We start from the raw sequence: 56,834 nt of genomic DNA, 5'->3' as shown, positions 1-56,834 counted from the left end.
GGGGTGATGGTTTCCATATTTCAAAAGGGGGGCCGGAGGGTGTTCTCCAGTTATTGGGGTATTGCGCTGCTCAGCCTCCCTGAGAAAGCTTGTTCCAGGGAGCTGGAAAGGAGACTCTGACTGACTGTCGAAACCCAGATCCAGGAAGAGCAATGCGGACTCAGACCTGACCTCTTTACCCTTGCAAGGTTAAAAATGCCTGCAAATGTTTAGAAAAACAGTTGAACTGGGGTGATACTCTGACCTTTTAGCAATAGGAAAGAGATGCGTTTGTCACTCGATTGTCACTCTCTCTCACACACACATTAGGCTAGGTATTTGGCTCAATTATCCTCTGTTTATATTAAAGAAGGCAGTGGGGAGAATCCCCGGGGGAGAATCCAAGTTTAGTCTTTGTTGCAGCTGTCACAGCTTCACCTAAACGGCTCCATAAGTCAGCAAACACACAGGACACACACAGCGTCCACAGCAGACAACATTATGTACAAACTCCAGGTTTTTCAGGTTTATAACCAAACAAATTGGAGTCAAAGCTCTGCAGTCTCTAACTGCTCAATTTAGCTGATTGTTGATGTAAACAACATATAGAGCATTACCTACGACCAATATTAAACTTGCAACCAACAATCTCTGACATCTGTAGAGGATGTGATCACTACTACTAATACTGACAGCTCTAAAACCAATGATGTTTATTTATATTGAGATTTTTTTCATGTCTTATATTAAAAAAAAGCATGAACAGGCTCTCAACCACACACTTTGGACCTGGTTTAATTGCTACTGACACACTGATGCACTCCCTGCTGCACCTCTCCTTCCATTTTCACCAAATATCAAATGGGCGTAGGTGAGAAAGAAAACTGTGTGAGGAAAATGCCACTGAAAGCTCCAGCGTGCATCATGCTATGATGTTCACTGATACTCTGTGAACAAATGAATAATAGATAATGACAGTTTATAGTCTTAAAGCCATCATCACTGGACCACTCTAAAATCTGTAACTGTAACCACTGTAACCTGCTATTATATGAGGTTTGTAGTGCTGCACGCACTTTTCACTGCACCTTTCCAAATTTCTTCCTCCAAAAACAGATATTGACACTGTGAGGGTGGTCTAGTGATACTGAATGACATTAAGGCATGAGCAAAGAGACAGAAGATAGCTGTACATGTTCTTTGGATTGCAAATACATCTTACTTTCAGTATGTTGTGACACACTAAGTGGCAGCATGCGTATATCTCAGGTTTTTTCTACCGGAGCAACTGTCTCGTATACATTATTGAAATGGACAGAGGCATCCTGCCTCACCCCCTTGCAGAGGGAGAAAACACACTGTATGGTGGAGAAGGGCACAGCTCTCAGCTTTAATTAACCACACAGGGCAACCCACTCCTCCTTCTCTTCCTTCTTATCCTCTCACTGCTCTTCGCTCCTCTTTGCTCAGTCATCTGCAGCTAAAACACTCTGTGAATTGCAAGGAAAAGAATCCATGTTTTCTGACTTTCATTTGAATTAAAAAAACAATACACAGGATTGTGTGTTGTTATTAAATGGCAAGTGTCAATTGATTGAGCTGCTCAAGGCTGTGGACCGTGCATGATAATAACAGTAATTAATACTGACTTAAATGTCTGCACACAAAGATTAGTCTTCATTCATGTGAAGTTAATTCTAAAATCATACACATTTCTGTGTCTACACTTAACTACAACTTACTATTCCCTTTAATTTTATAGTAATAACCTCATCAATAATGAGTCTTAGTGGATATTCAATCTTTATTTACTTTCTTGTGTTACTTATTTTCTCATGTTTCAGCACATTAGTAGATGTTCAATGAAAGTAATTGATGTGCAATTAGGAGTTGCAAAACATCTACAAATATTTACGAGGTTTTTATTTTGAAAATTTCAAGTGACAGTGACATACTGTGTCAGTCACAACAATCCCACAGTGCCATCAAACTCCTGACACTCAGAAGATTTGCTGTACAGTAGTAAAACATTAAACATTGCAGCTTTGTGTGGGTTTCAGGCTATTTGTGTGGATTTCATTAAAAGCATGACTCTGTCCACTAGTTTCAACAGCTGTCCCCTGTAGAATCAGAACTGTCTCGTTGTGGCCACTGTGGCATCTGTGAGAGCTTTTGGATAACACTTTATAAGACAGCCCACAATTTACAGTGTAATTTTATTGTATAAACCATGCACCAATAAAATGCTTAACAGTTACTACTGGTACTGAAATGTGGTCACAGTGAAATAAAATAAGACCATGGGGAACAAGAGAGTAACAATATTTTTGTAAGCACTATAGTTACCTATGGAGTACACAGTTGGGTAACAAAAGTAAAAAAAAAATTCCCAAAAGGCTTTTGCAAAAAGTCTAGACACATACAGAATTTATATAACACATAGTACATATCATATAGTATATGTTAATTTATACTCCAGTGAGAATTTGGATTAACCATCGATGTGAGGATCAGTCCAAAAGTCATTATAATCACTATACAAAAATGGATAAATCAGAACATATATAAAGTTAACAAGAAGCATTTTAACATTTTTCCCTAAGTCTGGTGTCAGATCAGAAAACAGTTCTTTTTTGAAACTGTGATCTGTACTGGTTCATATTAGTGTTGGTAACATAACCTAACATAACTTTTAAAATGTGCCCTCTTTGAATACAGAAATACAACTTTTACAATTCACTTGATGCTCTTCAGGCGTCAGCGACTCACAACACCTCTTTCACCTCCGCCAAAATAAATGCTTAAATTCCTTTCCTCACTTTCACCACACAAACTGACCTGTAGTTTATTTACTGAGACGAAATGCTCGCCCTCCTCCTTGTGTGTCTCAGTTACTTCACATGGATCTCACTGACTTCACAGTGTCAACAAACACATCGTATGTGTCATATAAAAAAGTCAGTGTTGTCAGTTTCCTGTCTGATAAATGTTTTCCCGGAGAGCACTAGAATATGAATGAGAGGTTGTGTCCCTCGCTCAGTATTATGTTACTTTTAAAATGAGCGAGGCTGATTTCCTAGAAGTGATACTGAACACGGACAATGCATTGCATGAAAATGAACAGCTGATAACAACTTCCCAAAATAATCAAATCAGTATTTACGATTATCTCATAATGTGTTATCTAAAGTGAGGAAACATCACGAGGTACCGAGAATACTTTTCAAACTGATATCCTTGTGCTGCTTTTATTTTAAAGCCACCATTCACTGCTAGGTTTGTTTATTTACTGCTTGCACTCTTTACAGATAATTTATGTGCTAGCTTCATAGTAGAGAGAGAGAGTAAGTCCCTCACCTCATAAAAATAAACACAACACCACATTTGCAAAACATTGCATCAGCATTGTCTTTTTCATGAGAATGAATCTCATTAAAACTGCACATACATCATAAATCACACATTTCATGGTTTTTAAAGAATATCTTGCATGATAATTATGACAGGGAATGATACAGTTTGTATGTGTGTGTGCGCTGAGTGGTCATAGTGTCCACTTGAGACAGATAAAACTGCCGATATGGAAGAGTATGTGGTTTATGCAGTAATCGACTCGCAAGATTATGTTTCGCAAAAGTGACAATGGATACATTATGGGTTACAATTAATCGACTTAACTGAAAATAGGGAAGACATTTTAGCAGTGGGGATTTTTGGCTTTTACCATGCCACAGAGGCAAATAAGTCTTTCACTCATTTTGTGTCACTAGTCATTTCATTGACTTTCCATCAATAAATGTTATCAGTCTCATCAAACTGGGCTCTTGGACCTCTGGGCTTGTGCTCAATGGGGAAATCACTGAACTGCAGTATGTGTTCTTTAGTACTAAAATAGAGAAATGAATTTAGCCATTTCTGCCATCAACTAACAAGCTGTACATTGTATTTCCTTGAGCAAAACATTTGTTTGTACTTAACCGGACTCACTGTGGACGAAAGAGCTGCTTTTGAGCTGCTTGCAGGCCATACAGTTATGTACTAATTTTTTAATGTTGTTTTGATGTTAAATCTGTAGGAAGAGCACTGCGGATGTTGACTTGCCTTCAGCAGCAAATGAGGACCTTAGTTTGATTTTTGAACTGATACATAAAGTAGGGAGGAATGTGGGTTTAAAATAATTATTTTCCAGAAATAAATCACTCAAACCCTGGGAGACTCTCGATGACCTGCAAAGAGAAGGTCACATAAAGAACGGGAGTAGTCGAGCTACTGCTATTGCTAGCAGGCTAATCTTAAAGCATGTTTACTGTTAGCCGATGATTATTGGATGTTCCAATAATATCTGAATGATCACACTGACTGTTGGTTTGTCAATGATGTTTGTATGAGACTTTATTTGACTTAATAGAGTCAGTTATTTGGATTGTATCAATTTTCCAGGAACAGTTATTATTGTGTACCTTATCATCTCTTACCTTCTCCTACAGTACAAATAAACCAGCAAGCAAGGCTAATAAAAACTAGCCCCACTGTGTTGTCTCTAAACTGCAGAACGTTTTTGCCTTCATTGTGATGGAGACAATTAGAGAGAGACAGGGATGTTGGGGAGAGAGAGAAGGGATGACATGCAGTAAAAGGCTGCGGGTCGAATTCAAAACCATGGCTGCTGCGGTTATGACTAAGCCTATGTGGTACGCGCTCTACCAGGTGAGCCACTGGGGCGCCCCCTAAACTGCAGAACTTCAGACCTTCTAAAACCAAAGTCAAAAACTGGCCTGGTCATTAGCAGAGCAGAATTGTGCCGTAGTGTAACTGTTTTCTCTTTTAGTATTATAAATGAATGAGATGAGTAAATCAGTGCCATTTCCGCCCATATATAGAAACACCTAGGTTTGTCTTACATACAATGGGAGTCAACAAGGAAAATGTAGAACAAGTGGATGTATGTGTGTTTATGTGTATGTAGGTACTGCATTCATTATTTCATTCAGTAACAAAACGTTAATGTGTATGTTACCCTTTCATGGCTGATTTTTCTCAGAATTGCCTCAGAGTCACAGAACAGTTCTACTGCAATGTGCTCTTTCCTCTGTTTGATAATAATACTGGTTCTTTCACTTGACATTGAGGTCGATGGAACAAAAGACGCATGACCGCAAACGCCAAGGTAACCAGAAGCTGCAGAAGGCACATGGTGTGTTTCTACCCCCACACCCTGCCACAAAAACAGGTTGTCAGTAAACATACTTGGAATAAGGGCTAAGAAAGAAAATACAGAAGCTGCTATAGAGAGAAATGAAGGAAGACATTAAGGCGAGTTTAAGGACCACTGGAAAAGAGAGACCATAGCAGTAGAAGAAGAAAACCTGCAGGGGAGAAGAAAATATTAATGTTTATAGAAACTTGGTTTAAATTAATTTGTATTGGTGGTATATTTGTATTGGTTTAAATTAATGTATTATAACCTTCAATGCAACAATGGACTCTGTTAATTACCAAATTACGCTAATGGCACCACACGTGTAGTCAAAAATGTGTAGTTGGCCCAAGGCATACATTAGATTTACTACAGCTGCTTAAGGCCCTTTGGCCACAAACAACCCTCAAAAAAGCTATTCAGTGCTCATGATTTGTCATCTCAACCTTCCTAAGCTCTCCATGTGGTCAGAAAAAAAGTGATGACAACTCTGTGGGGGATTGCAATATGTGTGACCTACCAGCAATACACACAATTTTCTTCAACACACAATGATCTGATAGTATAATGGTTATGTTAGTTGAGAGCCGGCAAGCTGATGTGGATGTGGATCCCGTAATGGCTGTTACAGGCTACTACTCTCTGTGTTTGAACAGGAAAGTTGCAGGTGGTTAGCGCAGATTGCTCCGATATACATTGTTTTGCACAGCGGTGGAGGTGGTGAGTGAAAAGTCAGCATGACCCATTGAGTCAAAATGGCCACATTTATGGGAAATACACCTGGTTGAAATGTACCACATTTTCCCATTTTGATTCTTTATTTTGGGTTTGTGGCTCGCACATTTGCTGCTTGGTTGAATCTTACTGTGCTCATCAACCTAAGTTGATTATAGCTTTAAAAGTGAAAGCTTTTAAAGGCGTTTTTGACCTCTTGTGGGGCTGTGGAACAACGTGTCGATGAGTGAGAGGTTACTTGTTTGTCGTGCTTGTGCAGCGATTATGAAATACACCTTTACACATGTTCCTGCATGTTACATCCTTCTAGTGAAGCTTGTCACTTGTAGTTGAAAAGAAGCAGCAGGTGTCATGGAGACTGCATGCACTCATCTACATCTTCCCCAGGCCAGCAGTTAGCGGTGACAAGAGCAGCAGTTCCTGAGCATACAGGCTGTCCAGATGTGCCAAATCCAGGAAATATGGGAGCTACCTTTATTGCTCTAATGATAAAGCAGTAAGAGGAATACTTGTGTAGTGTGAGTATAACAGGAATATAGTTTAAATATACTTAGTCATTTCACAGTTTAATCAAGATGTGATTTAATGAGATTGATGAAAATGGTAACAAGAAATCAGCAATCAGCAATGAGGTTTTTTTTCTTCCAGATGTCAAGTGATAATCAGTCTATGGACAAAGATTTACACCATGTACTGGCCTTGACATCGTTACCAGTTCACAGAGTGTCCAAAGCTGATGCAGAAAATGTAGATTGAATTGCTCCTCCTTTAAAAAACATCCAGTACCAACAAATTATTTACCCCCTGATTATTATGCCTGTGAAAGCACACTTCACTTATTATAGTAGCTGTTCATTTTTGGTTACACTGGGCAATAATGACAGTGGAGGTTTTGTATTTAAGTCAACTTTTGTTTGGAAAAAAATGTATTTTCTTTTGCTTAATTTGAACTGTATTTGTCATTTTGCACATTTGCACATTAAAAATTTAACTCATCTTGCAATAATATACATTTAGGATGGGCAATGAGGGGTAACTTTGCTTAGGGTCCGTGACAGGCTTTGGGCAGCCCTGCTGCAGATTGATTTATTAATCATTTTTTTCTCCTTTGTCTTATTTCTTGTAGTTTTCAGTTGGATGTTTTTTCTTTTACTGTGTGTCTTCCACATGTGAATGCTCAGCAAGTTCAAAGTTGGGAACTTTCTTAAAATAAGGTATATATGCTGTATGCTCATTTGTGCTATATATTTAGTGATAAATGACACTTTCCCAGTCTGACTTCATTGTTAACACAGACTAAATCGACAGACTGCATTCTTTGCAAAAATACATTCTTGAAGTTCAGCCTTGCCTCATATGAGGCTTCAGTATGTCTCATTTAGCCAAATCAAGTGGTGTCTGTGTGTAGGTTAGATGTTGTTGCTGTGTCTTTCCAGCAAAACTATAAGTTACTGCCAGGATGTATCTCTCTGCTGTGTCTTAGCAAAGAAACATTGTCAGATACTAGCTCTGGCGAAACTTTAGAATGCATTTTTGTGGATTTTGTGGATTTTGTTCCCCATCTTTGAAAGTGTAGTTTCATTGGCAAAAGATCACTTAATAACCACTAAGGAGATGAGATTACAGTGACCGAAACCTCTTTGACCAATATGGCAATGCATAAATATAGACTTCAAAGAATCCAAATCTATCCTTTAAGGCTGCAATAACAATAATTTTCTTTAGTGATTAATTTGCAGATTATTTTGTCAATTCATTTTGTTTATACGTTTCCCAGTTTCCATGAGCTCAAGTTGACGTCTTCAAATGTCTCGTTTTAAGTTATTTAATTTACAGTCATATAAAACTGAAAAAAACAGCAAATCCTTACATTTAAGGCAATGGATGGAACAATTGTTCAATAATAAAAATAGTTTCCAAATAATTTTCTGTTGATTGGCTAATCGATTAATTGACTTATTGTTTCAACACTACTATCGTTTAAACAATGTGCACTCCAAACTGGTTGTATATGGTTACATTTATTAAAGTAACAGTGAAAGCGTTGCTAGATCTTTAATCTGCGGAAAAACAAACAAACAAAAACCCACCACTAACAACAAATAAAAAGTCAGCTCACAGGGAAACTTTGAACTGTCTCACTAAACTTTGCTGCCATCAGCTTCTCTGATTTTTTTTTTTGTGTAAATGTTTTGTTTCTGTGGCAAACCTATGTTCCAGAGCCATAACACAGAATACATCCAAATGCTTATTTAACTTCATTTACAAAAATCAGAAATATGAAACTAAATTTGTTTATGTTGAGAGACATTAACATTCAAGTGTAAAGCTGCCACTTTCCTATTTCGACTGGAAATAAAGTGCTTCAGTCTGAATCATAAACCTGTCATAACATTTATAGATCACAGCGACAATAAACATCAACTGTCTGTTCATGAGATAAATGTAGGATACACATAAAAGAGCTTTGTTTCATGCAGGCACATGTCAGCAGCCTTACATTGTACTGTGTTGGATTAATGCAAGGCGAGCATGCATAACAGACTCGATCGTTTATTATATTCATAATAACATAACCATGTTAGCATTTTTATTGTGTGTAAGGATGTCATGGAACTCAAAACCCCATATTCAACATTACCCATCATATTAAAAGTCACAGTGTTTACAATTAAGAATAAATCCTGCGTCTGCTGTAAGGTGTTTCCACAGCTCCATCTTACAGGGTAGCTTTTCAAATGAACTCAAATTCACCAAACATCGTTAACATGGTCATTGCGTGACTCAAGTTACAACTATGGAGATGCTACAGTGTTGTCCAGCAGCTTCCCAATGATCTTGGTATCACATGTCAAAGCTCACAGTGCAGCAGCTAAACAGCGAGTACGGATATGATAAAGTATGCTGCTGAGGTTGGACAATGATATGCTCTGTCACTCCACCAAGTTATCCACTCCAGCAGATGTTCTTTTAGCAGGGTGAGAGAAAACCCACTAGAGGACAATACTTGGCTGTGCTATTTCAAGGCATTTTTCACAGCTTTGTAACATTAAGGTAAAAATGTCACAAAAAGCCCACTAAAAACAAACAACTCATAACTGACATATAATCATGACCATCAAAAATATTTCAACCATCTTTACAGTTATCACTCTGGTTATACGAGTTCAAATCAAATACTGTAAATTCTCAAATTAAAAAAGAACAACAGATGAGTTTAAAATGAAATAATAGCTGGGGTCGTACCTGGCGTGAATAAAAACACAATGTTTAATTAAGGTCTGCTAGAAGAAAAAAAATCACTAATCAAGTTGAAATCACCACTACTATGATGGCTCACATGGTAAATGCACATTCCACAGGACTAACTCTATCACTTTATTGCTCTGAGTCTTAAAAACTAGTTAGACTTTTTGAGAAATATGCTTGATTTCTTTCTAGCAGAGACTTAGATGAGAAGATTGTTACCACTCGTGTGTCTGTCTGTTAAAGTCAAAATGAAACAGAAGTTCTTAACTTCAGTAATGTGACGTATCGGCAAGCTACTCAGGAGTTAACTTCTAAAGAATACTAAAAAGTTATTTTTTGTTCACATTTGTAACATATAACAAGCAATAAATGAATAATCAACACAGGGACACTTGATTAAAGCTTGGAAATATATTTTTCATCTCATTGTTTATTTAGCTATAAGGCTACTGCCAGAAGACAATTAGCTTAGCTTAGCATAATTAGTGGAAACAGGGGTATAGCACTAACCTCTGTCCATCGCAAATTAAATCCTCCTACCTAGAGCTAACTAATGGACACATTATAGCTCTACAACAATTTGCCATTTTAAAGGGGTTATGTGTCAGACTATTTTTTGGCTGCGAGTAGTTGTCAGGAAACCAGCAAGGATTACAGAAATTTACTGGGCAAAACCAAGAAAGACTTTTAGCCTTTCCTTTGTCTTTCTTATCACTTCAACATATGAGATGTAGATCTTAATTATCCAGCTTTGAAGGTTATTGCTGCACAAAGCTGGGCTAGTTTTTCCCACGTTTCCAGTTTTAACTAAGCTAACCTCCTGCTGGTTGTAGCCTTATATATAGCAGACGGATATGAATGTGCTATCAGTCTTCTTATCTAATTCACCAACAGAATGATTATAATACTATTTATCAAAACATTAAACTGTTGCTTTAACAGAAATATTGTTCTCACTCCCCAGTTAATTCCGGCCATTTGTTGTTTAGTTAGCTTGCACTCAACTCAATACCTCCTGCACAGACGTCTCTTAGTGCTATGAAATGTGCATTATAGTGAATTTCTCAAGGCAAACAGGTAAACATATAGGAAGTTTTGAATATATAGTAACAGCAGCATACCAAAAGCAGATCAGAACACAATGATTCTTACTAAAACGCGATCAAATAAAGAAAAAAGAAAAAAGGATTCAGAAACCAAAAATACTTATCTCTAGTGTACTACACTGCAATAAAAGCCTGGTTTTCTCTAGAGCTACAGTATATGAGAATTTACAGTATTTAAAACTCTCATGACTATATTCTTATTGTGCTGAGATCATACATCATTACAGAAACTAATGCTAATGTACATTGCAGTCAACTGTGTAACAGTACAAAGACATAAAGTAGCCTACAACCAAAAATGCAGAGCTCTGATAATGAGTACTGTAAGTAGTTTTCTCTCCAGCATTACTCCTCTGATCCTCTCCAGAAATGTCCCGATCAGAGAGGGAGGATCAGTAATAAAGACAGGACATACCAATCAATAAAAGTTCCCGGGGTAAATTGTTCAAGTTCCATATGGTAGCTTGTGCACTGGTACATGGTGGGTTATAGCGATCACTGGCCATTCACTGTTTTTTTTGAAGCCAAAGGCTCACTGTCAAGGTTCCCAACAACCTCCATCTGCAGAGACTGGTGAGACAATGCCACATAGGTTACACAGAGATTAAGGAGACAGACATAATGAGAAACAGTAGGCTATCATTGATGTTCTTAACAACAGAAAACGTTGACTTGAGCTGCTGATTTCTTCCATTTTCAGTCAAGAAAACCCTGAAAATGTTACTGTTGAGGGATATAACCTGGGGTTCAGTTCTTTCCCGTCTGTTATCTAATGTGGGCTTCATCACTGGAGGTCACATTTTCACACTGAAGAAAAGAAGTGCTCTGACAATGGGGGCTGCTGATGGCACTTGAGCACATATGCAGTGAAGATTTTTTTAGGGTATGGTGCTGAAGTATAAATTTAACTATGAAACACGTTACCTGGAATGACTTTTAGAATTTCAGTGAAAATGCAGAATTATTATGTCTCCCTCTGTTTCCACATTTCTTTTTTAAGTTGCATCATTAAAATATCACTCTCTGGGTTCAGGACTGGGTTGGGACAAAAATTGTGTCAATTATCTGGCCCGGGCTTAATGCACTTATTTTGGGTCAGGCTCAATTCAAAATTTTATTGTATATAGTATACCTGCTGGAAAATGTCTGTCTTACATTCTTTGTGATTTCTGGATGAGAAAATAGGATTGGGGTTTACCTTGGGTGCAGTCTGTCTACCTCCCATCTGGTCTATAGTACCAACACCATTTGGTTTGTGGAAGCAGAGCACCTTCTGGAAGCTCTGCTTGAAGTTGTCAGAGAGGAAGCCATATAAGATTGGATTGGCGCAGGAGTTGACATAGGTAAGGATGACCAGAAAGAAGTAGACTGCAGCGGTGGTTTTGCTTTCAGGGATGATATAAATCAGATTGACAATGTTGGCAATGAAGAAGGGCAGCCAACAAAGTACAAACACCAACACGATGATCACCACCATGCGTGTCACCTTACGCTCCGACTTCCGCCGCTTAGTCAGGCCTGCACGAGCACCTGCCGACCTCACCTGAAAATGACATAGTTGATTGAAAAGGCTTTATGAGATTAAGCCGAACTTCACAAGAAATTTCAAAAATGGAGTTAGACACCAATAAAAGCCATAGGACAAGTTTATCTGCCCATTTACCTTGATGACAATGAGCAGGTAGCAGAGGCTGATGACAACGAGGGGACCAAAGAAACCCAGAATGGATGTGTAGAGGATGAAGACAATGGACCACAAATTATGTGGATCAGGCCAGGTTATGTTGCAGGTGTTGAACTCCTCCTGTACATGTGAGTAGATGGTGACCGGCAGCACAATCAGGAAGGACACAACCCACACCATGCCATTGAAAACCTTGGCCACCTTGGGCTTCCGCCATTTGGCACTGCGAATAGGATAAACCACAGCCAGGTAGCGATCAATGCTCATCACTGTCAGGCAAAAGGTGGAGGAGAACTGGCTCATGGCGTCAGCAGTCATGCACACCTTGCAGAAGAAATCCCCATATGGCCAGTAGGAAAGCGCACTATTTGTGCCAAGGAAGGGAATTCCCAGGATGTAGATTTCATCCGCCAAGACTAAGTTTAGGATGTACATGTTTGTTACCGTCTTCATCTTGGCGTAGCGGACCACCACATAGATGACCAGCGTGTTACCCAGAAAACCCACGATGAAGACGATGGTGTAGATGACTGCGGTGACCACACTGAAGGGCATTGGCGCGGGCGGGTCTGAGTACATAGTGGTAGTGGAGCTGGGGTAGGGCTCTGAGGAAGACATGGTGAAATTCTCTGATACTGACGTCCAGTTGTAGCCGTCCATGTTGCTGATGTCCATTTGGATTACAGTAGGAAATAGCTCATGAGAGAAAAGACAGACATGTACAATTATTATATATTGTATTATATAAAAAAAAGAAAAAAGTTTTGTATTGTGGGTGTTCCAAGGTTCTCTGGATTTCTGCTTAAGAGAATTAAAGTCTACCCTTTGCACCATACACACTCTCAACAACACATCCGTAGGTGCTCTCTGGGCAAGATGCCCATATTTACCAGGAGAGATGAGAAACTTTCCACTGAATTGCCTGGAGTCAAGTGCCAAGCAGCCCACACCCTTTAAGAGCCAGAGTGCAACAGTGACAAATATACATGATGTTAACATTAACGCTGTTGAAGTGGGTTTTTGGGCCAAACAAATTTTGCAACAGGTAACAATTTTTGGATATCAATTTTCTGCTGGGGTTCAGATTGATTCACAATAGGAAGTTATTCTTGTCACTTGTCTCCCAAACTGGACACATGTGTGGTAAAACAAGAGAACAGAATCCTGTGGAAAGAAAGGCTGCACGACATAAAGCTCCATCCCACTGTGCATCATGATTCAACAGGAGTTAAGAGGGTGACTTTACCGATTGACAGTACAGATGTCTGCTCTGACTTTGCTCATGTTCATTCATGCAAATCCTTTCAAGAACTTGGAAAAACGGCTAATTTTAGCTCAAGCTGAAAAAATGTCAACCTCAGTAGAATGCCTCTGGATCTGTCTCCTTTTGCAAATCATTTCTCTCCATACCTTTTACTGTAATGCGACTGCAAATAGCATCAACCACATTTGCTTTGTTTTTGATGGCCAGTGTTTGGAGAATGTTTTACTCTTGATCTTAATGAGGGCAGTCGACTAAACATTTTTGTTTTTCACTTTATTTTATGTCACTTGTAAAAGGTTTAATTGTCTGTTTGCTGTAAGTGGATGGAACTGTGAACCTTGTTTCATGTTTTGTATGGAACCTCAAGATTATGTAGGTATCCCAAATAAACATAAATGTATTATACTAGACATTAACAGATGAGAGCATTGACAAACTGCCTTTCCACAATCTAATAATTAATTCATCCATTGAGAGAATGGCCTTTACATGTCCTCACCTGGTGCCTTGCAGGTGACCTAAAATAATAATAATCTTACAACTGCCATCGGTCAGACGTTGCAACCCGAGGCTGTGAAAATGTGTTGCAAAAATAAATGGTGTGACGTGCAGACTCACTGAACCGCGCTCCAAAACACGGGAGTGACTCGCAGCCCGCAGCGTGTTGTTGAGAAAACAAACACCCAAAGCCCCCTGTCCCCTTCAGACTGAGTCGCGCTTGACATTTTTGTCCAACCAAACTATTATAGCTGTAGCCCACAGTCATAAGAGCCATTTGAATGGTTCACATGCCTGGCTCATTACATCTGAGGTTAATAAATCTGACATTTTTTCCAAATAATATAAAATAAACCATGGTAAAAATATATTTCACGGCTATATCTTTCTCTAAAAAAACAAGAATTTAAATGTAATTTCACACACACATTTTTCTTGTAAATGCTGTGACCTTTGTTGATGGGATACAACCTACCTGTGCGCTCCTGTGCGCCTTGTCCTCTCCACTATCCTGTGGCGTGATGCGCGTCTCCTGCACTATTCATGCGGTTGTGGAAACGTGCGATTTCTCTGAAGTTAAAATCAACTGTCTCACGCCTTCCCCACGTCGCTAGTAAGAGAAACCACCTCACACTTGACTTCTCATCTTGAGGCATTGTCTTGATGTCAGCACGCTCAAATCTCCACAGTAACAGGCGCAAAAACTAACATCTTTAGTTTTCCTCACAGTTCACCTCTGAAGTAAATCCTGTTGCACGGTGGAATGCGTTCCTCAGCTGCAGACAAGTCACCCTCAGTGTCATGTAATGTCTGCGTGCACCTTTTATGTGGAGAACATCACCCCGCCTTTATGCGTGAACGTCCCACCCACTGGTGGCTGTAACCGCCTTATAGCCAAAATCAGGTTTTGGTGTAAAAGCTTACACCTTTTCTTTTCTTTTCCTGCACAGTGGAGACACGAATAGCTAGCTTTCCAGTCAATCATAAAGGGATCCTAACTTTTTTCCCTGCTGTGGGTGTGCGAGACACAGAAAGACAGAAAGAGGAAATGGAGCAATGCCCAGATCCAGCCTGGGGAATAAATCACCTTGATGGTGGCCAGAGGCACCTGAGAAGGAGGGAGAGAAATTAGGGTGAAATGGAAAAACAGTGGCGAGAGGATGAGATTGCACGCTGAGGGAGAGATTTGATGGTAATTGCCTGGGAAAGCTGCCTACTTTTAAGCCATTAGCTTCATGTTGTTGTCATCCAGGTCAGTGCAGCATTAACAACAGCCTGCCACACATACAGACACACTCACACATACGAAACAAATGCCCCACTTGTGCCTGTTTATGGACAGGGAACAGGTACAGGAGATGTGTGTGTGTGTGTGTGTGTGTGTGTGTGTGTGTGTGTGTGTGTGTGTGTGTGTGTGCGCGTGTGTGTGTGTTTGTGTATTTGCCTGTCTGTCTGTGTACATGTATACAGTATGTACTCCGCTTCTGCATTTTCCATCAGTCTAAAGCATCAAAGGAGGTTAATAAGGGACAGCGTGAAGTTGATGACGTTTTATGCCTTATGGGCCCCGTTTGACCGGTCCTAGCCAGACCAAATGGGCAGACTTATGAGTATGTAAGTAAATACTTTCACACACACACACACACACACACACACATACACAGCTGTGTATAGAGGCTAGCCCTGCGGGGACAGTAGTGTGTAGAGGTACTCAGGATGCCAAGATAATGACATGGCTCATTTACACTGTGTTTTCTCCAGTGCGGGTACAATGACTGTGTCAACAAACACACTTTCTAACCACACCAAATTTTCAACCCATTTGTCCATAATTGTAAAAATATTAAATCTCTTTAGGAAACATGAAGAGGTCAACAAAGGCTGTTGGCATTAAAGAAAATGTTCCACACATTCAGCCTGTGCATATTCTCATTTGTCCAGGTCATAGTATCCTAAAGGAGTTTAAATTGAAAAAACAACTGGACTTGATTATTTGTCTGGGAAGATGTTTCACCTCTCATCCAAGAGGCTTCATCAGTTCATGTACGCATCTGACCAGGCTGGGACTGGTCAGATGCGTAATGTTCCACACATTAAGGTGTTAAACTGGACTAAAAGGCACAGTAAGCAGAGGAGAGCTATTGAATTACACTCAGCTGCAAGTTTATTGAAGGGGACACCGCCACTGATTTGGCATCAGTCTGTTTACAGGACTTGATGAGTAGTGATGCATGTGGGAGAAAAGTTGCATGAAGTCTTGTGCCTGCCACGGGGACCTGTGTGAAGTCTGATGACAGACGCGGTCTAATACACCTGCCACCCACTAAATCCTGTTTTTAGTCCACTCTCACTGATATAAAATGGATGAAGATGATTCAAAACATAACTCTGGTATTATATTACTTAGTACCTCAGTATTGAAGTGTATTAAGTGTATCAGATAAACTGCAGAACAACAGGCTTATTGCACAAGAATATTAATAATGGCAGTCAAGATGCCACAAGATGCAGGATGCTCTAGTTCCAATTTTTTTTGTGTCTGCCAGGTTGTCCTTAAATGCCCTTTGTCTTGTATTGCTCATTTCATATTCTGTTAGTGTGTTTATTACATTTGCTACTGTGATCTAATTTCCTCGCATAGATTAGTCTCATCTAAACTAATCTAAAGAATAAAGCACTCCACCATGTTCAACCTGATATATTGCTATGGACGGGACTATAATAACTCCATCAGCTAAATAAACACATACTGCAGGAACACACATGCAGCTTCTACAATGCAGAGCAAAAAAAGACTGGGAGATTGTGTTGTGGTTTTTTTTGTAAGTCAGGATAAAGTGTGTGTATGCCAGTAATGACAATGAAAAATAATCATCTACACACATATTGTGGTTGTACACAGAGAATATATGATACAGTGCATGCTTAATACCCTGTATCTTCAGGCTCTATTACTTTGTTTGTAATTCTGTATTGCAAAATCTTGGAAAATAATTATTCTCCTTTGCATTTCATGATTTTGTTATTGTTTTAATTTCTGTTTCAGTCCCCTATTTGCCAGCTTTTCAAATATTTCTGAGAGAATCAGACAGCAATGACTTCTTTTTTCTCTCGACAGCCCTGTTCTTTCTCCCCGCTCTCTATCTCTCTCTTGCTCAGATGAGTCATTCTGGCTTCAAGCGGTTTGCATGCATCTCCTGCCTTTCTATATCAAGTCTCCTCTCTGTGGGCAAGTGCGCTGAGATCATATCAGAGTGGTGTCAGTCACCGATTTCGTCCGGTAATAGGTAATAGAAATGCAACTTATATATGTGTGGTTGTTGTGGCCCAGAGGAGCGCTCAACCAAGCTGAATCAATACACCTCTGATCATCAAGAAGATACAGAAAAGTGTATTATATATATGTGTGTGTGTGTGTGTGTGTGTGTGTGTGTGTGTGTGGAGGGGAGGGTTGATTGAAAGAGAAAGAAAAAAGAAAGAAATTAATGAGTTGATGTCCAAAGTGGCGACTCAGTGGCCGACGCTGTGTGTTGAAGTCAGAAGATAAAATAATCTAAAAAGTGGTCACGGACAGAATACTAACAATCAATCAGTCTGTATGTGTGTGTGTGTGTGTGTGTGTGTGTGTGAGAGAGAGTCTTTTATGCTTATTAGCAACAATTTACAGTATTTGAGACTAACTGGTTGGGTTAGGGTTATAAGATAAGTTTTAAGACTGGTGATGTCTTTTTTAATAATTACTCAGTGCAGTTGTATGGTTCTTTTCAGTATAAACAGATGAAGATATTTTTTGGTGTACGGTGCAGCATTAACTAACTAACTCTGTTTCTTTTTCTGTAAGGTTTTATGGTTTTAAGTTAAATTAACTAAAGTTTTCCATGTAATATGCTTATTGTTTACGGCAACCAGTTTCCTAATTCAATTTAGCCGGGTTTAAAGTAAATTGTGCTTGGGTTAGTCTCCACACAGACATCAGATGGAGCTATTGACTGTGCTGGACTTTACATGCAGGGAGGCACTGTGGGCTCCAGACCATCTGTTGCAGCACTCCTTGTTCTTCATGTAGCTGAAGATAGTTCTTTATGACTCTAGCTGTATGTTTGGGCTTGTCATGCTGCAGAGTGAATTTGATCAGATGCCATCCTGAGTGTGTTGTATGATGGATAAGAATCTTAAGTGTCTAAAACTTTAGAAGTACCGTATTTTTTTCTCCAGTGTAAGTCCCCCACTATTCCCATCACCCTGCACACTGTTGGTTCCTTTTTCCCTATGGGCAAATCAGAGGAGTTAATTAAGGAAGACTGAGGCTTTATTTTATTGTCAAAGTAAACCAATTTGACAATCATAATTAACACAATCTTTTAGAGTGGTTACTGGATGAATGAACCACAGATTTTCCAAAAAAAAAAACATTATTTAGCATTTATCCAACATTTAGCTGTTATGGACGAAACAGTGTCAGTCCGTATTCAAACAAAGTGGAAGGAGCTCAAAATAGGCTGACCACTCCTGAAGTCAAGTGTATTTGAGAGAAAACTGTTAAAAGAAATCAGTGGCGTAGTGGAAATCTTGTCCTGTTTGTTGGAAAATTTGTTGTTGTACTAACTCGCTCTGAGTGCCACCCTGTTTAGATCAAATTTATAAAAAATAAACATAAATAAATAAGAATGATGATTATTATAAAACTGAGTATAATGGAACTTGTAAAATGGTATATACAAGCCTTTGCCCCTAAGGTGAGTAAACATCTCAGAGAGCTGGGGTAAATACTGCTGTCCTTAAATCTACTGTCAGAAGAAGTCATGTCCCTAAAGGTTTGTCTGATTTAGACCTAAGATACAGAGGTTAGTGTCGTATACCAGCTGGTAGGATGGGAGAGCAGCAGAAGTAGCACTTGAGAGCTGGAATTGATCGTTGCTTAACTCAAAACAGAAATTGTGCAATCATAGCTTAGTAACCATAACTCTTGGCAGACCTGTCAAGCTTTGGGTTTCTCTACAAATGACATGGGACTCTAATGAAAGAGATGCTTCATATCTCAGGCGTTTGTAGAATGGTGCCTTTTTTTTTTTTAGCCTTTCCAAAACCAAAAATCAGAGCAAACGTGTAAGGAATAGATTAAACAGTTTGTTTCTCTGCTTTAATATTATATATAAACATTAGCATGACCTGCTAACTAGTTTAGTATGTGGTCTACAGTAGAAACCTATTTCCAAGCATAACGGTAGTAGTTTCCTGCTCTTTACTTGGTTTACTTTCCAGAAAGTCAGATATTTAGCTAAATCCTTTTCTCTCCTTTTCTCTTGTAGCCAACAATTAAAGCATATCTGACAATACCAACACGGAATCATAACTCTAAGGTCTTGGTTGCCTGTCCAAGTACTGTGAGCACATATTCTGAGCATTGTAATATTGTACTATGATACTAGGCCTCTTCTGCATTTTGTCCCTGAACATGTAGCATTAGCCTCAGTCAGCCATAATCACTTTAAATTGAACCAGTAGGAAACATTAAAATATCAGCTGGATACTTTTTATCTAACTGATTAAAAGTGTCAGCTTACATTAGCTAGCAAAAAGAAAAAAATATTTCATCTGACAATATCTGTGGTTTTTGACTAAAAATGAAAAGGCTGCTATTGTTTATGTGTGTATGAATCAGGGCCCCGCTGTTTAGAAAATTACCAAGAATTTCACATCTGTGACTTTTATCATTGTAAAGTGCATATGTACCATGTTAGGATAGACAGGTCTTGCAACAGTAGCTATAAGTGAACTATCAATGATTTCTGCAACAATCTGTACATGTCACCTGTACATTTGTTGTTGCCATCATATTCTTTGTAAAGCTTTTTGTAATAATGTTGGTTTTAAAAAGCGCTGTATTGTACTATGCTGGCACCAAACCTGCGGGATACAAGAATGTATTCATTTCCTTCCTTGATTTATTTCTTGTACAGCACAAACACTGTGAAATCGGTGGAAAATGTTTCTGTGGAGAAGCACAAACGTAAAATGACTAAAAATAACTTTGTGAATAAGCCTTGCTTTATAAATCATCTTTCATTTAGAGGGAGACTGAGAAAATTAAACAGCTCAGTTGAAGTGACAGTGAATAATTGAGGCTGTGACACTGGTCAGGTTCTATTTTTCAAAGTGCGGAAATTAAAATACAGTGTGAATATCATACATAGACTATGTACATATAATCAAACCTGAGTCATAATTTGTAGATTTACATAAAAATTGTTCTGACTGACTAATTATGAGTCAGTAAAGTCACTAAAGTCTCATTCCAGGCAAGTTGCATCACTGTAAATGTGTTTTTAATTAAGACGTTTAAACATTTCAGTTGGATGTCTGTGCTGATGAAAGGAAAAGTGGGTCCCCTAGTATTAGTATTTTATAAGCATAGTTAAAGTGAATGGGGATTTAAGATTTAATGATTTGTTCTTAATCAAGATGACCATTTGGTCCAATGTGTTATGTCACATGTTACATCTGGTGACATGATCTATGATATGACTGTTTTACATAATGTCAGGGTGTCTTTTCACCTGTTGAAGCTCAATAGTGTGTTTAGTAGTGTGTTTAATAAAGACACAAAAGATTGTAATTGTTGCTTAGGGACACAGTGTTTGTCTATATTTGTGACTAAGATGAAGATCAGATCACATGCTTTGACCAATCATCAATTAAACAAAACCTGGTCCTTCCAGAGGGTTCACCTACTTTTTCTTGTCATTGTAAACTAATTATTGCGAGAGATGACGGCCAAGTAGCTGTATCCAAATAAAGCCCACTGATAATGTGACGCTGGGCCATATATAAGGATAACAGAGTTAGCTTGATTTAATTGTTGATGGTTTGACACAGGCCTGGGTTTTTCTGTTCTTCAAAGCCAGCTCAAAAAGTCTGTGGCGGGCTGCTCTCAGAGCAGAAAATCCTGAACTTAAACCTAAAGTACAACCTTGTTTACACTTGGGTGTTACATGACAAAGACTATTCATGGTCAACCCCATCAATTAACTAGTTTTCATATATACACTATAGTAGTGCTCTCCCTTAGAGAGTTGTAATAATTGTTTTAAAAGAGAACCTGTAGCTTATTCAGAAGTAGTTTCTTCTTGAATAATTATTGCAAATAAAGGTTCTTTATAAAGATTAAAAATAACAATACTTAGTGAAAATAAAAAATATAATAAAATGGCACTGTTGGGGTTTTACACAATGAGACAGTAAATAAAGTCCAACAGAATAGTCAGATAAAACAAAAAACAGGTGTATTCACGTTATCTGAGTTCTGCAGTGGTACATGGTGCGCTGACCAACGTGGAACAAGACCCTTGTTTTTTTTTTTTGTTTTTTTTTTTTTGCTGTAGTGAATGAGCCTTAAGGCAGCTAATTAAAAAAAATTAGGCTATTTGGACAATAAACTATATTGTAAATGAACTTAACATGCACAGTGCAAACATGCAGGCATGCAAATATTTTTCAAATATATAAGACATATTGATTCTTTTCCTCTGACACATGTGAAGTAATTTTGTCTAATTCATGGTGATTCATTCTCACGATGTCCTCCTCCAGCCCCAGAAGGGGTTGAGACTCTCTGATTGCTGCACAGTTGAATCAAAGGCCACTAATCAGAGTAGAAGTTTAATTGGAGATAATGACAACAAAAAAGGAAACAGAGTAGGTGTGAATCCGAGTGACTCATACACTGTTACCCCTTACAACTCTGGTTATCTGTTGGGCTCAGCTCAGTGGATCACAGCATGCGGCTGGACAAGGATATTGAAAGATGGCTCAGACTTCAGGGACATGTATGTCATTAAACCCTGGTCCTTATGTGTCAGTGTCAGTGATTTTCATACAGGGGTTGCTCACACACACATATTCACAAAGACCTGAGGAGACTTTTAAAATGAGTCAGACGATTTTTGGTAATAAAAACCAGGAAGTTATCTATATCTATATATAAAGCAAGGTGTTATGTTTGTTGCTGATAACATAACACAAAGTAATTCACTCAGGTTTCTACTTTGTAAAAATCAACTATGTAAATTCAGTATGATAAATTGGTATAAACCGAAGGAATTGAGGAATGTTTGTTACTTTTTAATTAATCAGTAATGTCCTTGATTCAGCTGGAAATCTAAATCTTAGATCTTATCTGTCCTTGGTTTTAACTTGGTTTTAACTGCATTATTGAATTTGAGATGCTAAAGTTTCAAAACTTTTGACATGTAAAACAATGTTAATTTCGACAATCAAGTTAGAGGTAAAACAAATTTAGAGATTGATGAAATACCTTTAACTTGATTTGTCTTAAAACATTCAAAAGAAAAGTTGTAAAAGTGAAGTGTTGCCAAGAAAGTGCTGCTTTACATAATTTATTGAATTTAAACTACACTTAATGATAGACCCAGATCTGCTTTTCTCCACTGATAGTACTTCATGATTGTCCTTGTCAGCCAGCGCCCCCACTAGTTTTCGGTTAGTCACTGTTCAGATAACGCAGTCAGCAGAGGCTGGAGAAATGACATTGATGTGATTAACATGCTGCACCTTTTTCCATAGACAGCACTTCCCACTGTTGGTCTTGGATAGCCTTGGTTACAGTGGTTTTGAGTCTGGAATATAATGTGTGACAGCAAAAAAGTGTGAAAAATATAAGGTTAATATGTATAATATGTAAAGTATGTATAATATAAGTATAATGTACTGTGTGCAAAGCTTAAAAAAATCTTTGTTTGACATGGCACTATTTCCATGGACTATATAGCTTAGTTTTATGTAGAATTTTTCACCTTAAGTGGACGATTCAATGTCAAGTACACCAACTGTAATCCAAATCAAAGCAGACCCTGTTGTCTTCAATTTGCTGCCCTCCTCTGACACATACGGACTCCTTACTTAAACCTGGTCCGTCTTTCTGACAGACTGACATGAGAAGAAAAGCAAAATTTCCACGCTTCACTTACTCTATTTGACCCTAGTTCACTCACACAGATTGGTGTACCAGGTAGCACAATAGCTGTAGGATTACAAGTGAGACTTTGGTGACATCCTTTTTATCCTTTTCAACTTCATAAACAGCAGCTGCTTGTTGATTAAAGGATTTGCTTTTTCACTTTTCCCACACATCCTTCCAAAGTGTGAAAATCTCTGGCTGTCTCTCCTCTCTCCCTGTCTCTGCCTCTATCTCATCAATCTCCCTGTCCGCCTTTTTCTTCTCTCTTTCACTTGCGCTTCTCCCTCTTGTTCCCTCTACCATCACATCTAATCTTTCATTGGCTCCTCTGTTTGCCTGTCACTGCTCTGCATTCACAACATTTATCTGTTGTCAGTGCCTTACACTGATTGAACTTATCACAAAATGCAGTAGAGGACTTTTATGCTACTAGAAGAGCCTTTGTTTGGTTTAGTCTTTCATATCTTGCCACAGGCAGTAAATGAGTCACTTCTCTTGTTTGTGAGGGTCCTAAAAGCTGAGTAGTTTTTTGAGTAGTGACAATTTTTCTGCCCATGCAGTACAAGGACAAAACAATATTAACTGATAACAATGGCTGAAATGTCTGATTTTCAGCCTTTAGCTATTATGACACCAGTGAGCTGTTTTGAACCCAAGGTACAGAACTACACTGTAAACATACTTTGTCCTTTAGATGTGACAATGACAATTATTGCCAATTAGCTGTATTATGTTTTTCATTGCCAAAATAGGCTACTATGATTTAATTACATAATTTTTGGGTGTGAAAATGTAAAATGTAATTTGTAACAAATTTACATTAACCAAAGTACATGTTTCTCTCTTGTTTCCACAAATTGAAACGTACACGTTTTTAATCATGAAGTGAATCCATTCAAGCACATTTTAACATATCTTTGTGTCAAAAAAACAAAAACACATGTTATCCCTGAGCTGATGCACTATGTGTTAAAATTTAACACGTGATGTTTTTAACACATCTGTGTTACACAAGAGTGCAAAGGAATAGTTTGACATTTTGGGAAATCTTCTCATTTACCTTCTTGCTGAGAGTTACATGAGAAAATTGATACTACTCTCATGACTGTAAACATGAAGTTGCAGCCAGCAGCTGGTTATCTTAGCTTAGCATAAACACTGGAAAAATGGGGATACAGCTAGCCTGGCCCAAAGGTAACAAACATCCAGCTACCAGCATCTCTAAAGTTCACTGTGCCAGGCCAATAAATTATTCTGTAGCCCCCATAAGACAACAATGTGCTTTTTTTTGTAAAACATCATATAATGCCTTAACTAACGTGCTTTAGGGGTCCTTGTTGGCAGATTTAGTTTTCTTTGGACTGGGTCAGGCTAGCCTCTTCCCCCTGTTTCCAGTCTTTGTGCTATGCTAAGCTAACCAGCTGCTGGCCCCAGCTATATATTTCCCATACAAACATGAGAGAGGCATCAGTCTCTACATATTCCTCAGCAAGAAAGTGAAAAAAGTGTATGTCCCAAAATGTTGAAGTATTGCTTTATTTAGCAAGTTGGAGCACCCACAAGTGAAAAGATGAGACGCATGAATGTGGAAACACACTTGGATTCACTTGTGGCATAATTTGACTGTCACACTGTAATAAACTAAAGTAAGAGCTCAGTATTATTACCCGCACTGTTTGATCACTCAATGTATCAGGATCCAAAGTTCTACCAGGCTATTTTTTATTTTTATGACAGTGATACTACAGATTTAATCATTAACTAACTCTACTTCTTTGTACATATTATATTGGGCACCCAACATTTCAATGTTGTAAGTATTCATGTTTGATGAGCAACATTTGCAGAATATATTTTGGAGTCAGCATCATGTCTAAAACAACAACAAAATAAATCTTTAAAGAAAAGGCTTAAAGTTAACAGAATGGCCTATAGGCACAATATAAAACAGAGACCCTGTCCAAAACCAGCCTGTTCACTTTGATTCAAACACATTTTGTTTTCAGTTCATGTTAGTTTTGATAAGCAGTATTTTCACTGGTTACTGACAAAGAACACAAGGTGTATGGAGTAGACAGAGTCCAGAGTGTAAACAATGAAGTTGAAGATGGTCATGAAGGTGACCATCACTAATTTATCCCAGGGACAAAGGTGGCCACAGTTATTAGGTCTCTTATTGTTGGAGAAACTGTACAGTGGCCATATCACCATAGCTGTCGAATACATCACTGCTGCCAAAATGTTATAAACAATAACCAGTTTGTCAAAGGAGAATGGAATAGAGGTCAGCTGTCCAATGGTGAGCAGGATTATGATGATGCAAAAGATGAAACACAAGGAGTACACGGCCACGCACCACTGCAGTCCCGGGGAGCCGACATACTGCTGTCTCTCCAGGGACATGAAGATGAGACAGGCGAGGAAGGTCTCCAGTATCTTCATTATACCGGGCAATGTGGAGAGAAACCCGCTGTTCTGTCCACTCGGGCGAAGGCGTGTCAGGGCCACCTCACCTGCATACACCCCGAAACAGAGCCAGGACATCACAGATGCACCAATCTCGCGGTGGCAGGTGTTGCAGGTGAAAAAGGTGGGGTAGATGATGGAGGTGGCCAAGCACATGAGGCTCGACAGTATAGCAAAGGCAGCGGTGGAGTCATCCCAGGCGAAAGGTAACTTGGCGCTGACAGTTGTAAACTCCAGGATAAGAATGAGAAGGGTGAAGAAGAAGCAGAAGACCCAGGTGAACATGCACCACGCCCAGTAGGGAGATGAGCTGTAGCCCACCGTCGCCACAAGGCTAAAGCACATACAAGTGAGGATGGCTGCCAATATTCGAATGATGCCCACAGGCTGGGTGAGTGACCACAAATTCAAGTGGATCATGGCTGGATTGGATGAGTCTCTTTGACCTAAAAAAAAGTTGTGTTGTTTTCTTTTCACTTCAGTTTATTCTACGCTGTCCATCTCTCAGTGCAGCAAGGCTTTAGCTTCTAAACCAGATCCTTTTGAAGAAATCCATGCAGACAAGAGCCTGGGTAGGTGTGTTCTTTGAAACTGAAACTCAAGTATGGTGAGGTATATTCAAACAGAGCATCCCAAGCTTATCGGTGTAGTTTATGGCATCTGTTTCTCTCTACTGATTGGATAGTGGTTGGGTGTTATCATGATCATCTCACGCCACACACTGGACTCTGGTCCTCAGTGCAAGCCCAGTTCAGAAGCTAATCTCCAATAATGATGGGTGTAGGTCACATCCTAAGGAATATTGCTCTTATCCTGTCCTTGAGATCACTTGATTTATTGTTTCTGGTGGGAGAAATGGGAGCATTTGGATTATTTTTAGGCATTTTATGGAGTAAAGTTGCATAGTGAGCCAGCTTTTCCCCTTCCGGCAGATGGCATCCGTCTTCAGGGACCATATGCCATCTACCAGCTCTTTGACATTTGCAGTGAAATGCTGCGTATTTTTTTTTATCAGTCAGTGGTGGCCAGTGTACTCTTTTATGCTCTTAGTTTTGCTGGGCCGCAACATGTCCGACATGAACACAAAGAGACCGGACAAGCTGGTCAAAAGGTCTGGGTCTGTGCTTGGCAGGCGTCTGGACTCACTCAGGACTGTTGTGGAGAGATGCATGCAATGTAAGATGGAGGCCATCATTTCTATTATTATTATTATTATTATTATTATCATTATTATTTTTTATTATTATTATTATCAGTAATGAGCTAATGGACACATGAATGTCTCCTAGAGGATAAATAAAGTATCTTATCTATCTATCTATCTATCTATCTATCTATCTATCTATCTATCTATCTATCTATCTATCTATCTATCTATCTATCTATCTATCTATCTATCTCAAACCATTTTTATAATCTGCATTCACAAAAAACAGACCAACAAGTAGAGCAAGATGTTGTATTTGTAGTGTATTTACTCTTGCATTGTGAACAAACAGTACGTCATTACATATAGTGTTTACACTGCACACAACCAAAAGCAATTTGTTCTTCACTTTTCAGTCTCTTCCTCCTCTCCCCTCTCTTTTTCTCTCTTTATTTGTGTTTAAAGAATTGTTTTAATATCCACTCCTTAGTTCTTGGTTCTTCCCATTTTTCACTTTTGTGCAGAGCAGGAATTCCTGGACCAGTCAAAGGTTATGTAACTCCCAAGAATGCACATGGTTATCACTGACATCATGATATCATTAGGATAAGGAAAGCAGATTTAAATCCTGACAGATTGCTCACTTTTGTTATATTGTTTGAAAAAGACACAACATATAAACATATAAATGTGTAAACCACCTCTACTCTTTCTTTTCCATTTATTCAGTTAATTATCTTGTGTATGAAATGTAAAAAAAATAATTTTTTTTAAATAACTGCAAGTCACAACTTCCCAGAGCCCAAGATGAGATCATCGGAATGTCCTGTTTTGTTCCACCAAAAGTAATAAATCCAAGGATATACAGTGTGTAGTGATAAATGACAAAGATAAATAGCAAATCTTCTCACATTTTGCCTGAAAAAAACAATAAAATGATTAATCAATTATCAAAATAGTTTCTGATAATTATATGTATTCTCTTATATGCTTGATTAACACACTAATCTTTTCAGCTCTATGTCATGCACATATGTTCTTACTGTGGTTTTGCAGTTGCTATTGACAGAAAATATAGATGGCAGGTATGTTTCCCTCCCTCTCTGTCTTTTCCTTTTTCTCTCTCTCGTTGCCCATTATAGAAAAATGGGAGTGGAGACTGAAACCAATAGCTGCTGTGAGTGTGTCAGGGTATGCACACTGTGACACACCTTTACAACATCCTTTGAGATGCACAGGGTGGGTCCCACTGTACCTAATTAACCATTAACCAGAATTCTTAACCATTAAACATATTAATTTAATATGTTACTGAGGTGCTGAAACACCATAACCTCAAACTTATGAATGAAATATAACAAATTTCAAATGCTGAAACTGAGATAAAAACTGGACACAGCGATAGTTTTTTCATGTCATCATCATGACAAAAAGAAGTTTTCTATCATGGTTGGTACAAAAACGAAATTGAAATAAAATTTGTTATAAAAATAGTCATGTTCAATCTTCGAGATATAAGACTGCCAAAAATGGAGGAACATTTGTAACCTATGTTCTGCTGACGAAGAAGACCAGTCTAAAAGAGTAAACTGTATCTACAATGTAAGCAACGAGGTTAACACAGGTCATGAAAGAGATGACCACTAAATTATTCCACGGACAAGTAACCACTTTTGAGCAGTAGCTGGGTCTGGGGTTGTTCTTGAAGCTGTACAACGGCCAGATAACCACAGCTGTGATGTACATTAACACTGCCAACACGTTGCAGAATATCAGAACTTTGTCAAACGGTGCCGGGAAGAGAGACAGAAGGCGGCAGATAGTAAAAATAATGACAAGGGTTGCAAAAATGAAGCAGATAGAGTAGACGGCGACACACCATTGGAGTCCTGGAAACCTTGAGAACGCAGTGTAGTCCAAGCAAATGAAGATGATGCAAGCCACGAAGGCCTCCAGTACCTTGAGGAGGCCTGGCACTGTGGATAGAAAACCACTGATCTCACCGGTTTTGGCCCGGGTCAGACCAACCTCAATGGCGTACAGGATGAAGGCCAGACAGGAAGTAACAGTGGCACCAATTTGTCTACCGCAGCTAGGGCAAGTGAAGAAGATCGGATAGATGATGGACGCTGCCAGTACCTGAATGAGAGAAACATCACGTCTGAAATGAATCCTAAATTCTAAATCCTGTAAAGTAAGAGTTCATTTTACTTTTTTCTTGTGCAGCAGTCACATATGAACCATGTTATGGATACATTTGAGAACCATTTGTATTAATCTTTGAGCAGCAGTAAATATGCATATAGATAATGTCCTAATGTCAAAGTCACTCAAACATGTATGGGCCTGCTAAAGCTTATTAATTTAATATGTTGTTGAAATGTTTATGGTGGAAAAGAAATTTTCTATTTTTTCATCAAATTCTATGGTTGTGAAAAAAAAGCATGGACCCAATGAAACCTCTTACAATTTCAAGCATGTCAGCATAACAACTACATCATTGAATTTTGTAGTGTTGTGGAGTTGGTGGCATCGGGTACTTTTTTTTAAAAATCAAAACTGACAAACTGTATTAGTTCATTTATTTTGGTTCCTCATATGTTTATTTACTTCTGCAAAATCTAGACTTTGATATTGCCAGTGACAGTAATGTTCAGTGACAGTGACTAGTCACTAATATACTTGACCAACAAGCTGTGACAAATGTATCATGACAATATCTGCAGATAAAGACAAAAAACAGTGAAAAATATCACACACCATTAGAGTAGCCAACATGGCAAAAGCTGTGGTGAAGTCATCCCAGGAGATAGGCAGCTTGGCGTTGAGACTGGTGAATTCCATGAAGAGTATGAGGAGGGTAACGCAGAAGCAGAAGCACCAGGTAAACATGCACCACGTCCAAAAGGAGTCGGTGCTGTGACCCACCGACGCCACCAAGCTGAAGGAGATACAGGTGAAGATCACCTCCAGTATCCGCACGATGCCCACAGGCACCGTCAGTGTCCTGAAGTCCAGCGTAACCATGGTGCTTGTAACCCTGTGGTCAGTTTTCTGTGCTCCTGGATAGATGGTCAACTGATCTCTCACCTTTTCACCAGTGTGTCTCCCCTGTCCTTACTGATTTGATATTTTTTCTTGTATATAATGTAATAGTAATATGTAATAATTTCCTTCCTAGCCCCTCATCCTGTTAGTTCTTCTTGCATGTGACGGACAGAAAAAGAGGGGAATTTGATACTTCTGGTCACTCCCTTGCCTTATCAGTCCTTCCTCAAATGGCCACCAGTTATATGGAGTGTTTGTGAAGGGAGGCAGCGGCCTGTTTTTCACTTCCATTTGCCTTTCAGTTGCAAAAGGCTTGGGTTTTAAGAGGTTAATAAAAGAATTGTGATGTTATTAAAGCAGTTGTGTAAAACAGGAACCACACCTTTTGACAAAGGACTCACTTCACTCTATTGCTCATCAATTATGTTTGGTTAGTTCACGGCTTGCCTACTCATCAGTAGTTTAAACATGTAAATGTGTTACAAGAAGCGTAGGAGGAATTAGGCCGAACTACTGCAGTAAAAAGAGGAGGTGTGAGGGAATGGAGGGAAAGGAGTAAGGGAGCATTTGGAGATAATTCTGAACACTGGATAGAAAAAATGCAGGTGTGAGACACACACACAAGAAACAAAATCCAAGATTTAAGATATAGATTTTAGCTTTATGGCATAGACTCGTCAACTAAGGGCTATAAGTTATACTGGCCACTGCTACTGACTGCCAACTTTTAATTTTACACACACAGCACCAGATTTTCTCTTGCTTACCTTTGAATGACCTATTGAACCTCTCAATGTGAAACACATCCATTAAGGGTCAGGCCTTTATCTCAGACAGAATAACTGGCTTGTGTCAAAGCATATAATGGAGACTACAAGATTAAACAAGTCCTACATGATCTCTTTAATTGCCAACAAATATAACAAGTAATTGGAAAACCTGAAAGAGACAGAGCATGACTTAACTGTTGTCCCTGTACTGTATGACTGTATAAATATATACTGTATAAAAGATAGTATGAATGAACTTGACATGTGTGCTTATCATTGTTAAGTATATGCACACAGCAACATTTTTTTGTATCTTGCAGGCTTTATCCTTCCCTTTAATATATGAGAAACTACACTCACTGTTATACTAGCTCCCCTCCGTCTGCTCACCCAACCCCACCCATATGTTCTTATCAGGGGGAAAAAAATCTCTTGTCCAAGGGTGTTAGGTCATTAGAAGCGTGGCTGTTTCATTCTTGCTCCGTTTTAATTCCAAGTGGTAATGCTTTACTTACAGCCCACACATTACAGTTATTCAGTGTGTACAACACGTGTCAATGAAATACTTTTTGCAATACTGGGGCCAAAATGAAGTGATTTGTATATTAAAAAGAAAATACATTCATACTGACAAAGACACATTTTTGTCATCCTCATCACCTGTATTTGAACCTCAGAATGGATTGTGACTGATGGTCTGGCTATTCAGCCCCCTTCCCCGCCTCTATACCTCCTTTGTCTCTCCTTTATGATCACTACCAGCTTATCTTTTCCTCTCAGCACACCGTTTATTATACCAACACTCATGTGGAAAGTACACTGTGGAATGAAAGACTGAAGACACAAAGAACACATATAACAAGGTATAGACAGACAGAGGGGCCACCTGGCTGTGTTCTTGAGGGAAGTGGTTATTGGGGGGCACGGTACATGTCTATAAAATTTAAATGAAGATGTATCAGTAAGTTGCATGTGTGAGTGCTAGATATGAGAGCAGAGAGCTTGAGTGCTGTCTATCCAGGTGAGAGGGGTTGGGTTTTCTACTGTTAATTTCTTTAGTGAAAAGATTTTCTATTCTATAAATTCTTATGTGATATTTTGTCAGTGAGGGCCATAGCATATGATTTGCATCATTTTCATACACATCAAACCATTCAGTGACACCTCAGATTTCCTATGGATGGAGGCATTGTCATTCCCATCAGGACAGAAATGTTTCATCACAGGATAAAGGTGATCAAGTCGACCCAAAGCATGGCAGCAAAACAGAGCCGCCGGACCTCCTCATTGTAGAGGTCAAGCATTTAGGCCTGTGTCACACCTCACATGCACTTGACAAGAATATGGTGAAGGATGACTCATCTGACCATGTCACTTTTTTCCACCCCTCTGTAGATCAGTGCCTGTGGTCTTTGCTCCGCTGAACTCTCAAATGTGCATTCATCTGTGTAATGATGGTTTTATACACTGCAAATAGAACACACCTCTCTATGTAACTGACGACAGACCATTGCTGACACAGTCTGATCATGTCCTGCAATGACATTCTCAGTTACCTGAGGAATAGTTGCTAGCATAGCAAAGGCAGTGGTGGAGTCATCCCAGGTGAAAGGGAACTTGGCGCTGACAGTTGTGAACTCCAGGATGAGAATGAAAAGGGTGAAGAAGAAGCAGATCCCACCATTGCCACAAGGCTAAAGCACATATAAGTGAGGATGGCTGCCAACATTCAAATGATGCCCACAGGCTGGGTGAGTGACCACAAATTCAAATGGATCATGGCTGGACTGGATGAGTCTCTTTAACCTAAAAAAAGAATTGTGTTGCTGTGTTGTGTTGTGTTGTTTGTTCAGTTCAGTTTATTCTGCGCTGTCCATCTCTCAGTGCATCAAGGCTTTAGCTTCTAAACCAGATCCTTTTGAAGAAATCCATGCAGACAAGAGCCTGGGCAGGTGTGTTCTTTGAAACTGAAACTCAAGTATGGTGAGGGATATTCAAACAGAACATCCCAAGCTTATTGGTGTAGTTTATGGCATCTGTTTCTCTCTACTGATTGGATAGTGGTTGGGTGTTATCATGATCATCTCACGCCACACACTGGACTCTGGTCCTCAGTGCAAGCCCAGTTCAGAAGCTAATCTCCAATAATGATGGGTGTAGGTCACATCCTAAGGAATATTGCTCTTATCCTGTCCTTGAGATCACTTGATTTATTGTTTCTGGTGGGAGAAATGGGAGCATTTGGATTATTTTTAGGCATTTTTATGGAGTAAAGTTGCATAATGAGCATCTTTATCAGACCATTTTTATAATCTGCCTTCATAAAAAAACATACAAACAAGTAGAGCAAGATTTTGCAGTATATTAAGCATTGTGAACAAACAGTATGTCATTACATATAGTGTTTATACTGCACACAACCAAAAGCAAAGTTTATGTATTATGATCCCTCCCTTTTTGTACAGAGAGCAACAATGAGTTTAAAAAAGTAATGCAGAATTGTGAATTTCTTCTTCACTTAAATCTCACATCTCTTCCTCCTCTCCCCTCTCTTTTTCTCTCTTTATTTGTGTTTAAAGAATTGTTTTAATATCCACTCCTTAGTTCTTGGTTCTTCCCATTTTGACTTTTGTGCAGAGCAGGAATTCCTGGACCAGTCAAAGGTTATGCAACTCCCAAGTATGCACATGGTCATCACTGACATCATGATATCATTAGGATAAGGAAAGCAGAATTTAATCCTGAGAATTGTTCTTTCGTTTTATTGTTAAAAAAAGACTGAACATACAGATGTGCAAACCACCTCTACCGTTTGTTTAACATATAAACCTACTTAAATGATATCAGCGCGAATGTTACTTAATTCTAGGACTGCAGCAGAATTATAAATTCATCATTCATCATTATGGCCTGACGATATTTTTTTATTTATTCAGTTAATTATGTCTTGTATGAAGTGTAAAAAAGAAAAAAGAAAATCCAAGGATATATAGTGATAAATGACAAGAAACATAGCAAATCCCCATCCATATTTTTCCTTGAAAAAACAATGAAACAAATAATCATTTATCGAAATAGTTTCTGATCATTTCTATTATATTTACTCTATTATCCGCTTGATTAAAATACTAATCATTTCAGCTCCCAAATCATGAACATGTGTTTTTCTCTGGGTTTGCAGTTGCTATTGACAGAAAATAGCAGGTATGATTCCTTCCTCTTTTCTTTCTATTTTCTCTTTTGCTGCCCATAATAGAAAAATGGGAGTGGAGACTGAAACCTGTAGCTGATGTGAGTGTGTCAGGGTATACACCGACACACCTTTACAACATCCTTTGAGAGGGACAGGGTGGGTCCCACTATACCTATTTAACCATCAACCAGAATATTTAACCATTAAAATATATTCATTCATTGTAATTTATTACTGACATACACTGATACTGATACACAATAACTTCACACTTTTGTTATATTTTATTCATAATTCAAATGCTGAAATCGACAGAAAGACACACCAAATGAGTTTCTAATAGTTTCACTCTGTCAAATCAATACAGAATCAAAATAAGAGTATTGATAAGGATTACATATCAGCCATGAAGGTAGAAGGAAAAAACTGGACACAGCTATAGTTCTTTCATGAAGACTGTTGATAACTGAAATAGAGAGTATTCTTATAGGAGGAACATTTGCAACCTATGTTCAGCTTTAGGAGAAGACCAGTCTAAAAGAGTAAACTGTATCCACAATGTAAGCAATGAGGTTAACACAGGTCATGAAAGAGATGACCACTAAATTATTCCACGGACAAGTAACCACTTTTGAGCAGTAGCTGGGTCTGGGGTTGTTCTTGAAGCTGTACAACGGCCAGATAACCACAGCTGTGATGTACATTAACACTGCCAACGCGTTGCAGACTGTTAGAACTTTGTTCTGTCCAACAGCTTCTGGGCATGCAGACAGGAGTTGGCAGATGGTAGAAATAATGACAAGGAATGTGAAAATGGAGCAGATAGAGTAAACAGCGACACACCATTGGAGTCCTGGAAACCTTGAGATCGAAGTGTAGTCCAAGCAAAAGAAGATGATGCAAGCCACGAAGGTCTCCAGTATCTTGAGGAAACCTGGGACTGTATACAGAAATCGACTGTTCTTTTCAGCTTTCATCAGACAAACCTCAATAGCGTGCAGGATGAAGGCCAGACAGGAAGTAACAGTGGCACCAATTTGTCTACCGCAGCTAGGGCAAGTGAAGAAGATCGGATAGATGATGGACGCTGCCAGTACCTGAATGAGAGAAACATCACGTCTGAAATGAATCCTAAATTCTAAATCCTGTAAAGTAAGAGTTCATTTTACTTTTTTCTTGTGCAGCAGTCACATATGAACCATGTTATGGATACATTTGAGAACCATTTGTATTAATCTTTGAGCAGCAGTAAATAGTATATATATGCATATGGGACTGTCCTAATGTCAAAGTCAGTCAAACAGAAGCCACACAGCCAAACAGGACTTCACTTCATCAGCAGCAACACAAACTCACTGGACTTTACAAGCAACACTGAAGAGGACCTCTTTCTTTTGTTCCTAGGACTGGGTAACATTAATTGACTGGGCCTAACCTAACCTAGCAAAGCATATCACCCAACAGCTAAGGATCAGAACTCTTAACCTTTTTCAATGTTCATGTTTGGTTATGGTGTCCCATTAGCTTTGTTGTAATGTTTGCTTAGGTTGTTGGTTAGTCACAGTTAATTTGGTCCTTGTATGTTCACACACATACCTTTAGTATATCTCAGTTCTAGGGCCTGCATGCAGCTAACCGTAATGTACTTGACCAACAAGCTGCAAGAAGTCTATCCTGACAATATCTGCAGACAAAGACAAAAACAACACTGAAAAATGTCACACACCATTAGAGTAGACAACATGGCACAAGCGGCAGCGAAGTCATTGCAGAAGTCGGGCAGCGTTTCTCTGAGACTGGGGAATTCCATGCAGAGTCTGCAGAGGGTGAGGCTGAAGCAGAAGCACCAGGTGAACATGCAACACGTCCAGAAGGAGTCAGTGCTGTGACCCACCGATGCCACCAAGCTGAAGGAGATACAGGTGAAGATCACCTCCAGTATCCGCACGATGATGTCCAGCTTACCCATAGTGCTTCTAACCCTGTGGTCAGTTTACTGTGGTCCTGGATAAATGGTCAACTGATCTTGCACCTTTTCACTAGTGTGTGTCCTCTGTCCTTGTTGATTTAATATTTTTTTCTTGTATTTTTTTGAATAATCTTCCTTCCTAGCTTCTCAACCTCTTAGTGCTGCCTGCATGTGACGGGCACAGGAAAGTAAGAACCTCTGGTTGCTCCCTTGTCACCACCTCATCAGTCCTTCTTCTTCAAATGGCCATGAACCAAAAGATTAATGCACAAGTACGTAACAGTTATATATAGGGTTTGTGAAGGGGGGGCAGCAGTCTGTTTTCACTTTCTATTAGCTTATCAGTTGCAAGAGGCTTGGGTTTTAAGAGCTTGATAAAAGAATTGTGATTTTATTACTTTCGACACAGGACTCAATACACTCTATTGTCCATTCATCAGTAGTTTAAACCTGTAAATATGTTACAAGAAGCGTGGGAGGAATTAGGCCGAACTACTGCAGTAAAAAGAGGAGAGTGACACATTGTATATGTGAGGAAATGGAGGGAAAGGAGTAAGGAAGTATTTGGAGACAATTCTGGTCTTTCCAACTGCTACTGACTGCCAAATGCTAATTTTATGCACACAGCACCAAATTTTCTCTTGCTTACCTGTGAATGACCTTTTGAACCTCTCAATGTGAAACGCATCCATTAAGGGTCAGGCCTTTATCTCAGACAGAATAACTGGCTTGTGTCAAAGCATATAATGGAGACTACAAGATTAAACAAGTCCTACATGATCTCTTTAATTGCCAACAAATATAACAAGTAATTGGAAAACCTGAAAGAGACAGAGCATGACTTAACTGTTGTCCCTGTACTGTATGACTGTATAAAAGATAGTATGAATGAACTTGACATGTGTGCTTATCATTGTTAAGTATATGCACACAGCAACATTTTTTGTGGATTTTACAGGCTTTATCCTTCCCTTTAATATATGAGAAACTACACTCACTGTTATACTAGCTCCCCTCCGTCTGCTCACCCAACCCCACCCATATGTTCTTATCAGGGGGAAAAAAATCTCTTGTCCAAGGGTGTTAGGTCATTAGAAGCGTGGCTGTTTCATTCTTGCTCCAAATTTTGATAATGCTTTACTTACAGCCCACACATTACTGCGCAGTTATTCAGTGTGTACAACACGTGCCAATGAAATACTTCTTTTTTTTTTGTTGCAAAACTGGGGCCAAAATGAAGTGATTTGTATATTGAAAAGACATTACACACATTCATACTGACATCCTCATCACCTGTATTTGAACCTCAGAATGGATTGTGACTGACGGTCTGGCTACTCAGCCCCCCTCCCCGCCTCTATACCTCCTTTGTCTCTCCTTTATGATCACTACCAGCTTATCTTTTCCTCTCAGCACACCGTTTATTATACCAACACTCATATCGAAAGTACACTGTGAAACGAAAGTGGCATGAAAGACTGAAGACACAAAGAACACAAATAACAAGGTGTAGACAGGTAGAGGGGCCACCTGGCTGTGTTCTTGAGGGAAGTGATTTGTGGGGGGCACAGTACATATACATGTTACATAAAATGTAAATAAAAGTGAAAGTGAAAGAAAGTAAAATAAAATAAAAGTTGCATGTGTGAGTGCTAGATATGAGAGCAGAGAGCTTGAGTGCTGTCTATCCAGGTGAGAGGGGTTGGGTTTTCTACTGTTAATTTCTTTAGTGAAAATATTTTCTATTCTATAAATTCTTATGTGATATTTTGTCAGCGAGGGCCATAGCATAGGATTTGCATCATTTTCATACACATCAGACCATCCAGTGACACCTCAGATTTCCTATGGATGGAGGCATTGTCATTCCCATCAGGACAGAAATGTTTCATCACAGGATAAAGGTGATCAAGTCGACCCAAAGCATGGCAGCAAAACAGAGCCGCCGGACCTCCTCATTGTAGAGGTCAAGCATTTAGGCCTGTGTCACACCTCACATGCACTTGACAAGAATATGGTGAAGGATGACTCATCTGACCATGTCACTTTTTTCCACCCCTCTGTAGATCAGTGCCTGTGGTCTTTGCTCCGCTGAACTCTCAAATGTGCATTCATCTGTGTAATGATGGTTTTATACACTGCAAATAGAACACACCTCTCTATGTAACTGACGACAGACCATTGCTGACACAGTCTGATCACCTGAGGAAGAGTTGCCATTCTGTTTTTCCTTACATATCACAAAAATGCATGAACATCACAGTCATAAAATGTGCTGCCGACCACTATTTTCAACCGTATTTACTGATGTCTTTCCCATAGATCTCAATGCAGATGTCACTTTACTCACTTTTCGGGTTGTAATACTCACTAGTTGAGCATCTTGGTGACTGAAGCTCTTGCCATCCGTGCCCCAACAATGAAACTTCTTACAGTCACTTAGATCTTGTCTTAGATCTTCAGAATGAACTGGGCCTGATCAACACTTTTATACATGCCACAGAGCATGACTGGATGTTAATTGTTTAATTGCACTATGCAGTGCTGTGGAAGCATATGCATTCTGCATGTTTCTTCACACATTTATTCAGGTTTTTCCTTTGATTTTGATTTTTGGTGACTCCTAAATGAATGTTTTATTTATTGTTGTATAGTGTTTGATTTTGTTTCTTCCAGGGTCCGGAAAGTGAACTGAATTGAACTACTGGAGCGCAATGAATCGAGCTGGTGATGCCCTCTTCTCTCTGTCTCCTCTGATTCCTTGTGATACTGTAGCTTATTTCCTGTTTCATTGCACACAATCATAGTCTTGTCAACAACATTGTTTTCTGTTTTTGTTGTTGGTTGACTGCACAAGGATAAAATAGTTATCTGATTGAGGCAAACAGTAATTTCGGGGCTGCTGTATGAGGACTATTAATCAAATCACTGTTTTATTGTTACACAAGAGAAACACCAACAGCAGAAACAGAAAGATGCAGTAATGTACATTATGTTGAAATGATTCTGACCTCTAGTGGCTGCATGTGAAAAATAGACAATTACTTTTTCTGGATTTGAAGTCAGAACAGCACCTTCCCATGTCTGCCTGTAATGATCAGTGGGCCTGTAACATAGTGCATTCCAGAGGTGATGTGTAATGTTCTTGTGACAGTCCTGTGACCTCTCGCTATCCCCAGCCCCTTCCTGACTGTCACCAGGCCTTCATGTGTCAAAGTCATGTGTTTAGATTTGGATCATTCACACTCACTTAGTGTGAGGAAGAGAATGTCTGGATTGTACAGACACTGACAAATATATTTTGAAATGTTAGTAAAATTACTATAAATAGTTAGAGTTGTGAAAGAATGTGGCATGGTTCCTCAAAAACACCAGAGAGCAGCAAAAGACTTGATTCAAGGACTCATAACTGAGAAATAACAAGCTCCAGAGAAACGCTGCTTGGTTAGAGCAGAACCACACAGTACTTTGTCTAAATCTGTCATTTACTTATTTCCATTTCAGTACTGAAGTGTAGATATTCTTTTATTCCACTACATCTCAAATTTAGGTCAACTGCCACGGTTTTGTGGTTTGTATATGTTTACTGCCAGTTAATGTCACACTGCTGAGGAGAGAAAAAAAGACCAAACCTGTCAGAGGACATAGTAATTTTGCTCTGTCTAACAGATAAAAGGAAAATTTTTGTAACAATTTTTGTAACCATAACCATTTTAATAGGCAATAACCTCTCACAGGTTGTTCCTTCTGCATCATGGACGAATTATGCATCAGTGTGTTGCAACTGTGTAGGTGTGTGACTTATAACGAGGCTATGTGTGCAATGTTATCATTGCAGAATGGGTAATGAAGTGGCATCACTGCAGGGGATGGGCTATCCAAGGCAGGCAGAGATATCGATGACTGACTAACAACACATTACTCATGATGCGTGCCACTTTCCTGGCTATGCTGTCAACTTTTTCATTGTCATAAGTGGATTGTACATGTGGTCTTTTATAGGTATGTAACAACTAAGCGTGGAAGCTTTTTCAGTAATTTTCCAATGCCTCTTGTTAGGGTGAACTTTCAGGAAATTTCAAAGGAAGGCGTAGCCTGCCCAGACAAAGCATAAACAGATGTGGCATTGATAGGACTCTGATGTCAGAATACTTTCCTTGGTCACAGTGTTTAGTAATACTTTTGTATTTTGTATTGTGCTTTTTCCAAGGTTGCTGACTGAAACTGTGATGCACCGGTGTTATGAGGCATTATGTTAGGTCAACAAAGAACACTTGTTCTTAGCTATAACCCACAGTGGTCATTATTATAAATTTAAACAAACACTGTAATGCTACTCTGTTTCTTCTGACCCACTCATGTCACATAGAAAGTGGGAGGAGAGAAGGGGAGGGGGCATCATAAAGTTGCATAACTTGTTCATAGGAGAGGAAATGCAGATGGTGGTTCTTCTATTAGTTTTACAATCATTGTAGCAATTGTTCTCTAATTGTACCGTGTATTATCCTCACTATCCTTCTGTCGGTGCTCTCTTGGTTTTACTGACCTTCTTCCTGCCTCACTCGGGACCAGGCACCTCCCGGAGAGATCTTTCTGTTGATGGAAAATCATAGGTAGGTAAATCTTATTTTAGACATTTGTAGTTATATAATGATCATCTGCTGTTACCAGTGTGTCAAAGTTCTGTGTTTGTGTAAGGTATGATTATTGATATACCTTATGTAGCTGATATTTTCCACGACTGTGGGACAGATGCAATTGTCTGAATCAAGTTTTTTTTTATGTAAGAAGCATTTTTATTCTGTATTTCTGTTGTTGGGTTGGGTTGTAAGCCTTGTCCAAACAAAGTAGGGCGAGGCACAGGCTCAATAAATGGCGACTCTAAAGTGCTTTCTGTGTGCATGCAACGCATGTTGCTCTAATTGATTCAAGATTGACACTGACTGGATCTGCTCACTAAGAACTATAGACTTGGCAGCATACACTTTGGCACTACATTCTTCTGTTTTATCAAAACAGAGACTAAAGAAGCACCAGTCCACTAATGCTGGTTTTGGTTGGACTAATGTATGATTAAAGAGGATCTTGAAGGGTATTGGGCAACATTATCATCAGTGCATAGATATATTATTCCATGCCTCTCCCACTGAGAAAATATTGCTGCTCATCACTGCTGACATATGGCTGCCTTGGAAAAAGAGCTACTTTAGTAATTTGCTGACATTTCTTTAAAGTTTCAGTTAGTTTTACTGTTGTAGTTAAGTCCAGTTTTGAGGCACAGGGGATGTATATTTTACTGGCGTATTTCCATTTCATGCCACTTCTACTTCACTACATTTCAGAGGCAAACATTATACATTTTACTCCCCTACCTTTAGTTGACACCTTTTAGTTAATAGTTATTTTACAAATTAAGAGTTATAATGAGCCTCATCTTGACCAACTACAACCATAAAACACTGCTCATTCATTAATGCATTAATAATAATAATCACATATCATAATACTCACAGGGACCATTTTTATACATTAGTACTTTCATATCACAGCTAAAGCTTTTTTCTCATCATTTCAAGTGCAACAATGTAATTTAAAATGAAATATCTTAAAGGACCTAAATACTTCTCCACCAGTGGTTTTTTGTACAGCACTGTGTCTCAAAGAAAATCCTGCCATGATGCTTTTGCCTGGTGACACTCACAGGCATTCTGTCATTTTCCACATGCTGTTTAATGTAGCTTCCATCGTAAAAAGGTTTTATGATTAAATCTGAGCCACTGTTATAATTGTCTGATACTGTCTAAATGTCACAGTAACTATAGATAATGTGATTGTGGTTTAGAAATGTCAGATATGTGTGTGGTTTGAGTATATGCCCTGGAACTCTAAATTAGTTTCCACCACAGTAGAGACCCTATTCCTCTGACCAAAATACAGTTCACTTGAAATATTTGTGATGTTTTATTGTCTTTGCATTTCTTAAGAAACCAAACCTATGCAACAAATGCTTCAACATGGTAACAAATGCATTGTTGGCCCCTGGATATTTGACTTCAGTTTATATATAGTATACACTTTCACTACCTTTGCCACATAGCTATTGTTATGTTATGAAAGTGAAGTGTTGGCATACTGTATGTTTTTGATGTGACATTACATTAAATGATATTCAGGGAAGAAAACCAGTGTTTATCATTTATGTTCAGTAGATCACTTACAGTAATGCTAACTAACCATTGATGAAGAGGCCTACATGTTTTCATGGGCAATGTTTTAGACTAAAATCACTTTTCCCATATCCAGTCAGGATTTCTGAAGATGGAAAAAGGATACCCACCACAGGAATCTGCACCACCTTACCCTGGACCACCTATGAACTATGGCCCAGGACCTCAGCCAGAGATGTACCCTCAGCTGGGCTTCTTACCTGCAGCAGCTCCACCTGCTGGATACCAGGGAGGTCTGTATCTGAGGCTTAAGTGGGTTAATTTTTGCCCTCCCGGGGCTTTACATGATTATTTCACACCTTTTTTCTGTGAAGAACACATAACCCCCCTTTAGGCAAAGAATGTTAAACGACAACTATCAAAGTCCAAAAAGAAAAAGATTACCACTCCCGTACCTATTATAACGTATGTTATGTATTTATTTTAATCAAAGACTTATGTTTTGGTAGGTGATTTATGGAAATATCTGTATCTGAACCGTCCCTTCCTGTTTTGGTAAACTGTGTGTTTCATCTGCCAGGTGCTCCTTTTGCTCCGGTCCCGGTTGCACCTGTCACACAAGGTGAGGAGATGCATCTGATCCAAGATCACTGTCCCATGTAAAACACAATAGAGATCCATGCATACAGCATGATTGTCCCATTTCTCAGAACATGTGCATGCACACAGATGCATGTATGAAAGGTTCATTTGCATAGTGCACACATCTGTGAAAGCACATCTTATAACACAAATCTGTGAGCACGCATCTGTGAACATGCATCTGCAGATAGACCAGCTAGCCACATTATCTGGGTGAGGTCCTCAGTTTCCTGCCAAACTGAATCTGAAGAATTGCCCATTGTCGCCTCTGTGCGTAACAAAAAGCTATTGTTCGGTGTTTGTGCTGTGTACAGTCAGATTTTGAATGTGACTTTTTGTAACAGATGAGTAAGGATTTTTATCACAGGTATATTACTTCTTCACATGATCCCCGCATGTGAAAATTAACATTATTTCAATCTGAGTCACAGAGGATAAAACACTCTTTATTTTCCAGTTGGATGGCTCAGTGGTGTCAGCTCAGAAAGGCGAATGAACCAACAGAGCACTCATTACAAAACAGACGACCATGCCATTGTCAAATCACAGTCTCTGTGCCACCCCTGCTGGTCTTGTTGAGTCAGTACAGTCAGTGCATTTTATCCTTTTTAGTTCGACAGTAACAACAGAAATGTCCGACTAGCTCTCCACAACAGTTACACATGTTACAGTTACTAAATTATGAAAAAAATGCATTAGTTGCACCCCTTTTAACATGTCTATATATTTTACATTGGTCACAGGTAAATTCTGACAAGGATTAAAAAAGTGTGTAGAGTAGCTTCCAGTTAACAGTGATCATATGCTGCACTGAGAAATGGGTCTTGAAAGGGTGCTCTGCACTCATTTTGAGCTTGCACGTCCTTTATGTTATGTACTGTGCATTTGTCATCCTCAGTAACTCACATGGTAGTAACACCTGCACTGCAGGATGTCCCAGGACAAACTGTGTGTCCTCACTGCCAACATACTGTGATCACCAAGACAGAGCACACAGCGGGTCTGATGACGTGGGCCATTTGCGCCAGCCTCACTCTCTTTGGGTAAAAACAACCTTTTGGGTAGACACTTGCTGCACGTCTTGTTGCTCGTAGTTTCTATCTTCCTGAAAAAATAAAGACAGACTCTTTAACCATAAATCTGAAACTATAAAAGAAAAAGTACAAAAGATCCTGTAAAAACAAGTAAAATCATTATCATCATTATTTCAATCATTATTTTAGGAATAAAACTAGAAAGTTATAATTGTCTTTGTTTTACTCCCACAGGTGTTTTCTTTGCTGTTGTATCCCATTCTGCATTGATTCCTGTCAAGATGTGGAGCATCGCTGTCCATCCTGCCACAGAGTAATTTACGTATACAAGCGAATGTGAAACTATCCTGACTGTGAATTGGGGAGAGGAACGCAGTGCTTATATAGACAGTAGTTTATTAATAGACTTACTTCCTCTGCAACATTGATTCAAAACTTATATATGATAATATATAAGTTATATTAGTAAACAGTGGAACATTTATTAGGAAGGAATATAAACCAAACAATATGCCAATAAAAGTTGCTCTTATTTGTCCAGTGGTGAATCCACTTGGTTTCTGAATGTCTTATTATCTGCCCTGTCACTATGTCTGACATTTTCTTCTTTCCTTATCTAATTGTGCTTCATGGTTTGTCATTCTTTTTTATTATTGCACTCACTGAGTTTATACTATTTGTCACGAATTAAGTTAAAGACTGAACCCAAATGCAGACCAAAACAAGGGAGTAGGTGGAAAAGGATATGATTTTACTTCCAAAAAACACAAGGGACACAGGAGTAAGGGAACAAGGAAATCCAAAAAAATCCAAACAGGGTCAAACAGGATGAACCGAACAGGAAGCAAAAGCACGAACAGAGAACACCGGGGACTTCAACAGATAGCAGAAGCCCAAGGAAACACAGGGAGCTTCAACAGACGACCTGAGAGTTTTTTGTGTTGTGAAACATTGCTTGCAGAAACTATCGTCTTGTGAAATGAATTTTGAGCAAACATTAAGATGATAAAAGGGTGAAGATAACCATGAGATATTGGTATTCACCTGCATACTATCATCTATATAGTCTAATAGTACAGTCAATTTTGAAAGAAATCATTAATATTAGCTGTTAAGTTTCACCATTTAACATCATGTGTAAATTAAAACATTTTAATGACTTTAGCTGTAACTTCAAATATCAAGAGAAAACGAAAAAGTGAAAGTAACATTAGCTGCTAACTCTGTCCATTACAAATGTAATATATAATAATAATATGGAATGCAACAGTGAACCTTTCTTTTCCTGCCAGCGTTGCTACTAAAGAGTTGGTAGTGAGGTAAAATAAAAAAATAAAAAAATAAAAAAAGGGAATATAACGGTTCAAAAGTGCATCCAAAGTGATAAAATGCCAGTAATCTCAGCTGCTAAATTGGCCATTAACTATTTGGGAAAAATATAGTATTTTCAATAACATGAGCCATCACAAATTCAATATTGATTTGAAATGAAACAGTGACAATTAGCGTTGCTTCAACATAATGACCTGCTAATTTTGAGAGACACAGTTAATGTCAAAATAAAGCTAGTCAGTTGCTGAAGCATCGCAAGACAGCCACAGAGCTCTCACCTACACAGACAACATTCTCTGAAAGAAAGACAAATAACAACTGCTTACGTAGTCTGTTTGTCTAATGAACAATCAGCCTGAGCCCAACTAAATTTCATTAAGGGGTCTAAGTCCATCTCATCTAATAAGATTGATTGACAAGAAATTACTTTCAGTAAACATCAGCAGTATACACAAGAAAGACACAAATTATATAATTTTGTAAACAATCTGATTAATCAATCCAAGTCAGACTTATACTTATCAACACAGTATATTAAACTTCTGCCCACCCCTACAGTCATGGTATAACCTGTGACATCATGCAAGAGCATAAAAAAGGGAAGTGTTTGGCGTCCACCCTGATTTTTTTTTTTAACTCCAGGGGCCCATAGTGAGTGTGGAGGATCAAGTTGCTCAGATTAAACCAGTTAAGTATGGTAGAATTATTTCCTTAAATCAAAAATAGTGATGGTAACTGCAACAAAACACAATGCTAACCACAAACAAGCCTCTCAGACTGTGTTTCCAGTGCTAAAGATTAAGATGGAAATCTGGCTAAACAGAGCACGAGATCTGTGTTCTCACAATTGCTGTATAAACATACACACTCTGAAACACATAATAAATATAAATGTAAGTGCAAGTGACATTAGCTACTAACTTTTGGACATTACAATTACAAAGATAGCTTTAACTTTGGTGTCACTGACAACAAATTCATCCTTTTAATTCATCCTTATGTCAGAATCAAATGGTTCCTCTCACTGTTTAACATTATTTATCAGTCTATAATTTGTATACTGATAAATTAGAGACTTACAGTCAGTTAGGGAACTGTCTGTTACATTTTGATCCTGTGCAAATTTCAATGACCTGGGTCCATAAAAATGTCAGTGAGTCAAAATTAGAAATGTGGGTCTCTGATGTGGACTTCTTTTAAGTCACACAGTTAGCTATAAACTGGCACTGAAAAAAGAAAGTGAAAGGGTAGGTAGGCCTACACCTATAAAACACTTTCTCCTGTCAAGTGAAATTTGACCTGACTGTTATTCAAATGTAGCACACTTTCACATACTTAAACTATAGTTTTTGTTAATTCTGGGATTTTATACTCAGAATCCACTGATAATGAAATAACAAGGTTTTGTTCTTAGTACAAAGTTTTGAGGATGTTAGCAAGATTGTCAATAAGAAAGAGTCTTAGAAGTTACAGTAGATTGACATTTGATATTGAGGTAAATCAGTGGTGAGAAGTAACTAATTACATTTCACTATACTGCTGCAACGATGAATTGGAGACTGACAGGCAGTTAATGGTAGAGAGGTAGTGCCTTTTACATTTTGATACTTTTGATCCTTTGCATATTGTATTGACCTGGATCTCTGCAAATGTCAATGAGTTAAAATTAGAGTGTGGGTCTTTGGTGTGGACTTCTTGGCTATAAACTGACACTGGAAAAAGAAAGTGAAAGTGTAGGTACACCTATAAAAACACCTTCTCCTGTCAACATTGGAGGGTCACTGTCCAGCGCCACACAAGCAAAGGTAAAGACTTTTTGTCTGATATGGAAGTAAAATATACTATTGTGATTGTTAAGCTAAAAATTGTTTTAAGACATGAAATGTGAACCTATCCTTTAAGGCTAATTACATCTAGAAAAATATAGATCTCACAATTCTGTCTTGACTTTAGTCTTGCAAGTTGCTCATGTCCATTATAAAATACAAATCATTCATTTTACTTTTACAGATTAAACCAGTGATAACCAACATTTTTGGCTTGGGGTATTTTATAAAGAAATCCAGCAGCTATGGGAGGAGGTAAGTCTTGACCTGTCACTCTTACTCCATCCTGTAAGATGTTCCAAATGTTATAAAAATTATTCAAATTTCAATAATGACAACATTCAGGAAACAGCACCACTTTGGAGTGTTTAAAAATATACCTTTGTCTTATTGTATGTGAATGTATGTCACTTGTCCTTCAGCATCTTCAGTCCTTAGTGAGCCATGGAGGCAGCTGCCACAGTAAGTATGAGTAAACATAAAGTCAGTGCGGTGCCATTGTACACTTGGTGCGTGGTTCTGCTCCTTAACACATACCTCAAATGGCCTGTTGTTGTTTGGGCTGATTGTTGTGTGTGGCAACAAACCATCAGCCACAATGTTGCGCATAATGAAAATCACATAATATTTTAAATCTAATGTCTTTAATTAACAGGAACAACAAGGCCAATCTCGATTTTGTGAAATCTTATCAACCTCGAAACAAAGAAGTCAAACATCTCAGAATTCTTCTTCATGGGCCAGTTGGTGCTGGCAAGTCCAGTTTCATCAACTCCGTTGACAGTGTTTTACAAGGCAGAGTGACTGCTCGCGTTATGACAGATGCAATCTCTGGGACCAGCTTTACCCGAAAAGTATGAATAACTGTTGATTGTGGTGATTCTTAGCAAAAATGAAATGACCACATAATTAATTTCAAATTATAATTATAGTTCACATATTCAAATAAGTTCTGATATTACTACTAATGATACTGCTTTTTTTGTTTTGTTTTGTTTTTTTCTTTTGTTTTTTTCTTTTTTTACAAACATTGGCTTTGTGTTTTTGAGTTACATTGGAGGTAAGAATAATATTCAGCATAAGCTTTAATTTATTTATTTTGATAGTTTTGCATCCAGTTAAATTTTAGGTTAATGTGTATCACTGATGTATTTTAAGAACTGGATGGTGAGAGATGGTTTCCATTTATTTGAGTGAAATTTGTTCACTAAGTGCATGAGCCAAAAAGGTGCCTTGTGTCTGGATTTGCGTTTGCATTGTTTGGCGCACAGTCCTGATTGGCTCACAGACTTTATCAAACAAATATAGATACATATTTGTGCTGATTTAAGAATTGCATAATCATTTGGAATTTGCTGAAGTGATTCAAATAATTTCACCTCCTGCTTTACAGTATGCATCTTACAAAATCAGGAAAGAACCGATGGGCCATTACTCATTCATTTTCAATGACATCATGGGTTATGAGCAACACACTAACAGGGGAGTCCATGTGGAAGACGTCAAGATGGCCCTGAGAGGACACGTGAAAAAACATTATGAGGTACAACACTTTGAATTTTGACATTATTTAAAGGTGCCATGTGGCGCTTTCTTGTATACAAAAATTTATTTGCTTGTAGGGATTCTTAAGGTTTAACACCTATGGCGAGCACATTGTGTAACACATTTAAACCACGTGAACATGCAACAAAAAAACAAAACATTGACCACTTGTAGAAAACCTGTTCCATAGCACTACTAGAGGGACTAAACTACAGGGAACCATCAAGTTAGCTGCTTTGTTTTTACTATTCTGCATTAAATATAATTTGATTTGTATTTTATTATTTTCTAGTTCATTCCTGGACGCCCACTGAAAGAGGGTGACCTAGACTACAACTCATCTCCCACACTGGATGACAGAGTTCACGTTCTGGTTTGTGCTATTCCTGCCGCCTCAGTGTCTATAATAAGTGACGATGTTGTGAAGAAGATGAGAGAAGTCAGACTGGCAGCCAGTGACGCGGGTAAGAGCAGGCATCACAATAGTTGTTGCACTGTGTGGACTAATGGCGTCATATTGGATTTTATGAATCAAAAGAAAATTCTTAAAATACTGATAAGTTGTCTGTATTAACAGGGATTCCCCAACTGGTTATTATCACCAAAGTTGATGAAGCCTGTGATGAGGTCAGAAAAGATATAAAGAATGTCTATAAGAGCATATACCTGAAGGAACAGGTAGGTTTCTATTGGTGATTTTTTAGAAAAGGTTGTTTGATTTGATCTTGTTCAAATCTTGTCCAAGTTCAGTATTCCAGCATGACAATCTCCTTTGATAATCACTGTACAATTACTAATCTACAGAAATGTTGTTAATTCAAAACTTAGGTCGACAAGATCCACAATTTGCTGGGCATTCCACTGAACTCCATCTTTCTTGTGAAGAACTACTGTTCAGAAATCAATGTAAATGATGACGTTAGTGCTCTGACGCTGTGCGCGCTGAGACAGATGCTTTCCTTTGGAGAAGACTTCATCGACAACCTGTAGACCTTCAAACTGCTGAGGCAAATGTTTTTCATTGTGGAAGTCTTACGAATGTGAAAGTAATATGCACCAATTTTAATTCTGATTTTCAAGCATGCTATATTTAAAATATTCATTGTATGTGTTAAATTTGTGTCATGTCAAGATGAGAGGATTGTTCAGAATTTTAACATATCGGTGTATATCAAATCATAAATGTATCACATTATTAATCAATTAACAATATGTACTGTAAACTATTTTTGAGGTACATACTCTGGTAATGAGTTGTCTTGTTTGTCCAGTGGTGGAAGGACATGGATATGGGTAGAGTGTTGATTGCTAAGTTTTGTCTCTCCTCTTCCAGTGGAATATTTTGTTTCAACCTTTCTTACATTTTAATTTATGAAACTGGTCAATCCATTTTGTCTTTGTGGCATGGCCTTTTTCTTCAGTTTGTTGGTTTATCTTCTGAAAGAGAGTAAAAGAGAGACAATATATGGGTGAGGCTATGTCAGTTGATGGAGAAAATATGCAATGTCACCTGCAGAGTTCAGGTAGGCAATGTCCTACCATGGAACTGCAGCAGGTGAAACCAAAATAAACACCTTCTCAATGTAAAGTTGCCTCAATGTCTCCATTGCCTAGAAGTACGGAGACCTTTGGGTGAAGGCTGGATATCTTCAAAGGATTTTCCAGCATACTACGAAATTTTATAGTTGTGTGGCTTGGGCTATGAAAAGCTGTAATAAACTAGAGACCAGCATGTTGACTTTCCCGCCATGAGTTCTCAGTATTCATTACTACATTATTGTATGAGTATTCAGTGTTCATGGGTTGGATCACAGCCATCTTCAAACTCTGCCTTCACTTGAACTCAACAATTTGTGACACTATTGCATTGATCAAATCTGTCCACAGACATATAAGCACTGGCTAAACTACTCAAATCCACCCCTGATGTTGTGGCTATAAGGGTGTGACTGGGCTGAGATACAGTGTAGAGGCAAACCATTCATGCTCACATTCACACCTACAGGCCTTTTAGAGTTGCTAATTAATCATCGCTTGAACCTGATTATACCAGCAGGCTTTGTGCTGGTGGCATGTAACCTAAACTCAGCTACTGCATAGGGCTGTGTCAGATGATAGGTATAAAAAGATATGAAAAATCTGTAGAGTTCAGACATCTGATGGACATTATGCCAGCTTTGTACTGCACCAGCTACTGTAACAATTGTAAGCAAATCAAAGAGATCGCTACAAGACAGACCATCTCCTAAGCAGTTCCTTACCATTGTAGTGGGCCCGTATTGGCCAAGAACCACCAAACTTTCAGCTGGGGAGCTGGGTAGCAGCATGATATGCATGATATGGGAATGACCATGAGTTTCATTTTATTTGTGTGCTATTTGACAGTTCTGAGTTTGGACATGAGCGTTCCTAATTAACCCTGTGCCTTGTAATTAAACGTTTTGTTCTTTAGTAGTTTTTTTCTTGGCACTACACAGTGGTATATTTAGTAATCAAGGGAACTGACATTTCAGCCATTGTTCCGTCTTGTTGTATTACCAGTACAGATGCTCTGAACCATGACATAACCATGTTCATAGACACAGTTTTTCTTTCACTTTATAATCATGCAACCCCTACTTTTAGAAACTGTATGTTATCACTCAGCAGTATAATTACAGAACGGAATTTAGGGTGTGGGTTGTTTTTGCGTCATATCTGACTGCAGCTTTATCTCCAGTGTCTCCTTGACCAGATTGTCATCAGTGTACAAATTATCTTAAAGAAGAAAAACATGATAGACATGAAAGTGAAAGAATCTATATCTGAAGACGTGTCGCTCCACACAATAGACATCAACCTTGACAACACCAAATAGTTATCGACAACCACTACAGGAGACTCTTGCCTTTGTAAGTCACCAGTTTAGGAAGAACATCAGTTCATGATTATTGTAACTGCTTTAATTTGTTTACAAGAAACTATTGTTCACTTCTTTAATAATATAATTTTTTCAAAACAATTAAAAAGGAATTGGAAAACACACCTTCGAGCGATTAATTTCTGTCTTTCAGAAACATTGCTTGAAGTGAGCCATCACCACTCTTTTTGTTCTACTAGCTCAACTGTAGAGGTAAGGATTTTTTGACATCTATCCTTAAGGGTGGTTGTACAATGTGCTTGGAACTGGGGCTGATATAATTTCAGCAATAAGTGCTTGTCAACTTTTTCTCCTTCTTTGATGCTTTACCTTTGTACATTTGTCAATTTCAATTTAATTTGATTAAAAATATTTCTAAAGAGTAATAAGTTTTCAGTTGTTGCATATTTTGTTGACAATTGTGGTGGTTTAGGTAATAAATTCAGTTTATATATGGAGTGTGTTTTTATCTTTACATGTTACCTCAATATTTTATTGTAGCCATGGGACGAAGCTTGTCCAAACCTGAGCCCTGCCCACCTTCTCCTAAGAGTAAGATACTTTAAGACTACTGAACATTGACGTATAACAGATCATGACATATTATCCATTTGTGCTCTTGTTATTTCCTTTTAATGTGACTCATATATACATCAACATGTGAACTTTACTTATCAGCTCTAGGTGAACCATGGAGGAACATACCATGGGGGTGAGTGATCCGTTCAGTATGTGATGGCTGTGTTGAAATATATTTGTTCTCCAACTAAATATTTTTAAAACCAAAACTTAACAAATTCATGTGGTGAGAATTCCTTTTTTTATCTTATTTATATTTGAGCTCTTGGTAGCCTCATGTTGGTAGCCAACATTCTGGAAAGTCTCGCCACTGTGCTGCACTGTGCTGCAACAACAAAATAAATTCTTCTTCATGGACCAGCTGGTGCGGGAAAGTCCAGTTTCATCAACTCAATCGACAGTGTTTTACAATGCAGAATGGCTGGTTGATCCATTCTGAATTCAATTCAATTCAATTCAGTTCAGTGCAATGGTGTTTTATTGGCATGACAGTTTGAGAAAAACAATATTGCCAAAGCATCAAAATACATTTTCCAAAAATACTAAATACAAAATTCAACAAACAACACCAGGATCGCTATACATGTATATAATAATTTGGTATTTACAGGTATATTATTTTGTCCAATATATAGGGAGTTTGCCATTTTTTTGTGCTGTCTGAATGTAAAGCAAGAATTATGATACCCTATATAGCAGACTCATTGTATCCCACAATGCAATCCAAATCATAAAAAGTAGTGTACAACTGATGGTCACTAACCAATATAGACCATCACCACTCAGGCTGAAAGACAGAAAAACGGTGCCAGAGTAGTGTCTCAAAGTGTTTTTCATTTTACTGATGAGCTCACCATATAATCCTTTACATTGAACTCCCTGGATAGTGAGTAGGGAGTAGTGAATGAGTGAGTGATTTCGGACACAACCTATGTCTGTTAGGGAAGCCGATTGGTATATCTGGAGCACCTGTGGTGGCCAGTATATTCCAGGATCTTAAAGTTGAGGCTGAAAACTAGCTATTCTCTCTCTGCTCCTCCCCCCAGGCACAGCACACCCTAACACTGCTGTCCGGGAAGAGAGAGACAGCTCTAAGAAAATACTGAAACAATATGAAAGGTCCAAGGGAGAGTTAAAGTGAAAGTGAAAGAAAGAATGAGAATGACTGGGCAACCCATATAGTTAAACGCAGCTAGAAATAGGAGAAGAGGAGAAGAGAGCTGAACATTCCCATCATTGCTTGTAACACCACTTTGTTTTCAGAGGTGCAGCTTTGAGGTAAGAATCATTTATGTCAGCTATACTAAAATGTTGTAGTAGTGAATTTTGGCATTGTAAAACTGAAATGTTTATTTTACTGCACTGTTAAAAGCAATTAATAACAGATGAACAATGTAAGAATTTAGTAACACTTGACATGTTAGTAGTCTACTGTAGTTTATGGTATTTTCAATAACACGAGCCATCACAAATTCAATTTGGATTTGACATGAAACAGTGACAATTAGCGTTGCTTCAACATAATGAGTTGTTAATTTTATCTGACAGCTCCAGTAACTGTAACTTTCAGATAGAGATTTAACACACACACACACACACACACACACACACACACACACACATGCACACAGACACACACCACAGACACACCACATGCACACAGACCACACAACCACAAAATAAAACAACCCCCATCACACAGGACACACACACACAGACACACACACACAACACACACAGACACACACAGACACACACACACACATACAAACACATGCACACAGACACACACACACAGACACACACACACACACACACAGACACACACACACAGACACACACACGCACACAGACACACACACACACAAACACACGCACACAGACACACACACACACACAGACACACAGACACACAGACACACACACACACACATGCACACACACACACACACACACACACACACACACAACACACACACACACACACACACACACCACACCCACACACACACACGCCACCACAGGACAACACACACACAGACACACACACACGCACACACACACACACACACACACACAACACACACACACACACACACACACACAAACAAACAAGCAAACATATATACAGGTTTATAAAATACAAATCATTCATTTTACCTTTACAGATTAAACCAGTGATAACCAACATTTTTGGCTTGGGGTATTTTATAAAGAAATCCAGCAGCTATGGGAGGAGGTAAGTCTTGACCTGTCACTCTTACTCCATCCTGTAAGATGTTCCAAATATTATAAAAATTATTCAAATTTCAATAATGACAACATTCACAGGAAACAGCACGACTGTGGGAGTGTTTAAAAATATACCTTGGTCTTATTGTATGTGAATGTATGTCACTTGTCCTTCAGCATCTTCAGTCCTTCGTGAGCCATGGAGGCAGCTGCCACAGTAAGTATGAGTAAACATAAAGTCAGTGCGGTGCCATTGTACACTTGGTGCGTGGTTCTGCTCCTTAACACATACCTCAAATGGCCTGTTGTTGTTTGGGCTGATTGTTGTGTGTGGCAACAAACCATCAGCCACAATGTTGTGCATAATGAAAATCACATAATATTTTATTCAAATTTCTTTTTCTTTAATTAACAGGAACAACAAGGCCAATCTTGATTTTGTGAAATCTTATCAACCTTGAAACAAAGAAGTCAAACATCTCAGAATTCTGCTTCATGGGCCAGTTGGTGCTGGCAAGTCCAGTTTCATCAACTCCGTTGACAGTGTTTTACAAGGCAGAGTGACTGCTCGCGTTATGACAGATGCAATCTCTGGGACCAGCTTTACCCGAAAAGTATGAATAACTGTTGATTGTGGTGATTCTTAGCAAAAATGAAATGACCACATAATTAATTTCAAATTATAATTATAGTTCACATATTCAAATAAGTTCTTTTTTTACAAACATTGGCTTTGTGTTTTTGAGTTACATTGGAGGTAAGAATAATATTCAGCACAAGCTTTAATTTATTTATTTTGATAGTTTTGCATCCAGTTAAATTTTAGGTTAATGTGTATCAGTGATGTATTTTAAGAACTGGATGGTGAGAGATGGTTTCCATTTATTTGAGTGAAATTTGTTCACTAAGTGCATGAGCCAAAAAGGTGCCTTGTGTCTGGATTTGCGTTTGCATTGTTTGGCGCACAGTCCTGATTGGCTCACAGACTTTATCAAACAAATATAGATACATATTTGTGCTGATTTAAGAATTGCATAATCATTTGGAATTTGCTGAAGTGATTCAAATAATTTCACCTCCTGCTTTACAGTATGCATCTTACAAAATCAGGAAAGAACCGATGGGCCATTACTCATTCATTTTCAATGACATCATGGGTTATGAGCAACACACTAACAGGGGAGTCCATGTGGAAGACGTCAAGATGGCCCTGAGAGGACACGTGAAAAAACATTATGAGGTACAACACTTTGAATTTTGACATTATTTAAAGGTGCCATGTGGCGCTTTCTTGTATACAAAAATTTATTTGCTTGTAGGGATTCTTAAGGTTTAACACCTATGGCGAGCACATTGTGTAACACATTTAAACCACGTGAACATGCAACAAAAAAACAAAACATTGACCACTTGTAGAAAACCTGTTCCATAGCACTACTAGAGGGACTAAACTACAGGGAACCATCAAGTTAGCTGCTTTGTTTTTACTATTCTGCATTAAATATAATTTGATTTGTATTTTATTATTTTCTAGTTCATTCCTGGACGCCCACTGAAAGAGGGTGACCTAGACTACAACTCATCTCCCACACTGGATGACAGAGTTCACGTTCTGGTTTGTGCTATTCCTGCCGCCTCAGTGTCTATAATAAGTGACGATGTTGTGAAGAAGATGAGAGAAGTCAGACTGGCAGCCAGTGACGCGGGTAAGAGCAGGCATCACAATAGTTGTTGCACTGTGTGGACTAATGGCGTCATATTGGATTTTATGAATCAAAAGAAAATTCTTAAAATACTGATAAGTTGTCTGTATTAACAGGGATTCCCCAACTGGTTATTATCACCAAAGTTGATGAAGCCTGTGATGAGGTCAGAAAAGATATAAAGAATGTCTATAAGAGCATATACCTGAAGGAACAGGTAGGTTTCTATTGGTGATTTTTTAGAAAAGGTTGTTTGATTTGATCTTGTTCAAATCTTGTCCAAGTTCAGTATTCCAGCATGACAATCTCCTTTGATAATCACTGTACAATTACTAATCTACAGAAATGTTGTTAATTCAAAACTTAGGTCGACAAGATCCACAATTTGCTGGGCATTCCACTGAACTCCATCTTTCTTGTGAAGAACTACTGTTCAGAAATCAATGTAAATGATGACGTTAGTGCTCTGACGCTGTGCGCGCTGAGACAGATGCTTTCCTTTGGAGAAGACTTCATCGACAACCTGTAGACCTTCAAACTGCTGAGGCAAATGTTTTTCATTGTGGAAGTCTTACGAATGTGAAAGTAATATGCACCAATTTTAATTCTGATTTTCAAGCATGCTATATTTAAAATATTCATTGTATGTGTTAAATTTGTGTCATGTCAAGATGAGAGGATTGTTCAGAATTTTAACATATCGGTGTATATCAAATCATAAATGTATCACATTATTAATCAATTAACAATATGTACTGTAAACTATTTTTGAGGTACATACTCTGGTAATGAGTTGTCTTGTTTGTCCAGTGGTGGAAGGACATGGATATGGGTAGAGTGTTGATTGCTAAGTTTTGTCTCTCCTCTTCCAGTGGAATATTTTGTTTCAACCTTTCTTACATTTTAATTTATGAAACTGGTCAATCCATTTTGTCTTTGTGGCATGGCCTTTTTCTTCAGTTTGTTGGTTTATCTTCTGAAAGAGAGTAAAAGAGAGACAATATATGGGTGAGGCTATGTCAGTTGATGGAGAAAATATGCAATGTCACCTGCAGAGTTCAGGTAGGCAATGTCCTACCATGGAACTGCAGCAGGTGAAACCAAAATAAACACCTTCTCAATGTAAAGTTGCCTCAATGTCTCCATTGCCTAGAAGTACGGAGACCTTTGGGTGAAGGCTGGATATCTTCAAAGGATTTTCCAGCATACTACGAAATTTTATAGTTGTGTGGCTTGGGCTATGAAAAGCTGTAATAAACTAGAGACCAGCATGTTGACTTTCCCGCCATGAGTTCTCAGTATTCATTACTACATTATTGTATGAGTATTCAGTGTTCATGGGTTGGATCACAGCCATCTTCAAACTCTGCCTTCACTTGAACTCAACAATTTGTGACACTATTGCATTGATCAAATCTGTCCACAGACATATAAGCACTGGCTAAACTACTCAAATCCACCCCTGATGTTGTGGCTATAAGGGTGTGACTGGGCTGAGATACAGTGTAGAGGCAAACCATTCATGCTCACATTCACACCTACAGGCCTTTTAGAGTTGCTAATTAATCATCGCTTGAACCTGATTATACCAGC

The 56,834-nt window shown here is 38.5% G+C and overlaps 7 protein-coding genes across 7 annotated transcripts; 3 read left to right on the top strand and 4 right to left on the bottom strand.

Annotated features, from left to right (window-relative positions):
* Window positions 1-8,752: 8,752 nt before the first annotated feature.
* Window positions 8,753-14,493, bottom strand: LOC111227161 (somatostatin receptor type 5-like). The gene is made up of 4 exons (XM_022752578.1): window positions 14,188-14,493; window positions 11,930-12,646; window positions 11,465-11,809; window positions 8,753-10,836 (listed from the first exon to the last, which is right to left on the bottom strand). The coding sequence occupies exons 2-4, from the start codon at window positions 12,623-12,625 to the stop codon at window positions 10,762-10,764; spliced, it is 1,116 nt and encodes a 371-aa protein (XP_022608299.1). The 5' UTR covers window positions 12,626-12,646; window positions 14,188-14,493; the 3' UTR covers window positions 8,753-10,761.
* A 10,230-nt stretch (window positions 14,494-24,723) lies between these two features.
* LOC111227301 (myeloid-associated differentiation marker-like) lies at window positions 24,724-25,575 on the bottom strand. Its single transcript, XM_022752731.1, has one exon. The coding sequence runs from the start codon at window positions 25,573-25,575 to the stop codon at window positions 24,724-24,726; it is 852 nt and encodes a 283-aa protein (XP_022608452.1).
* Window positions 25,576-26,626: 1,051 nt separating this feature from the next.
* Window positions 26,627-29,489, bottom strand: LOC111227185 (myeloid-associated differentiation marker homolog). Its single transcript, XM_022752612.1, has 2 exons — window positions 29,063-29,489; window positions 26,627-28,441 (listed from the first exon to the last, which is right to left on the bottom strand). Exons 1-2 carry the CDS (start codon window positions 29,327-29,329, stop codon window positions 27,851-27,853), a joined length of 858 nt encoding a protein of 285 aa, XP_022608333.1. The 5' UTR covers window positions 29,330-29,489; the 3' UTR covers window positions 26,627-27,850.
* A 4,342-nt stretch (window positions 29,490-33,831) lies between these two features.
* LOC111227259 (myeloid-associated differentiation marker homolog) lies at window positions 33,832-35,282 on the bottom strand. Its single transcript, XM_022752694.1, has 2 exons — window positions 35,040-35,282; window positions 33,832-34,410 (listed from the first exon to the last, which is right to left on the bottom strand). The coding sequence occupies exons 1-2, from the start codon at window positions 35,280-35,282 to the stop codon at window positions 33,832-33,834; spliced, it is 822 nt and encodes a 273-aa protein (XP_022608415.1).
* A 4,399-nt stretch (window positions 35,283-39,681) lies between these two features.
* LOC111227158 (cell death-inducing p53-target protein 1 homolog) lies at window positions 39,682-43,673 on the top strand. Its single transcript, XM_022752576.1, has 5 exons — window positions 39,682-39,895; window positions 41,586-41,742; window positions 42,030-42,071; window positions 42,990-43,134; window positions 43,360-43,673. The coding sequence occupies exons 2-5, from the start codon at window positions 41,601-41,603 to the stop codon at window positions 43,463-43,465; spliced, it is 435 nt and encodes a 144-aa protein (XP_022608297.1). The 5' UTR covers window positions 39,682-39,895; window positions 41,586-41,600; the 3' UTR covers window positions 43,466-43,673.
* A 2,549-nt stretch (window positions 43,674-46,222) lies between these two features.
* On the top strand, window positions 46,223-48,818 carry LOC111227247 (interferon-induced protein 44-like). The gene is made up of 8 exons (XM_022752682.1): window positions 46,223-46,262; window positions 46,468-46,538; window positions 46,706-46,745; window positions 46,939-47,137; window positions 47,677-47,826; window positions 48,121-48,292; window positions 48,406-48,506; window positions 48,657-48,818. Exons 2-8 carry the CDS (start codon window positions 46,529-46,531, stop codon window positions 48,816-48,818), a joined length of 834 nt encoding a protein of 277 aa, XP_022608403.1. The 5' UTR covers window positions 46,223-46,262; window positions 46,468-46,528.
* Window positions 48,819-53,535: 4,717 nt separating this feature from the next.
* LOC111227258 (interferon-induced protein 44-like) lies at window positions 53,536-55,770 on the top strand. Its single transcript, XM_022752693.1, is given in 7 exon segments — window positions 53,536-53,545; window positions 53,716-53,755; window positions 53,954-54,152; window positions 54,629-54,778; window positions 55,073-55,244; window positions 55,358-55,458; window positions 55,609-55,770. Coding segments are annotated over 7 exon segments (834 nt in total).
* The last annotated feature ends 1,064 nt before the right edge of the window (window positions 55,771-56,834 follow it).

Source organism: Seriola dumerili, unplaced genomic scaffold, assembly GCF_002260705.1.
Source record: "Seriola dumerili isolate Sdu_G_001 unplaced genomic scaffold, Sdu_1.0 BDQW01000169.1, whole genome shotgun sequence".
Lineage (NCBI taxonomy): Eukaryota > Metazoa > Chordata > Actinopteri > Carangiformes > Carangidae > Seriola > Seriola dumerili.
Note: the sequence above shows the minus strand (reverse complement) of the source record. Positions and strands in the feature narration are given on the sequence as shown.

Bases quoted from the DNA above. Each gene is read 5' to 3' on its own strand.
- LOC111227161 (XM_022752578.1), bottom strand. From the start codon at position 12,625: ATGGACATCAGCAACATGGACGGCTACAACTGGACGTCAGTATCAGAG. The intron at 11,810-11,929 runs GTAAATGGGCAG...TGTCATTTTCAG, and splicing joins ACCTGCTCATTGTCATCAAG to GTGAGGTCGGCAGGTGCTCG. The intron at 10,837-11,464 runs GTAAACCCCAAT...TTGTCTCACCAG, and splicing joins GTAGACAGACTGCACCCAAG to TCTCTGCAGATGGAGGTTGT.
- LOC111227301 (XM_022752731.1), bottom strand. From the start codon at position 25,575: ATGATCCACTTGAATTTGTGGTCACTCACCCAGCCTGTGGGCATCATT.
- LOC111227185 (XM_022752612.1), bottom strand. From the start codon at position 29,329: ATGGTTACGCTGGACTTCAGGACACTGACGGTGCCTGTGGGCATCGTG. The intron at 28,442-29,062 runs GTGTGTGATATT...TCTCTCATTCAG, and splicing joins CCATGTTGGCTACTCTAATG to GTACTGGCAGCGTCCATCAT.
- LOC111227259 (XM_022752694.1), bottom strand. From the start codon at position 35,282: ATGGGTAAGCTGGACATCATCGTGCGGATACTGGAGGTGATCTTCACC. The intron at 34,411-35,039 runs GTGTGTGACATT...TCTCTCATTCAG, and splicing joins CCATGTTGTCTACTCTAATG to GTACTGGCAGCGTCCATCAT.
- LOC111227158 (XM_022752576.1), top strand. From the start codon at position 41,601: ATGGAAAAAGGATACCCACCACAGGAATCTGCACCACCTTACCCTGGA. The intron at 42,072-42,989 runs GTGAGGAGATGC...TGTCATCCTCAG, and splicing joins GGTTGCACCTGTCACACAAG to TAACTCACATGGTAGTAACA. The intron at 43,135-43,359 runs GTAAAAACAACC...TTACTCCCACAG, and splicing joins GCCAGCCTCACTCTCTTTGG to GTGTTTTCTTTGCTGTTGTA.
- LOC111227247 (XM_022752682.1), top strand. The intron at 47,827-48,120 runs GTACAACACTTT...ATTATTTTCTAG, and splicing joins ACGTGAAAAAACATTATGAG to TTCATTCCTGGACGCCCACT. The intron at 48,293-48,405 runs GTAAGAGCAGGC...CTGTATTAACAG, and splicing joins ACTGGCAGCCAGTGACGCGG to GGATTCCCCAACTGGTTATT.